The sequence below is a fragment of the Halichoeres trimaculatus genome, unplaced genomic scaffold (genome assembly GCF_033239565.1).
Source record: "Halichoeres trimaculatus isolate MK-OKI-2021-1 unplaced genomic scaffold, fHalTri1.1 fHalTri1_scaffold_15, whole genome shotgun sequence".
Lineage (NCBI taxonomy): Eukaryota > Metazoa > Chordata > Actinopteri > Labriformes > Labridae > Halichoeres > Halichoeres trimaculatus.
In genome coordinates, this window is record NW_027437193.1 from 274,401 (window position 1) to 345,764 (window position 71,364).

Sequence of the window (71,364 nt, forward strand, 5' to 3'; positions counted from 1 at the left end):
GTTTTCCAGGACACATACATGGAGAGTAATGAGCGCGCTGGCAGCTGAGGCCCGAGCCGCCATGTGTCACCCAGCTGTGCTCGCCTGGCTCGGCGCGGTGTTGGCTTTGCAGACTTGTAGTTTAGGAAACAGGCTGAACATAAATACTGTCTTCCTCTTTCTTTCTTTCTTTCTGCGTTTCTTCCTGGACAAACAACAGACGCTTCACTGGACGGAGAAGAGACAGATTTACCCCAAAACACAGAGCTGCTGCAGAGTCAGAGGACACCGTGACCTGACTTATCAGAGCTGGAGATCAGAGTTACATCCTACAGCCGCATTCAGACTGTTACAGCCGCATTCAGACTGTTACAGCCAAATTCAGACTGTTACAGCCGCATTCAGACTATTACAGCCAAATTCAGACTGTTACAGCCGAATTCAGACTGTAACAGCTGCATTCAGACTGTTACAGCCGCAATCAGACTGTTACAGCCAAATTCAGACTGTTACAGTCACATTCAGACTGTTACAGCCGCAATCAGACTGTTACAGCCACAATTACACTGTTACAGCCGCAATTAGACTGTTACAGTCACATTCAGACTGTTACAGCCGCAATTAAACTGTTACAGTCACATTCAGACTGTTACAGCCGCAATCAGACTGTTACAGTCACATTCAGACTGTTACAGTCCCATTCAGACTGTTAGAGCCGCATTCAGACTGTTACAGCCGCATTCAGACTGTTACTGCCGCATTCAGACTGTTACTGCCGCATTCAGACTGTTACTGCCGCATTCAGACTGTTACAGACCCATTCAGACTGTTACAGTCCCATTCAGACTGTTACAGTCCCATTCAGACTGTTACAGTCCCATTCAGACTGTTACAGTCACATTCAGACTGTAAAAGCCCCATTCAGACTGTTACAGTCCCATTCAGACTGTTAAAGTCCCATTCAGACTGTTACAGTCGCATTCAAAGAAAACCCAAAGAGAGCCTGAATAGAGCCCAAAGAGAGCTCAAAGAGAACCCAAAGAGAACCCAAAGAGAGCCCAAAGAGAGCTCAAAGAGAACCCAAAGAGAGCCTGAATAGAGCCCACGGAGCTTAAAAAAGAGCTCAAAAGAACCCAAAGAGAGCTCAAAGAGAGCCCAAAGAGAACCCAAAGGGAGCCTGAATAGAGCCCACGGAGCTTAAAACAGAGCTCAAAAGAACCCAAAGAGAGCTCAAAGAGAGCCCAAAGAGAGCCCAAAGAGAGCCTGAATAGAGCCCACGGAGCTTAAAACAGAGCTCAAAAGAATCCAAAGAGAGCTCAAAGTTTCACAGAATGAAAAACTGTTTTCTTGTGTTGGTGATTCTCGTCATTGTTCCTGTTTTAGAGAATTCAGGGCAACGATTCATAACGTTTAATCAAAATGAAATTGTCCTCTTATCCTCTGCAGCCCATGTTGACCCACATTTCCTCTTTTCACCACCAGTTTTTGAATTCTGTCTGAGACGGATCAGGTTCAGGAAACCAGCCCTGATCTTTAGGTGTGGGAGCTCTTGGAAGCGGTCTGACTCTCCAAACCGTAGAGATAACCTCGACTCTGTCTCCGTCAGCTCGCTCAGTCCACTGTGAGACAAACTCCATCCTGGGACCGCCTCAGACCTCAGAGCTTTCCCTCATGTTTTAAAGCTCTTTTGGAAAAGTGTCAAGTCCCTGAAGTCCCAGGACCGTCTCACGGCTCTGCTGGCCTGGCTGCTGAGGATCTGGGTTAAGTGGTGCAGGCCATGTTTGGACTGAACAGGGTCTGTCTCATAGGCTGGACCCCAAAGAGTGCTTCAGACTCTCTATTCCTCTCTTTAATGTGGCTGCGTCCTCTGGGAGGACTCTTCAAAGAAGAGGTGGGATGATATCAGCTCCTCACAGAGTCCAGAGTCTGACGGGCTAAACAACCGGGACATGACCTCCAGGGACAGACTAAACACTTGGCTTCATGAAAGTCACACATTTACTTTCAGCTTGTGATGGAAGCAAACTTCGGCTGAGAAATCATCCCACACTGACTCAAAGCTGAGCCCGACAAACAGATAATTCATCCATCCAAGGTGAAGGAAAGGAAACAAGGAGTTAAGGAAAAGGAAGGAAGTAAAGAAGCTGAATGACGATGAAATCAGAGTTTAACAACGGCCACGAACATCAGAGCAACGCTCTGGATCCAGAAACTAAAAAGTTCTTGAAACGTCTCTGATTGGACGACGGATGATCAGAGACACTCCTCATCGAGACGACTCAAACTATCTTTGCTAGAAGGCCTGAGCTGTGGTGTTACTGCCCCCTACTGTTCAGGTAGGGTAGTGCAATCACTCTGTTTTCTTTCTTCACAGGTCAGGTGATTACCTGTCTGGTTTATGAGGGGTATAAGATTTTAAAAGCGTTAGTTCATGTTGTTGTCGTTAGCAGCGCTGGCTCTCTCCACTAAACGCCCATGGCCCTTCCTCCCGCTGGTTTGGCGCTGGTTTGAAGCACGGTGTTGAACCTGCGTCTCCGTGGCGCCGTGGCTGATGAACCGGTGGCGTCTGCAGAGCAGAGTTGCTGTAGCTGCCGTGTGGCTCCGAGCTGCTGGTAACGATCGATCATCTCATTAAATCTGACGACGAGGAGACTTTTCATTCTGCTAACAGCTGCAGGAGAAACAGCCTGCGGTACCCAGGGTGCTCTGAGCGGCCTGAGGAGGCCTGAGGAGGAGGACGTCTGAGGAGGAGGAGGCCTGAGGAGGAGGAGGAGGCCTGAGGAGGAGGAGGCCTGAGGAGGAGGCATACTGAGGAGGAGGACGCATACTGAGGAGGAGGAGGCCTGAGGAGGAGGCCTGAGGAGGAGGAGGCCTGAGGAGGAGGCCTGAGGAGGAGGAGGAGGAGGCCTGAGGAGGAGGAGGCCTGAGGAGGAGGCCTGAGGAGGAGGAGGAGGAGGCCTGAGGAGGAGGCATACTGAGGAGGAGGAGGAGGCCTGAGGAGGAGGCATACTGAGGAGGAGGAGGCCTGAGGAGGAGGAGGCATGAGGAGGAGGCCTGAGGAGGAGGCATACTGAGGAGGAGGCATACTGAGGAGGAGGAGGCCTGAGGAGGAGGCGTCCTGAGGAGGAGGCGTCCTGAGGAGGAGGAGGCCTGAGGAGGAGGAGGCGTCCTCCTCGCTGACAGAAACAGGATGGCATGAGAAGGAGCTAATGGCTGGAAATGGATGTTTGGCCTGGGCTCCTGTTGTGTTTGTGTGTTTGTGTGTGTGTGTGTGTGTGTGTGTGTGTGTGTGTGTGTGTGTGTGTGTGTGTGTGTGTGTGTGTGTGTGTGTGTGTGTGTGTGTGTGTGTGTGTTGACGGGGATTTCCAGGAAGCTGCAGTCAACACAGAGTCCAGGATCAGATAACCCACCTCCCTCCTCCCTCCTCCCTCCTCCCTCCTCCCTCCTCCCTCCTCCCTCCTCGCTCCTCCCTCCTCCCTCCTCGCTCCTCCCTCCTCCCTCCTGGCTCCCAGATCTGATCAGGACTGAGGAGTCTTAGCTCCCAGTGCAGACCCAGCTGCTCCTTACAGCTCGTAACGTGCTCACAGAGTCTGAGGAAGACCTGAGGCTGGACGCCACACTTCACGTGTGAGTCCTGATCCTGTTCCTGCTGGTTCCTGCAGCCAGATCCAGACTCTGGGAACTTTATGAGCCTGGATCAGAGACAAGCCGCAGCGCTCTGACACACGCCTCCAGCCTTCAGACATGTTGGTCCTGACAGGTGCTCTGCTCCTGAAACCTTCAGGGAGAGAAGCCAACTGTCTAACTCTGACTCCACGGGACTGTTGTCCTGTATGACGCGAGGCAGAGCGTGACGCCAGCTAACCGTTTACACGGCAACGGAAAAATCCCACTCTGGCCGTTTTCAAAAGTCTGCGTTTGAGGTCGGCTGAAACGCTGTTTCCGTGTAAACATGAGGCTGAAACTTATGCGTTTCACCCTGAAACCATCGTCGTGTAATCGGCCCCTTAATTGACCGTTTCATCAGCGGGGAACCCCGGCCCAGCAGGACGCCCAGGGATTAGTGTCAGGACAGCGTTTCAGATTTACAGCTGAGAAACCAGCTCTGGAGCCGCCGCGCAAAGGCTCCGACCCGCTCCAGAGACAAACCGGGAGTCTGAGCCGGGGCCACGCAGGCCGGACCGGTCCCAGACAGGAAGAGTGACAGGTTTAAAGATCCAGTTAATGAGCTCTGACATGACGTCACGCTAAGGTCACAGGGGGGAGGGGTCAGAGCTGCATCAGCACATGAAACACAGGTAGAGAAACACAGGTAGAGAACCACAGGTAGAGAAAAACAGGTAGAGAAACACAGGTAGAGGAAACAGGTAGAGAAAACAGGTAGAGAAACACAGGTAGAGAACCACAGGTAGAGAAAAACAGGTAGAGAAACACAGGTAGAGAAACACAGGTAGAGAACCACAGGTAGAGAAACACAGGTAGAGAAACACAGGTAGAGAAACACAGGTGAAGAAACAAAGGTAGAAAAAACACAGGTAGAGAAAACACAGGTAGAGAAACACAGGTAGAGAAAACACAGGTGAAGAAACACAGGTAGAGAAACAGGTAGCAAAACACAGGTAAAACTTTATACCGCCAGCTCCAAAGAGCTGAGATGCCGAGATTCTGAGACGCTGAGACGCTGAGACGCTGAGACGCTGAGATGCTGAGACGCTGAGACGCTGAGATGCTGAGACGCTGAGACCATGAGATTTTGAGATGATAAAAGAACCTGAGAATAATGAAAAGTCATCGACCAACTGATGAACGTGAACGATGTCGGCTCGTTTTAGATTTGACACCAGCAACATGTTTTAAAAACATGCAGACAGAGACGTTAATGGTTGTTTCACTTCACAGTGTCCAACATTTCCAAAACAAATGTCTTGGTCTGGTTTCCTGTCTGCATGGTGAGTTTGAAACCAAACAGTTTTTGATGCAGTCAGGGAGATGTGAGTGTGGATGGTGAAGTCCCACAGAGGAAAGTAAAGAAATGAAATATGTTACTTCATGAGTTCAAAGCTGTAAAGTCTCTAAAGTTTAGCCGTTATGTCATAAACATTTCGTCATGTTGCTGAAAAAGCTCTGAGCTGAGGATAAAATCATGATGTTACAAAGATTTTGTCCTGATGCCACATGAACATGTTTAACGTTGGGAGAATTCAGTGTCTGTGCGTTGGGAGGAAGTTGCGCTGTGACGAACAGTCACGTCTGTTTTTATGTGATGCTGACAGAGGCTGGAAGACCTCATCCATCCAGTCCTGGTTCTGGTCCCTGTCCCTTTTTTTGGTCCTTTCACGAGTCACTAGTTCAGAGTATTTCCTGACTCTTCCTAAAGCTGTCGTTGGCGTGAAGGTTAAACTGAGCGTTTCTTTGTTTTAGGTTTTGCTGTCAGCTCCTCTCGCTGCAGGGCCCAGAGTCAGAAACAGGAGGTGGAGTTTTATGAAAGTTTTTCTTTCCTCAGACGTCGTTATTTGGGTTAGACAGCGGCAGAAACGCGGCTCTGGAATTCTCCAGGCTCTGATTGGTCGCTTGCCAAGATGACCTGGAGTAGCTTCTGAGCTCACAGAGCTGCAGACTCAGCAGGACGCAGCAGCGTGTTTAACACAGTTGTTCTGCAGAACGACCAGGCGAGCGTTCAGAGACAAATCTGCAAACTGTTTGAATTCCTCTGAGCTCCTCCTGCTCCACGGGGTCGGGTTTCAGCCTCAACACGCCGGGAGTCAGGGGGGGGGCTCTGACACACAGAGTGACTGGTACAGATCAGGGTTAAATAAAGCAGCAGGGCCCCGTGTGCTGTGATTGGCCCGTTCCTTTTGATGGCGTGATGAGAAACGCAGACGGACGGGGCTCGCAGGAAGAGAGCGGGAACAAAGCTCCAGGAGTCTGAGGCCTGGCTCATAGTCCAGGTTAACGGGTGCGGCCGTCACTCTGACTGGAATATTCTGGAAGTCCGTCTGTCTCTGCCACTTTATTACAGCATGGAGCAGGAGCCAGCGCTGAGCGGCCGAAGCTGCAGCTGCCGTGACGCTTGGTGTTCAAACATCGTTTGTCTTCAAGAGTTCGTTTTCAGACGCCAACGCTGCAGAGACGCCAACGCTGCCGAGACGCCAACGCTGCCGAGACGCCGACGCTGCCGAGACGCCGACGCTGCCGAGACGCCGACGCTGCCGAGACGCCGACGCTGCCGAGACGCCGACCTGCAGAGACGCCAACGCTGCCGAGACGCCGACCTGCCGAGACGCCAACGCTGCCAAGACGCCAACGCTGCAGAGACGCCAACGCTGCAGAGACGCCGACCTGCAGAGACGCCAACGCTGCCGAGACGCCGACCTGCAGAGACGCCGACCTGCAGAGACGCCGACCTGCAGAGACACTGCTCACCTGCACCTGAGCATAGGGCGGAGCCAAACACCAGGGGAGTGTGGGTACTCTTCCAACCTGAGGCCTCCTGGATCAGCTGCTCGCTGAGCGCCGCACAGGTGAGTCCTACCTGACATCATCACGCCCTCCAGTTCAAATAAAGACAAACCACCAACAGGCTGAGTCAACACACACACACACACACACACACACACACACACACACACACACACACACACACACACACACACACATACACACACACACACACACACACACACACACACACACACACACACACACACACCTTTTAACACTGCAGGTGTGGCTGCCTCCAACAGCAAACCAATCACCTGCTGCCCTCTGATTGGATGAAATAAACTGGGATCAGCCAATCAGGGGAGCCCACAGAGAGGGTACAGCCTGGAGGGCGTCGATCTGTCAGACCTGAATAAAACCTGCCTCATCCTGCCCGACAGCTGCTCCTCTCAGGTTGTAAAGAGGACGCCATCTCCCACTCTGCAGGAACATGAACTTGTCCAAAAACAAAACTCCTCGTTGGGTTTCTGTTAACTCGTTTTTTTTGGTGCAGACGCTCCTCGAGCTGCCAGAACAGAAATCTAAAGTTCATGTGAGACAGACAGCAGTGACATGTAACCACAACTTATCGTCCCTATCAATAAATCCACAGATCACAGAGTCTAAGGGAGAGCCATGTTGACATTCACCTAAATGAAGCGTTTCCATGGCAGCTCAGCTCACAGCCTAAAGCCTGGCAGAGAAACTCAGATTTCCAACGCAGGATTATTTACCATCCATGCTGTCTTCATAACCTGACGTCAGAATAAAACTTTATGAATCATAAACACTGAGGAATCCTTTAAGAATCTGCAGCTCAGCTCACAGCCTCCTGAGGAGTCAGCACGCAAACATTACTTCAGTTTTTGTGTTGAGTCCTGAAGTTTTCTGCTGTGAAGCGTTTTTTTTTCTGGTCTCCCCTACTGAGTCCTTGGCAGCTCCCTCTCTCCTGCAGTTTGGTTCAGACTCCAGTTCCTCCCCAGACTAAAGTCAGAAAACGCTCATACAGGAGAAAAACATGAGCACAACATTCTAACACGGCTACAGCGTCTGATCACAGAGCAAATGGTGGAAGCTAACGCTAGCAGAGTTAGCTCCAGCAGCCTGTTTGTTTACATCAGTAACGCCATGCTACAACATGATATCTGGGATTGTTTACATCCAGGTGGTAGAGACATAGAGTGTAATGGGAATAGCAAAGTCTGAGGCTGTAGCCCCTGCTAGTGGTGGGAGGCTGCGCTACAGCTCAGACAGGAAGGACGGCGTATGACAGTTCAGGCCATGTCTCAATGTTTACGTTAAGGGTTTTATTTTGTAGGAACGTCTCTTCCTGTGTTTCAGATGACTTCACTTCCTGCCCTGGTGTGTTCATCTCTGACCTGTTTCAGGACAAAGAAAGTGCTGAAGTCTGAGCCTGTGACTCCCGTTGGTTTCTGAGGAGGCGCTGTGATGACCAACAAACGTTTTATCAGGGTAGTCACAGAAAACCACAGAGTCACGCCACTTTTCATCAGAGGAAACGGAAATAAACCCTGTGAACCTGGTTCTGCAGACAGCCTCCAGTGGACACTCCAGGAACTGCAGGTTCAGGCAGCAGAAGTTGTTTCTGCTTTAGTTTGAGTTTCATGGAGTCAGCTCTTTAACTCGTACAGAGCCTACAGCTCTCCATCCTCAGGTCACTGAGAGTAGGTCTGTGTTTCTAACAGCCTCTGATAAAAACAACATGTCCTCACTGTAAATAAAAACTCTCCAGTTTCCTCGCTCAGTGACAAACTGTCGGCCTGCGTCTGCAGCCGCTGGAAGCTGCTCCACTTCCCCGTCAAACGGCCGTTCCCTCAAAGACTGAGCTCTTTGTTTGAGCCGCCATCAGCTGGCAGATAGAGACGCCGGCAGCCGATATCTGAGACCATTGTGCACGCCTGCCTGCTCCTGGCATTCAGAAATATTCACCCCCCTCCCCAGACTTGTAGGGAGCAGCCAGATGTAGCACACACACACACACACACACACACACACACACACACACACACACACACACACACACACACACACACACACACACACACTCGTCATGAGACCGACAGGAAAGAGAAAAAAAAAACACTCTGTTTGTTTTACTCGGGCCAAACGTTCTCACGAGCACCTCTGAGCTCAGCGAGTCCCCGACCTTTGACCTCTCATACCACTGCTAACCTCCCTGGGTTTGAAAACAGCACGAGGACCAATGAGAGAGCAGGAAATCTTTCAACGAGGAGGCAGGACTCCTTTTTTTCAAACTCCTGAGCCGTCTAACCGTTACGCCTGGACCTGAAGGGAAACCGGTTTTTAATCGCCCTCAGCGCTGAGCGGATCTGTCAGAGCGGCTCCCAAACCCTCAGCAGTGGATGAAAACACTCAGGATGACTCAGGTGCTGATACCTGGCCCACGTCACCGCAGTGAGCTGTGGATTCTGATGTCGTAAAGCGGCCGCAGCGAGTTTTATTTGGCGTGAGTCACAGCTGGTGGTAAATTTACAACCTTCAAACTAACGAGGAGAAGCACCTGAGTTTCCTCCACCTGCTGATTTACCACACCTGTCAGCGCGGCTCAGGGTCAGGACTCCAGATTCAACAACAAAGATCCACCACAGGCCGGGGCCGAGCGTCAGCTGATCTCTGGACGGAGGCTGACGCGTCGTCGTCATGTCATCCTCACGTAGAGCTGACTGAGGCTCCGGTTACACGACAACGTTTCATCAGAAAACAGTAAAACAAAAACAATCTGTTTACACAGAAACTCTGAGGGACTGAAAACACTGTAGTGATCAGAAAGTTTCAGCAGGTTGAAAACAATCCGATGTCTCGGTGACGGAGGTGATCGACACAGTAAACATGAAGCTGTGGTTTTCTCACGTTTGTCACAGCTCAGAGCTCAGACCCTGAAACTCTGCACGTGAACAAGAACACGGCTCAAACACCGTCACCTCGCTGCACTCCAGCTGAAACTCAAACCTCCTCATTCTGCCAAACGCTGGAGCTGAGACGCGTCAACACAGGAAGTCGTGTACAGAAACCACCTAAAACCTGCTGCCTTTCAAAATAAAACAAAGCGTGTCCAAACCAGGTGGTTTCTATCTACAACAACAAACGGACTCAACGAGCAGATCCAGACCAGGTCTGGGGTTTTACAGACCAACATGGACCAGGAGAGGATCCTCATCAGGATGGGGATCCAGGGACCTCCTGGGTCTGGGACTCCAGCTGTCTGGAGGACCTGATATGAGTGGGACTGAACACTCAGCCGGGTCAGAGAGCACGCTCAGATTAAATCCCCCGGATGATAAAACCTGAGGAACTTTTCCCAAAAATCACCAAAAACAGAGGCTGGAGCTCGCTGCAGCTCAGCGCACAGCCCCCTCAGGACTTAACCAATATCACAGACCCCTAAACCAGTGGTTCTGGTCTCTGCTCCCGGGCTGGGACCCAAAGTGGGTCACTGAACAGAGGCGTGCACAGACATTTTGAAGGGCAGGGGTCAAAGCCCCCCCATGTTCACCACTCGTCACTGACGTTTCTCCATCGGACCATGGATCTCTGCCCGGGCAAAACCATCGAGCTTTTATTCTGAAAATCAACGGTAAAAGTTCAGGTAAAGTGACTTTTTTTAAGCATCATGTTTTAACCTTCCTCAACAGTAGGTGGCGCTAGCTGACACCTGCTAATTCACAGTTTGCACAAAGTTTGCATCATGTGCTAAGCTAGCAACAACAGGAAGTACCAGACCAAGGAAAGTCTTCCCCACAGTGAGGGGTGACTGTGAGTCCTGAACCAGACCGGTCCAGAACCAGTGGTTCAAACAGAAGCAGCAGAGAAAACACAGAGAGACAGACCATCCATCAGATCTGTACCCAGCAGGAGCCTGACTGTGATCAGGGACCTGACAGACCTGTAACCTGTACCCAGCCTATGCCTGACTGTGATCAGGGACCTGACAGACCTGTAACCTGTACCCAGCAGGAGCCCGACTGTGATCAGGGACCTGACAGACCTGTAACCTGTACCCAGCCTATGCCTGACTGTGATCAGGGACCTGGCAGACCTGTAACCTGTACCCAGCAGGAGCCTGACTGTGATCAGGGACCTGGCAGACCTGTAACCTGTACCCAGCCTGAGCCTGACTGTGATCAGGGACCTGACAGACCTGTAACCTGTACCCAGCAGGAGCCTGACTGTGATCAGGGACCTGGCAGACCTGTAACCTGTACCCAGCAGGAGCCTGACTGTGATCAGGGACCTGGCAGACCTGTAACCTGTACCCAGCAGGAGCCTGACTGTGATCAGGGACCTGATAGACCTGTAACCTGTACCCAGCAGGAGCCCGACTGTGATCAGGGACCTGACAGACCTGTAACCTGTACCCAGCAGGAGCCTGACTGTGATCAGGGACCTGACAGACCTGTAACCTGTACCCAGCAGGAGCCTGACTGTGATCAGGGACCTGATAGACCTGTAACCTGTACCCAGCAGGAGCCCGACTGTGATCAGGGACCTGACAGACCTGTAACCTGTACCCAGCCTGAGCCTGACTGTGATCAGGGACCTGGCAGACCTGTAACCTGTACCCAGCAGGAGCCTGACTGTGATCAGGGACCTGGCAGACCTGTAACCTGTACCCAGCAGGAGCCTGACTGTGATCAGGGACCTGGCAGACCTGTAACCTGTACCCAGCAGGTGTGAGCTGAACCATGACGGTGTGTTTCCAGGAGCCAAAGTCCAACAACGGAAAGAGAAACCTGTCAACAGTCCAAACTGTGATTCACTGAGCAGCAGACTCGTCACGTCCCAGCAGACCCAAACCAAAACTTTAGATGATTTTAAAACTAAAATATATTTCCAGGTCGTAGCTTCAAACTCAGAGAGACCAACACCTGATAGATCTGACCCAGAATGCTTCACCTGCTGCTCCTGTCTGTGTTTAAAGGGACAGTTTGTGTAGAAATGACACATTCAGAGTGCTGATCAATAACAAGTGGTTCCAGGTGTTAGTCCTCATCATGAACAGGGTCCTGCCTGAGCTGCCTGCCAGCCAATCAGAGCGCCCCGTGGGCTGCAGGCTCAGACTTCTATTAATAGATCTACAGGACTTTTCTTCTTAGAGGAAACAAGACCAGAGGTAAGAGGAAATACCAGGGACCCACTGGGACCCAGTGCGACCCCCCTCCTCAGTCTGACCCCGCAGTCTGTGACATGAAGCCTCAGTCTGGTCTGGTCTGGTGTGTCAGTGCTGGTCTGGTCTGCCTGTGCTGGTCTGGTCCATCAGTCTGGTCTGGTCCGGTCTGTCGGTGCTGGTCTGGTCTGTCAGTCTGGTCTGGTCTGGTGTGTCGGTGCTGGTCTGGTCTATCAGTCTGGTCGTGGCGCTGAGTTTGTTGCAGACTGTGTCAGTTTGTGCCTGATCTATGTGTGTGGATCTATGCTGGGCCTGATGAGTGTCTCCGCAGCAGTTTTTCTCTTACCTCGGTGAAGAAGTTATCCATCGTGCTCCTGACTTTAATCCCAGAGGATTTACTGTCCGGTCCCCCCGCTCATGAGTTGTTAGTTTGAATCCAGACTCGGGGACTGAGGCGGACCCCGCAGGCTCAGTCCATGGTCCTCCTGCAGGAGGCGCACAGCGGGTCAGTCCGTCAGTCCGTGAGGAGCTACTGTAGTAAATTTACTCTTTGTCTGATGAGTTTCTGCTCCAGCAGGACTCCGAGAAAATTTCCTTGCTCCTGTCCCCCGGAGCACACACTCCTCCGTCCTCCCTGCGCTCCTCTCTGCGCCTCCCGTGCGTCACCGCCGTCCTCGGCTCGGTCCGGTTCGGTGCTGTGTGGTTTCACAGACAAACGCAGCGGCAGCGGCGAATCGAGCAGGAGCCGGTCAAAGTTTGGAGACGCTCAGTCAGGCAGACAGGCGCACAACGACCCTGAAGCTCCACCTCCACGCCCTGTCCCCTCCTCCTCCTCCTCCTCCTCCTCCTCCTCCTGCTGCTGCTGCCTGTCTCTCTGACTCCTCCTGCTGGCAGAGTGTGGAGCTCCGAGCTGCTCAGGCCAGGAGCAAAGTTTGGATCAGTCCAATTCAGCAGAGCTGTCACTGAAAACATAAAGAGACAAGATGAGGAAACTGCTCAGAGAGGGACACGTTCGGTTTCATATTTTAACCATTTAACATTCAATCATAGAGGAAGGAAGGAAGGAAGGAAGGAAGGAAGGAAGGAAGGAAGGAAGGAAAACAAAAAAATAGAAGCAAGGAATGAAAGAAGGAACTAAGGAAACAAGCACAGAAGGATTAACAGAAAAGGTAGAAAGGAAGGAAATGAAAATAAGACGCAAGTAAGATATAAGGAACCAAGGAGGGAGGGACAGACAAGAAGGATGGAAAAGAAAGGAAGAAGAAAGGAAGGAGGAAGAAAAAAGAAAAACATTTCTTGTCCTGATACTGTTGTCCTGTTACTTCTGATTTCATCAGGATGATTTCTTCACTAAAAGAGCCAGATGTCATGGTTTCTGAAGAGCGTACAGAGCCTACAGAGCGTACAGAGCCTACAGAGCGTACTGAGCCTACAGAGCCTACAGAGCCTACAGAGCGTACAGAGCGTATAGAGCGTACAGAGCCTACAGAGCCTACAGAGCGTACAGAGTGTACAGAGCCTACAGAGCCTACAGAGCCTACAGAGCCTACAGAGCCTACAGAGCCTACAGAGCCTACAGAGCGTACAGAGCCTACAGAGCGTACAGAGCGTACAGAGCGTATAGAGCCTACAGAGCCTACAGAGCCTACAGAGCCTACAGAGCGTACAGAGTGTACAGAGCCTACAGAGCCTACAGAGCGTACAGAGTGTACAGAGCGTACAGAGCGTACAGAGCGTACAGAGTGTACAGAGCCTACAGAGCCTACAGAGCGTACAGAGCGTATAGAGCGTACAGAGCGTACAGAGCCTACAGAGCGTATAGAGCCAACAGAGTGTACAGAGCGTACAGAGCCTACAGAGCGTACAGAGTGTACAGAGCGTACAGAGCGTACAGAGCGTACAGAGTGTACAGAGCCTACAGAGCCTACAGAGCGTACAGAGCGTATAGAGCGTACAGAGCGTACAGAGCCTACAGAGCCTACAGAGCGTACAGAGCGTACAGAGCGTACAGAGCGTACAGAGTGTACAGAGCCTACAGAGCCTACAGAGCGTACAGAGCGTATAGAGCGTACAGAGTGTACAGAGCCTACAGAGCCTACAGAGCGTACAGAGTGTACAGAGCGTACAGAGCGTACAGAGCCTACAGAGCCTACAGAGCCTACAGAGCCTACAGAGCGTACAGAGCGTATAGAGCGTACAGAGCGTACAGAGCCTACAGAGCGTATAGAGCCTACAGAGCGTACAGAGCCTACAGAGCCTACAGAGCGTACAGAGCGTATAGAGCGTACGGAGCGTACAGAGCCTACAGAGCCTACAGAGCGTACAGAGCGTACAGAGCCTACAGAGTGTACAGAGCCTACAGAGTGTACAGAGCGTACAGAGCGTACAGAGCCTACAGAGCGTACAGAGCGAACAGAGCCTACAGAGCCTACAGAGTGTACAGAGCCTACAGAGCGCACAGAGCGTAAAGAGCGTACAGAGCCTACAGAGCGTACAGAGCGTACAGAGCGTATAGAGCGAACAGAGCCTACAGAGTGTACAGAGCGAACAGAGCCTACAGAGTGTACAGAGCGAACAGAGCCTACAGAGTGTACAGAGTGTACAGAGCGCACAGAGCGCACAGAGCGTACAGAGCCTACAGAGCCTACAGAGCGTACAGAGCCTACAGAGCCTACAGAGCCTACAGAGCGTACAGAGCCTACAGAGCGTACAGAGCGTACAGAGTGTACAGAGCGCACAGAGCGTACAGAGCGTACAGAGCCTACAGAGCGTACAGAGCCTACAGAGCGTACAGAGCGAACAGAGCCTACAGAGTGTACAGAGCGAACAGAGCCTACAGAGTGTACAGAGTGTACAGAGCGCACAGAGCGCACAGAGAGTACAGAGCCTACAGAGCCTACAGAGCGTACAGAGCCTACAGAGCCTACAGAGCCTACAGAGCGTACAGAGCGTACAGAGCCTACAGAGCGTACAGAGCGTACAGAGTGCACAGAGCATATAGAGCGTACAGAGCCTACAGAGCCTACAGAGCCTACAGAGCGTACAGAGCGTACAAAGCGTACAGAGCGTACAGAGCCTACAGAGCGTACAGAGTGTACAGAGCGTACAGAGCCTACAGAGCGTACAGAGCGTACAGAGCCTACAGAGCGTACAGAGCGTACAGAGTGTACAGAGCATACAGAGCGTACAGAGCCTACAGAGCGTACAGAGCGTACAGAGCGTACAGAGCCTACAGAGCGTACAGAGCGTACAGAGCGTACAGAGTGCACAGAGCATACAGAGCCTACAGAGCCTACAGAGCGTACAGAGCTTACAGAGCGTACAGAGCGTACAGAGCCTACAGAGCCTACAGAGCCTACAGAGTGTACAGAGCATACAGAGCCTACAGAGCCTACAGAGCGTACAGAGCCTACAGAGGGTACAGAGCCTAAAGAGCGTACAGAGCCTACAGAGCCTACAGAGCCTACAGAGCCTACAGAGGGTACAGAGCCTAAAGAGCGTACAGAGCCTACAGAGCGTACAGAGCCTACAGAGCCTACAGAGCCTACAGAGGGTACAGAGCCTAAAGAGCGTACAGAGCCTAAAGAGCGTACAGAGCCTACAGAGCGTACAGAGCCTACAGAGCCTACAGAGCGTACAGAGCCTACAGAGCCTACAGAGCCTACAGAGCCTACAGAGCGTACAGAGCGTACAGAGCGTACAGAGCGTACAGAGCGTACAGAGTGCACAGAGCATACAGAGTGTACAGAGCCTACAGAGTTGATGAGCCAGGATGCTTAAAGACGAGTGTTGAACGTGTCAGAGCAGAAACACAGACTCTGGTTCAGACTCTGGTTCAGACTCTGTTTCAGCTTGTTTCAGACTCTGGTTCAGACTCTGTTTCAGACTCTGTTTCAGACTCTGGTTCAGACTCTGGTTCAGACTCTGTTTCAGACTCTGTTTCAGACTGTTTCAGACTCTGGTTCAGACTCTGTTTCAGACTCTGTTTCAGACTCTGTTTCAGACTCTGGTTCAGACTCTGGTTCAGACTCTGTTTCAGGCTCTGGTTCAGCCTGTGTCAGATCAGAGCTGGTGAGGTGACGCTCTGAGACGCTCCACATCAGCGTTCCTCTGTAGAGTCTTTGTGCTCAGAGGATCCTGGTCTGATCTGGACTCTTTAAACTCATAAAGCAAACCCTGCCTGAGGTTTCTGTGATCCTGTGACCGTCAGCAGCTGGTGAAGGAACTCAGCAGGAAGGAGGAGATGATGAAATAAAAACCTCTCTGCTGCTGTGGCGTCAGGTTTACGTGATGCCCACAGGCGCTTTTTCCTCACCTCTTCTCCACAGCTGCTCTCTAAAGGTGTCTCCACCCGTCAGGTCACCTGTCCAGACAGAGTCTCCTCAGTGACCTCTGACCTCTACCTCAGCGCTGACAGAGGTTAAGTAACACTGGCTGTTTGTGGCGATGGCGTTCCTGGGTCAGGGTTCAGGGAGAGGGATGAGCTCCCAAACGGCTCCACCTCTGCTCCCTGTGTCTCGCTGTCAGGGGGGCGCTGAGTCTGGATCAGAGACTCTGAGGGACCACGAGCTGAAGCGCTCAGCTGTTGGTTCACCTGAGCGTGTTTCAACCTGTGCACAACAAATAACAGGATTTCCACGACACGCGGCGAGTTTTTACAGCTTCATTGACGCTTTCTCTGCTCCCAGAAACCAGCTCCTCTGCTCTGGTCCACACCTCTGTGTCTGTTCGTTTCTTTACAGAGGAAACTTCCTGCTGAATGTGTCTCAGACTGAGGCAACAAGAAGTTTTAAGAAGCCAACACAGACTGTCAGCCATTCACAAACTCAGAGGACTAAATGTTGCAGCCCACCTCCTGTTGGTACTTTTCAGAAGCTTTATACAACCCATCCCTCTCTACTGCTCCTCATGCTTTTACACCACGCTATCTGTAACTAACCGGACCAAACTCACACGCATCACAAACATAGCTGCCACAATCATCAGCCTCCCCAACCAAACCTCACAGAATTGAATGACAAGTCCATCTCTCAAAGAGCAAACTCATTAGTCCAGGATACCACTCACCCGTTACACCAATACTTCACTCCACTGCCCTGAGGGCGCAGGTACAGGTGAGAAAAACCAAGGACAGCCTGTTTCAGTAAAAGCCTGATCCCCAAAGCTTCAGCCGCCCTAAACAGCAGCTGATCTGTCTGACCAGCCTCTGGTGTCTCTCTGTCAATGTCCCACTGATATGTTTCTGATGTCTGTAACGTGCAGTGCTTGATGTCTGTGATGAGCAGTATCTCTTTCTGTGATGGACAGACAGTTAAAAATTATTATCCCTACGAAACCAATAAATCTCATCTCATCTAAAAAGACACTTTTCACTTCAGGGCCACCGTAGCCTGGTTTCTGATAAAGTTCAGGTTTCTCTGTGACATTGTTTGGTCAGTGTGTGTGACGTTGTTTGGTCAGTGTGTGTGAGGTTGTTTGGTCAGTGTGTGTGACGTTGTTTGGTCAGTGTGTGTGAGGTTGTTTGGTCAGTGTGTGTGAGGTTGTTTGGTCAGTGTGTGTGACGTTGTTTGGTCAGTGTGTGTGAGGTTGTACAGTGTGTGTGTGACATTGTACAGTATGTGTGTGACGTTGTATAGTGTGTGTGTTGATGCATAGTGTGTGTGTTGTTGTAAAGTGTGTGTGTGTTGTTGCATAGTATGTGGCATTGTATAGTGTGTGTGCGACGTTGTATAGTGTGTGTGTGACGTTGTATAGTGTGTGTGCGACGTTGTATAGTGTGTGTGTGACGTTGTATAGTGTGTAACGTTGTATAGTGTGTAACGTTGTATAGTGTGTGACGTTGTATAGTGTGTAACGTTGTATAGTGTGTGACGTTGTATAGTGTGTGACGTTGTATAGTGTGTAACATTGTATAGTGTGTAACATTGTATAGTGTGTGACGTTGTATAGTGTGTAACATTGTATAGTGTTTGTGGCATTGTATAGTGTGTGTGTGACGTTGTATAGTGTGTGTGTGATGTTGTATGTGTGTGACGTTTTATAGTGTGTAACTTTGTATAGTGTGTGTGTGATGTTGTATGTGTGTGACGTTGTATAGTGTGTGTGTGACGTTGTATAGTGTGTAATGTTGTGTAGTGTGTGTGTGACGTTGTATAGTGTGTAATGTTGTGTAGTGTGTGTGTGACGTTGTATAGTGTGTGATGCTTAGTGTGTGTGACGTTGTGCTGTAGGATAAACACATGAGCACCTCTCTCAGCTCATTGTTGTTCTTGATGTTGTAGTTGTTGTTGTTGTTGTTGTAGTTGTTGTTGTTGTTGTTGTTGTTGTTGTTGTTGTTGTAGTTGTTGTTGTTGTTGTTGTTGTTGTTGTTGTTGTTGTTGTTGTTGTTGTTGTTGTTGTTGTTGTTGTTGTTGCTGGTGCTCCGTGGCGTCAGGTTTATCTCGTCCTGAGAGGAACCAGTCGTGGTCAGCTGATCCAGCTGATCCAGCTGATCCAGCTGATCCAGCTGATCCAGCTGAGGGTCAGGTATAGTTCATCAGCTCTGTCTGATTATTGGACGGTCTGAGAGCTCAGGGTTTATCAGCAGCTCTGAGCGGGTCAGGTTTACAGGTTTACAGGTTTACACGGTGTGAAGGTCACAGAGTCTTCCAGAACAAGCTGACCTCTCCTTAATCCCCGCCCATACTTCCTGTAGCATGGGGGGGGGGGGGGGGGGGGGCTGCAGCCAGGGGGATTGTTTGAGGTTCTGCAGAACCAGATCATCTGCATCCCTGAGAAATGTGATGTATTCACCCCTTTATTTACCCATTCATTCATTCATTCATTTATTCATTCATTCACTCATCTATTTATTTATTCATTCATTCTTTCTTTCATTAATTCATTTATTTGTTCATTCATCCATCCATTCATTCATTTATTCATCCTAGGCTGTGAGGCTTGAAGCTGTGGTCCTGTGAGCACCTGTTACAAAAGCTGCTGACTCTCAGAAACTGGTCCTCTGGTTCTGGTTCTGGTTCTGGTTCTGGTTTCTCAGTGTCTATGGACGCTGCAGGAAACGGTTGTCACTGAGCTAAACGATCTAAAAACGATCTAAAAACGATCTAAAAACGATCTAAAAACGATCTAAAAATGATCTAAAAACGATCCAAAAATGATCTAAAAACGATCTAAAAACGATCTAAAAATGATCTATTCTTCAGAGAAACATTTACTTTTAATCCTTTATTTCATTTCTTCCACCTTCAAATTATTATTTTTTTTTGTTTTCTTTTTAGTAGTCACTGAGAGGAAGTGAGGTCATCACTGAAAGAGCGCCACCTGACACGTCAAGGATTAACAGGCTGCTCCTTCCTTAAAATCCTCCGTCTGCGTCTGCTCAGAACTTTCCCACCCCGATGTGTGAGCAAAGGTAATATTTTATTAGAGATATGACCCCGTCTGAAGTATGTCCCAATGTTCCCACAATCCATTTCTCTGTCACATCAAACAGCAGCTGGAGCAAACTACAGAGTGAAGCTCCTGCTCTGTCCGTGGTTAGTTTCCTTCCTGTCGACTTTCTCACAACTTTTTATCTCGTGATTATAACTTCTTTTAATCTCATGTTTTGACTTTTATCTTATAACTTTGACTTTTTATCTCTTAATTATGAATTTCCATCTCATAATTTCGACATTTTTTAAATTATCTTTTATTTATTTTTCTAACTGGCAGAATTGGGCTTCCATGTCCTGCTCCTCCTCCTGCTCGTTTATAGAGCACTACACGACTTCCTGGAGACCAGTTAACCTATGAGTAGGGATGGGTACCGAATCAGGTCCTTTGCAGGTACCAACCGAATTCTGTCCAAAGTACCGGGTATCGATTCATGTAAAATCAAAAGGTTCCATGTTTAGGTACCTAAATGCATCTTTGTGACTATGAGGGAGAGGTAGAGTAGACGATTTTCCATGCTGGACATGAACACAGCATTTCAAGGTTATTTATTGAAGAATAAATACGTTAAATTAAAAAAAACTAATATTTTATATTTAAACAAATTTATATTTTTAACCACATAGACACATGAAAGTACTGAAAAGTGGTACTGTTGAGTACCGGTACCGATTGCCAGGTATCGTTTCAACTCTTACCTATGACTAAGCCCCGCCCTCAAACGTGATGAGCCAATCACAGTGCATGTAGCCATTCCCACACACTCAATCAGTCTCTGCCTGGGCGTCCAGTGAAACACAGAAAGTCTGTTTTTGTTCAGTTTTCTGAGGTTTTTCTGAGGTTTTCAGTTTATTCATGGTCAGGCGGTGTTGACGGGGAACATGTAGCTCTGACACAGGTTTCCTGAGAGTCTGGGTGACGGGCTGTGTTTTTAACTCTTTCCTCAGACTCAGCTGGACAGAGCAAAGTTGAATCTTTGGATGAAGTTGAGCAGCAGAGCAACATGAGCTCTGAGTGAATCAGAGGAAGGAGGACGTCTCCGTCTGCTCTGAGCTCAGCTGACTGAGTGTCTGAGGCAGCAGGTTGGGACTTTACTGTAAATATAAAGTTACCTTTAACACCAGAAACCACCACTGCAGTCTGACAGACTTCTCCAACCTTAGCTAAAGTTAGCCTAGCATTAGCTCCTAGCTGAGTTGTTCATCATGTCTCTGTGTTTGTTGGAGTTCATTGGCCTGTTTTCTTCTAGTTGTTGTTCTTTGGTGATGGTACATCATTGTTAGCTGTTGTCCAAAGAGCTGTAGTCAAGCTAACGTTAGCTTCTGGAGCTTAGCTTCATTAGCTTATCTGTAAGAGCTGAGATAACACAGGTTGTCAAACGTTGTGCTGAATGATTCAGTGTAAACCCTGTAGCAGACTGATTGTGTACGTTACTGCATCCTCGTCCAGAGTTAAAACCTGACGTGCTCAGAACAAACGGAGTGAAACAGACCAGGAGCTCCCGTCATTTTACTGCAGGTGAGTGAAAATAACAACTCCTACTCTAAACAAACCTCTGGGACTTTTGTTCTGACTGAAAATGTTTTCACAGCGACGTCAGACAGAGAAAAGCAGGACGTGACAGTTTTTAAGTGTGAAGCAGAATATGTTGATGAATCTGTGATTAAACCTCTGATAAAAACCCCCGGGCTGAGCTCAGCTGGAGAAAAATCTGATCCCAGGGTAAAAAGAAAAATTAAATTATAAGACGTGTGTGTTGCTGTTTCCCTGTGAGGCTTCAGCTGAAAACTTCAGGGTCTGTTTCAGGGACGGTCCCCGAGAGCTGAGTCAGCACGGGGGGGGGGGGGGGGGGTCTTCATCAGCTGTTTGTGTGGACACACACACAGCACACAGACACACAACACACACAACACACAGACACACACAACACACAGACACACTCACACACACACACAACACACAGACACACAACACACACAACACACAGACACACACAACACACAGACACACACAACACACAGACACACACAACACACAGACACACACAACACACAGACACACACAACACACAGACACACAGACACACAACACACACAACACACAGACACACACAACACACAGACACACACACAACACACAGACACACACAACACACAGACACACAACACACACAACACACAGACACACACACACACACACACACACACACACACAGACACACACACACACAGACACACAACACACACAACACACAGACACACACAACACACAGACACACACACAACACACACACACACACAACACACAGACACACAACACACACAACACACAGACACACACACACACACACACACACACACACACAGACACACACACACACACACACACACACACACACACACACACACACACACACACAGACACACAACACACACAACACACAGACACACACAACACACAGACACACACAACACACAGACACACACAACACACAAACACACACACAACACAAACACACAGACACACAACACACACAACACACACACAACACAAACACACACACAACACAAACACACACACAACACAAACACACACACAGCACACAGACACACACACAGCACACAGACACACACACAGCACACAGACACACAACACACACACAACACAAACACACACACAACACAGACTCACTGAGGATCCAGACTCACTGAGGATCCAGACTCACTGAGGATCCAGACTCACTGAGGATCTAGACTCACTGAGGATCCAGACTCACTGAGGATCCAGACTCACTGAGGATCCAGACTCACTGAGGATCTAGACTCACTGAGGATCCAGACTCACTGAGGATCCAGAAGACCAGAACCTCAACCCAGGACAGAGGTTCAGTGAAGGTGGTTCTGAGGGTGTAGAGTTGGATCCGTGATCCAGTCTCCATTCTGGACTCTGCAGACCAGCAGGCTCTCTGTCTGTCACACAGGATCTGATCTGACCCTCAACCAGTCCAACCAGTCCAACCAGTTTCACAAGTTAAACCAGTTAAACCAGTTAAACCAGTTTCCTTCTGTTCCAGCTGCTCCAGCAGGACATCATCAGTTTGGTACAGAACCAGCTGAAGGAGGTCCAGAGAGTCCTGAGTCCAGATTACCCAGCATGCTCAGGGAGCCAGAGGGAGGATGAGGATGAAGGGCAGAGGAGGAGCAGAGAGGAGCAGGAGGAGCAGGAGGAGCAGGAGAAGCAGGAGGAGCAGGAGAAGCTGGAGGAGCAGGAGGAGCTGGAGGAGCAGGAGGAGCAGGAGGAGCAGGAGGAGCTGGAGGAGCAGGAGGAGCTGGCTGAGTGTCTGCAGAGGCTGAGAGGTTTACATTTCAGACTCTGAGTATGACGCTCACACCTGGACCACACCTGGACCACACCTGGACCACACTTGGACCACACCTGGACCACACCTGGACCACACCTGGACCACACTTGGACCACACCTGGACCACACCTGGACCACACCTGGACCACACCTGCGAGCTGAGACAAACTGTTCACACCAACCAGCTGCAGAGAGTTCAGAGAGTTCAGAGATTTTAGAGAGTTCAGAGATTTTAGAGAGTTCAGAGATTTTAGAGAGTTCAGAGATTTTAGAGAGTTCAGAGATTTTAGAGATTTCAGAGATTTTAGAGATTTTAGAGATTTTAGAGATTTTAGAGATTTTAGAGAGTTCAGAGATTTTAGAGAGTTCAGAGATTTTAGAGATTTTAGAGATTTTAGAGAGTTCAGAGATTTTAGAGATTTTAGAGATTTTAGAGATTTTAGAGAGTTCAGAGATTTTAGAGATTTTAGAGATTTTAGAGATTTTAGAGATTTCAGAGATTTTAGAGATTTCAGAGAGTTCAGAGAGTTCAGAGAGTTCAGAGAGCAGACAGATCAAATCCACCCTGAAGTCTGGAAGTTGAAACTCCATCCATGTTCCACCACCTGTCTGGGTCCAGGTCACGGGGGCAGCAAAGCCATCAGCGAGGACCAGTGGTCCCTGTCCCCGTCCACCTCCCCCAGCTCCTCTGGGGGGACACTGAGGCATCTCCAGGCCAGCAGAGATAATCTCTCCACCAGAGCTCAGACCCAGGACAGGATGGAGCAGCTGCTCCTTCTCATCCAGTCTGAGTCTGAGCAAACACTGCCACCTAGTGTCTGAGTCTGAGCAAACACTGCCACCTAGTGTCTGAGTCTGAGCAAACACTGCCACCTAGTGTCTGAGTCTGAGCAAACACTGCCACCTAGTGTCTGAGTCTGAGCAAACACTGCCACCTAGTGTGTGAAAGGAAGAACTGCACAGGAACCTCACATACTGATCTTTTGAAAAACACACATTAGTGCAGCAACACACACGTCTTATAATTTAATTTTTCTTTTTTACCCTGGGATCAGATTTTCCTCCAGCTGAGCTCAGCCCGGGGGTTTTATCAGAGGTTTAATCACAGATTCATCAACATATTCTGCTTCACACTTAAAAACTGTCACGTCCTGCTTCTCTCTGTCTGATGTCGCTAAGGACGGCTTCTTAATCTGGTTATTTTATGGGTACCAGCCTGATCCTATCTGTAGTGCAGAGTACTGATCCACTTCAAATTGGATGGTACCATGTTTTGGTACTGAAACGCGTCCTTGTGATGAGGGAGAGGCAGAGGGAGTGATTAGGAACATGTTACATTGAAAAGCTTTGAAAATTAAAAAACAAATTAACATTTGTTTCCACATAAACACACACAGGAACTGAAAGTTGGAACTGTTGAGTACTGATACCGATCACCAGCTCCTGGGTCTGGTACCGTATCAGGTCTGGTTTCAGATGTGAACAGTCCCATCCATAGATGTCTCTGTGCTCCAGTAAACACTGCTGAGGAGTGTACTGAGCTCCTGGTCCGTTTTCTTTTCGTACTGAGCATGCCCAGTTTTTCCTCTGGACGGGAACGCTGTACGGTGGCTGCATCAGGACAATCCAAACTGTCCCCATCAACAGCGGTTCACGCTGTTACAAACCTGACAGCTGTTCAGAGAACACCTGGATCAGTAAAGGTGAGCCAGGTGCTGCTGTAGGTGGGCCCAGCTCAACAAAGGAAAAACTCCATGAAATCAGTGATTCCTGTCAACGTGTCGTGCTGTTTGTTTGTTTGTTTGTTTGTTTGTTTGTTTGTTTGTTTGTTTGTTAATTGTTTTGTTGACAGTGTGTGAGAACTTCATGTCGGGGTCCTGCTCCCTCTGTCAGGATGATAATAAACATGAACACCCACTCACTGTGACAGGTAACAGCCTTTCTCTGAAGAAGAATCAGTGACTTAGAGTAATGAATGTTGCTGTGGAGGAATAATTTTCACCTGAGGATTAATTTAAATTTGTTTTGAAAGTCTGATCTCCTGAAGGAAAGCGCTCCTCCTCAGTCTGCTGCAGTTTCTTCGAGCTGGTGGCGCCACCTGTTGGATGTCAGGTGCATTAGTTAGAGCTTCAACAAGTGCATCCACGAGTCTGTAAAAACACAGGGAGAGGGAGCTGTAGTGACCGACAGGGGGCGTACTGAGGCCACGAGAAACAAGCGGAGGGTGGAGGCGTATTTCTCCTAAAAGAAGCGCAGAAACATTTACAGTGCGCAGTAAAACATCTGAGGGAGCGTCTGGTTGAAATTCTCAGAAAAGATGTGACAGGTGGAAAATAAAACCAGAGGATCATTCTGATGTTTCCTCCTGAGGCTGATGAGCTGAGGTGACTGTGAGGAGCTGGTTGGGAGAAAAGCTGAACTCAGAGAGGAGGAGATCAGCTCCTCCTAAAGTTCCAATAATGAGCCTCAGAGTGGATTCACCTCCTCTGCTTTAAATCTGACACAGGGCTTTTTAACAGTCAGCACATCCCTGCTCTCAGGAGCCAGGCGTGGATCGTGCCTCTGCTCTGTGTGCTCACTGTGTGCATGCACAATCCACACGCGTGCACGTACGTACGGATGCGTGTGCGCGCAGGCGGAGGATCGCCGAGCCCAGCCGTACCGTGCAGCAGGCACAAGCCGCCGGGCGCGCAGGAGAAGCCGCAAAAATTCACAGCAGCCGCAACTTGAACCCGCGAGAGGAGCCGAGGGAGCGTCAGGACTTCAGAGCGCACGGTAAGACCCGAGCCGCACCTTTCCCCACCTTTCTCCACCTTTCTCCACCTTTTCCCTCCTTTAGCAGCGCTTTCTGAGCCTTTTGATGGCTTCATCCTCATTCCCCACCCTTTTGTCTGACTCCATCTCCCCGCTCGGGCAGCCGCCGGGGCGCACGCCGCTCGGGCTGACGGAGGTCTGAGACAAAGAGAGCGTCGGATCAGACAAAGGAGACGGAGCAGGACCCGGGCGGAGGGCATGATTTAGGGGGTCCGGGCTTTATTCAGCCTCTTTGCTCCTTTTCCAGGAGGACGACGTGCACGCGCTTCAAAAAGGGGTGTGTTCAGTCTGGAGCGCACGCGCTTCATCCTCACACACATTCCGCTTTTGCTCATTTTCACACTTTCATTGAAGGAAAACGGCGCGTGGAGCGTCCCCTCGCGCGCTCGGTGCGCCTTTTGATCTGGATCGATCAATCTGAATTTGTTTACCGTTATATAATTTCTCCATGTTGCTAGGCAACGCGGAGGGAGGGCCCCCCCCCTCCTCATATTTTACATCCAGCAAGCATTTCAACACGCAGAAATAAGACAGACCCCACCTCTTTGTCTGTGTGGAGGTGTGACAACACACACACACACACACACACACACACACACACACACACACACACACACACACACACACACACACACACACACACACACACAGGCTTATGTCATGATTCAGTTGAATTATTGATGTCATATTTCTCTTTTATTGCACCGAGGAGGAGGAGGAGGAGGAGGAGGAGGAGGAGGAGGAGGAGGAGGATTTAGGGGAGCGTGTTTGCAGGGTGATGGAGAATTTAGGGGTTGTACCCCCCCCCCCCCCCCCCCCCAGCATTAAGTTCACGCTTTCATGTCGCTCGAGCTGCAGCTGCGTCGATGTCTGAAGCTTTTCCTGCTCCGAGTCAAACTTTATCAGCATCCTCCGTCGCTTAATTGCCTGGTCTTTTGTTTGCCGCGGCACGCATGCGCAGTGGTAGAAGGGTGTGGATGGGAGAGATGCCACCTTGCCTATCAATAGGATGGAGGCGAAGAGGAGGAGGAGGAGGAGGAGGAGGGTCGCGATCAGATTCCTGCTTCGTTTCTTTATTATTTCCTCTTTTTTTATTCGTGATGGACAGAAGAATGTTTCCTCCACTAAAGTGTGTGTGTGTGTGTGTGTGTGTGTGTGTGTGTGTGTGTGTGTGTGTGTTCTGTAACCCTGAGGCTTTGCTGCCTGATTCAGGAACATTTGTGTTTGTTGTGCAGCGTTTTCGTCGTTTTCTTTCTTAAAGGTGGAGAAAATGATTTCAGACAAAGACAGAAATGAAATGGTGACATCGATCTGCCTTTTTCATTTCTGACAGCTGTACACACACCGTCCTGGTTGGCCGCACACACTGAGCTGCCCTGCTGGTGGCTGAAACACACGGTGTCTGCTCCTTTATTTAATTTAGCGGCCGCTCTGTGAGGAGTCTGGAGCGATGCTGTCTGCTCCCCTCAGTCTGACTTCAGGTCTCTCAGCTGTGTGAGCTTCACCTCTTTGCCATGGCAGTGAGCTCCGTCACCTGCGTGAGCTTTCACACCTTAAGAACAGAAACCCTCAGACAGGAGTGACTCTCCTGAAACTCCACAGAAACCATCGTCCTCCCTCTTCATTCGTTCAGGGTCAACTCTGAAATCAGATATTTCTTCCCTGTCGTGAGTTTGAGCCCCTGATCTGAAGTACGTCACCCACAGAAACTCGTCAACACGTCTGATTCCTCCCAGGAGAACACAAATCCATTTATGGCACGTCACGTTTCCAATGACAGCGCTGTGTAACGCCACTTTGCATCCTGGGAAAACTTGTCTGGGACAAAGAAAAGTTGAGTTTAAAATGAGCTCCAAATGCAGGCCTCAGCTCTGAAACAGATCAACACTACCAGCTCTGACCACAGGTGTCACTGTAGTCAACGCCACAGACCGTCCTCACAAAGGCAGACTTTTTTAAACAGCGTGAAAAAACAGTTTGAGTCCACTGTTGGTGAAACTTCCATCAGCACTCATATAGCCTATCGTCTGTCGTCCAATCAGAGCTCAGGGATCGTCTGACGTCCAATCAGAGCTCAGGGATCGTCTGTCGTCCAATCAGAGCTCAGGGATCGTTTGACGTCCAATCAGAGCTCAGGGATTGTCTGTCGTCCAATCAGAGCTGGTGGATTGTCTGACGTCCAATCAGAGCTCAGGGATCGTCTGTCGTCCAATCAGAGCTCATGGATCGTCTGTCGTCCAATCAGAGCTCAGGGATTGTCTGACGTCCAATCAGAGCTGGTTTAGAAAGAAGTGTTGAGTGAGGTCATTGACAGCAGCGTCAGACTAAACCTCACGGTCAGAGTCAAACTTTACCTGCTCTCAGCGTGAAAACACCTTTTTGTTCCTTTGCAGTTACAGCCGTTTGTCACTATGGCAACCTTAAAGGTACAGCTGCTGTGCTCAGGTGGTTTCAGCCTGAAGGAGACTGATCTGGTCTTTCTGGTGTTGGGTTCAAAGTGTGTCGTCTTGTTAGTATACAGGCGAGATCTGACATTATAATTCATCGATAATGTATCGAGCTCTCTGATTGGTTCATGGGCAGCCATGTGACTGCCATGTTTGATTCTACCTGCGGTCCTTCTTTAATGTTTTTGCCTCTGTGACGTCTGTTTTCACTCACTTCAGACAGCGAGTGGTGAAAAATAAGTGGTCAGAAAATGAAAGACGTGCGTCCTCGCTGTCTGGCTGCTGATTGGCTCTCGTAAATCCAGTGAGTCCACCCATTCATCCTGCTGGACGGAGAGACAAACAGACACCTGCAGAGAAGTTATGACGGTGACTCATCCATTACTGCCGCCGCCGCTGTCAGATGCTCACTGTGTGTGTGTGTGTGTGTGTGTGTGTGTGTGTATGTGTGTGTGTGTGTGTGTGTAAGAAAGAAGAGCCATCCTGTCTGACACGTAAACCTTCTCCTCCTCCTGTCTGATGATCAGATCACTGATGTGAACAGACTGAATGTCAAAGTGCTCGTTCTGCAAGCGTCAAATACTTTGATCACCCTGGATTAAGACGATACTAGACTGTGTGTGTGTGTGTGTGTGTGTGTGTGTGTGTGTGTGTGTGTGTGTGTGTGTGTGTGTGTGTGTGTTTAAAATTGTGTTTTGCTGCTGGTTGAGTCCCATTTCTTGCTTCCACCATCTTTACAGCGAGTCCTTTACGTGGCGTCAGCGCGACACCGGATCCTTTGTATGAAATACTGAGTTCTGATTGGTGGTCACACAGCAACAGAGTGTAACAGTGGTTTGTTACTTCTTGATAACAGACTGTTGCTATGAACGACTCATCCATAGGGAGGCATGTGACTGTGATGTGGGTTGATGCTGTTAATTTGTTGATTTTTTTCACGTCACGTTTGTCTCGTAACCGTCACTGGGTGACTGTGGGTTTGATCCCAGACTCCAGGAGACTGATGGTAACTGTCACTGGGTGACTGTGGGTTTGATCCCAGACTCCAGGAGACTGACGGTAACCGTCACTGTGCACAGAGCAGGTGGAGTTTTCTGGTCAACGATCTCCGTCCATGATGTAAACTGACTGAGCCGATGCCACCAATGAGGGCGACATGTGTGACTCAGCAGCAGTGAGCTCCTGTGAAACGGGCTCTGAAATCAAAGTTATGGTTTAAAAAAATCTGCTGTCAGTGGACACAGGCCCTTAATGTGAGTAACATCAGCTAAATTAGCTGATTTACAGTAAATATTTGACACTAACACTAATTTCAGCAGAGGGAATAATGTTAGTGGACACAGACCCTTGACCTTGAGTTCCTGTAGAAAAGAAGACTAAAGTTTCCTGTTCATGTGGACACAGCTTTAAATGCGGGAGTAAAGAGCTGATTCAGCTGAGAAAAAGTGCTGAGCATGTGATAATGGCTTAATCCATCATTAATAGAAACACTACAGTCAATCAGGAAATCTTGTCATGGCTCAAACTATGAGAGGAAGTTGCTAATTTAAGCAGAGAGAATAATGATAAAAGGCAACACATCAGAAGATTAAAGTTCCCCAACAATAAAAGTGTTGCTCAAACTTTGAGAGAGGCAGACTGATTTCAGCAGTAGTTATGTCTTTAATGCTCTGTTTAACATTTTGGGTCAAAAAAGCTATTGTCAGTGGACACAGGCCCTAAATGGGCTCATGATTAGCACAGCAGACCTAGCTGTCAGTGGACACAGGCCCTTAATAGGCTCTTTATTAGCACAGCAGACCTAGCTGTCAGTGGAAACGGGCCCTAAATGGGCTCATGATTAGCACAGCAGACCTAGCTGTCAGTGGACACAGGCCCTAAATGGGCTCATGATTAGCACAGCAGACCTAGCTGTCAGTGGACACAGGCCCTAAATGGGCTCATGATTAGCACAGCAGACCTAGCTGTCAGTGGACACAGGCCCTAAATGGGCTCATGATTGGCACAGCAGACCTAGCTGTCAGTGGACACAGGCCCTTAATGGGCTCTTTATTAACACAGCAGACCTAGCTGTCAGTGGACACAGGCCCTTAATGGGCTCTTTATTAACACAGCAGACCTAGCTGTCAGTGGACACAGGCCCTAAATGGGCTCTTTATTAACACAGCAGACCTAGCTGTCAGTGGACACAGGCCCTAAATGGGCTCATGATTGGCACAGCAGACCTAGCTGTCAGTGGACACAGGCCCTAAATGGGCTCTTGGTTAGCACAGCAGACCTAGCTGTCAGTGGACACAGCTCAAATGGTGACAGACTTCAGGATGATTGTCAGCTCCTCTGTGCCACAGGCCGTGCTGGTTTTGCTTGCAGGAGGCCTCGGTGCTGTGCAGACGTCTCCTGTGTTGTATCAGCTGAGGTGTGAAATGGGGAAGTGAAGTTTCTGGACAGCAGCCAGTTTCTGCTCCTGTTGTTTGACAGAGCGGCGCTCTGCGGTGTGAAGGTATGAATGTTAAACGTCGGCTGATTGTTTATTCTCTCTGAAGAGTCCGGGGGCCCCGGGGTGCCTGAACAAGTTGGCGTTTCACACTTGTGGCTCTGAAGCCTGCGCGTGTTGAAAGCGTCTCTGTTTGGGAAACGATAAGTGTGCGTTCCTGCAGCTCGCCGGCCTGACAGGAATGAGGAAGCGAGATATGGCGATTTCATGCAGAGGAAGCGTGACGCTGTGTATTAATGACTGGAAACTTCTCCACAGCTTATTTTGGTGCTGTTTACGCTGAAGTGGAGTCTCAGGGACGACCGAGGTCATGTGACGGTCTTTGGTAAATCTTCATTTCCTGACAGTGCGCTCCTCTGCGGCCCTCCGTTTACATCTGCCCGTCTTTTTATAGCTGCTGTGAGGAGAGGCAGAGAGCCCAGTGTGTGCGGGAACACTTCAGGTCACGGCTCCCTGTCCTCGGGGAGAGGAGGGGAGACGGTGGTTTTAGGGAGCTGAAGGAGGACTCAGTCCAGTATCTGAGGTCTTAGAAAGGACCCTGCTCCTGTTTTGGCCTGATGGAGCCAGAGGTTGACTGTAATTAAGACCAGAGAGCCGAGGTCAGCTCAACGTTAACACTCTCAGGGTTTTGAAAAAAGTGGCGTCCGGCTCCTCCCTGTGTCCTGCCTGATCCGGTCCCTTCGCAGGTTTTTGACGGCCGTGCAACGCGTCCTCGTCCCTCGGCAGCTCTTTCACCGTGAGCGCCATTTGTCACATCGCGCCTCGTTTTCCAGGAAATTACAGCTCAAACCCAAAGTGACAACGTTATCCGATCTGTAGCCCGGCGGGGCCAGGATGAACTCGGCAGTCTGAGCGCGCTCTCTGCTGAATCCTGAAATCCACTCAGACACTCTCTGACTGCAACTCTCTCTCACTGGTCCTCCTGGGTTTTAAAGGGGGGCGTTAAAGGGACAGTCTGGACGTTTTTCCTCTCACCTGTCCTCTTACACAGGGGATGTTTGGAGTGTGTAAGAGAGTTTGTGACCTTAGAAACAGGATCTCTGATCAGAGTTGTCTCTGAAAGTCTCTCAGCTCAGGAGGAATCTGTCCGTACGCCCAGCTCCAGCTCTTTTCTGTCCCCGGACGGACTGGTGTCCCCTCAGGAAACAGGACGAGTCACCATCAACCGCTGGACTGAATGACTGAGTGACTGAGTGACTGAATGACTGAGTGACTGAATGACTGAGTGACTGAATGACTGAATGACTGAGTGACTGAATGACTGAGTGACTGAGTGACTGAGTGACTGAATGACTGAGTGACTGAATGACTGAATGACTGAGTGACTGAGTGACTGAATGACTGAGTGACTGAGTGACTGAGTGACTGAATGACTGAGTGACTGAATGACTGAATGACTGAATGACTGAATGACTGAATGACTGCACACAGTCCGAGTAACAGATCAGACAGACCTGAAATAAAAGCTGACACTTTAGTCTAAAACCTTCAGGCTGTGAAAACTTTATCTGCACATTTGTCAGAGAATTCACTAGAAATGGAATGCGGCCATGACCTGTGGATCATTATCTGCTGCGTCTCAAAGAGTGACTTACAACGTGTTTTAAGAAAATCCAAACACTGAGGCCTGCAGCTATGTGCACTTTGCTCCACCTGACTGTGTTAGCATCTCCACGCTGAGCTAAGCTGAGCTGAGCTGAGCTGAGCTAAGCTGAGCTGAGCTGAGCTGAACTGAGCTGAGCTGAGCTGAGCTGAACTAAGCTGAGCTGAGCTGAGCTGAGCTAAGCTGAGCTGAGCTAAGCTGAGCTGAGCTGAGCTAAGCTGAACTGATCTGAGCTAAGCTGAGCTGAGCTGAGCTGAGCTGAGCTGAGCTGAGCTGAGCTGAGCTGAGCTAAGCTGAACTGATCTGAACTAAGCTGAGCTGAGCTGAGCTGAGCTGAGCTAAGCTGAACTGATCTGAACTAAGCTGAGCTGAGCTGAGCTGAGCTGAGCTGAGCTGAGCTGAGCTGAGCTGAGCTAAGCTGAGCTGAGCTGAGCTGAGCTAAGCTGAGCTGAGCTGAGCTAAGCTGAGCTGAGCTGAGCTAAGCTGAACTGATCTGAGCTAAGCTGAGCTGAGCTGAGCTAAGCTGAGCTGATCTGAGCTAAGCTGAGCTGAGCTGAGCTAAGCTGAACTGAGCTGAGCTGAGCTGAGCTGAGCTGATCTGAGCTGAGCTGAGCTGAGCTGAGCTAAGCTGAGCTGATCTGAGCTAAGCTGAGCTGAGCTGAGCTAAGCTGAACTGAGCTGATCTGAACTGATCTGAACTGAGCTGAACTTTCCTGTATCTGTGAGAAAACAGTTAAAGTTGACCTCTTTAACGTTTGTTGTGCTGTGGTGTTTGCCTCAGTGTTTTTTATGTGTGGTATATTATTCACTTGCAAATGGTGTGACACCCACAGGCCACCGTACCAAAGGGCCAAAAATGGGGACGGGCTAATTTCTTTTCTTGTTATATTCACCACTTCCTGTAACTCTCCAAAAATCATGGCGTTGATAAGAAAAAGGGCTGAAAAAAGTAAAACGACCCCCATCCCTCTACAGGTCACTTCCTGTCAGTTAAGTCAGCCATGCCCTTATATGGGCAAAACCCCAAAGTTTGGTATCTTCAAAATAAAAAGTTATGAAAGGTTCTTAGAGAAACGACAGTCCAGACCCTGAGCGTTTCAGGTCCAGGCTGTGAACATGTTTGATACGCAGTGAAGATCCTCTCTCTGAAGGAGAGTGGACGTGGCCTCTGCTCTCTCTGCAGCCAGCCTCTGGTGGACACTCGATGAACTGCAGTTTTATGCACTTCTACATCAGCTCCATGTTTGCAGATGAGGCGTTGCAGTTTGGTTTAAACATGACAGTGAAGTGAGGTGTGCTCTACCCGCCTCAGGCTTTGGTGTTCCTCATGAGCAGGTGGAAGGGCAGGGAGCGCTCAGAAACCAGCAAATATAACCGAACGCATGAAGACAAATCACTCTTCAGATGAGAGTGGCCGTGACTGACGGCGTGATAAAGAGACAGTCCAGAGACGTTCATCAGAAAACACACTCCTGTGTCCTCACACTCCTCTCTGAGACCCTGAGGGCTGCAGAGTCTCTGTACTCAGATCTCCAACGGTCCAAAGACGGAGCCGTGGAGGAACAACGGGAAGGTAAAACAGGGTTTAGACAGCTAGGTGCTCGACCCTCTGTGTGTGTGTGTGTGTGTGTGTGTGTGTGTGTGTGTGTGTGTGTGTGTCGCAGTCCCAGTTCTGTCAGCTCCCATCAAGCAGTGACAAAGTGACGACAGGAGGAAATAACGGGACCATCTCAGAGTTTTCTCCGCTCGGTGTGAGGCGGGTGGAGCTGGTCTCTGAGCTGGGCCTGGGAGGACGAGCGTCTACGTGAGTGTCACACACACACCGGGTCTGAAGCGACGGATGTTTGAGGAGAAGTGAGTTCACTCTTAAAAAGTTTGATCTGAATTCAACATTCAGTGGATTAGCTCTGAATTTCTCAGACGTCTTCATCCACAGGAAGATGAACTCCTTCAGCGCTGAACTCTGTAAACGTGGGGTTCAGGGCCCGCTGTGGGTTCTTTGTCTGGCTCAGCTGGAGCACAGTTGGTACCAGGACCACCATTAGAGGCCGTCTAGACTGAGTGCCCTGGGTGAATCCAGGCTGTCTGGTGGTGCTGGGTGATGCTCGTCCCCGCTCTCACCCCCCCCGTGGCTCTTTTCTGGGGTTAGCTGGAGTTTAGAGTCGACTTTGGCCCCGGCTCCTTGTCTGTCCTGCCGCAGAGCGAGTGCTCTCTCTCTGTCTCTGTCTCTCTGTTGTGGCTGGAGACAGCGGACGCCCGCCACCTCTAATTTCACTCCAGCGGTGTCTGGCTGCGGGCTGCCGACGCGCTGGTGACAGGGGTCATGTAGACGGACGCTGAGCGGGCCAGTTTGTCCGGGCCAGTCGGCCCGTCGCTCAGACAAACGGAGGGAACGAGGCCAGAGAGGATCTCTGAGTCTGCGGCTGTGTCTGTGAGAAACAGATGCACTTTGTGTCGTGGAAACGCTGCCTGGAGACGCTTTCTCCAGCTGTGACTGTGTCTTTGGCTGGAGACGCAGCAGAGACCTGATCCAGCTCGTGTCTGCGTGACCCACATCTGCACAAAGGAGGGCCGGCTGTGTATGTTTCCTGTGTGCTCGGCTCGAGCTGGTAAAGCAGGTCGTAAACGTCACACAAGAGTCCTCAGAAAGCCATCAGCAGTTATATCCTCCTAACACACAGTTTGTGTCAAACCCAGAGGCTGTCTGAACAAAGCGCATGGATCAAACTTAAAGAGGGGTACTGTGCTGTTTGTCAGTCTTTATTCTGTCCCCCTGGTGCCCCCGTAGCATCTTTACATGATTTACTGTTAAAAAAAACGTCTTAATTTTCTCTCAAAGGTGTTGTAGATAACCAAATTTTTAGCATTTGTCACTTTAAGGCTCTCTGCTCGGCTACCCCCCTTCCCTCTGATTGGCCAGCACTCTGAAGGACCTGACAGGGGCGGGGCTATGAGCAAATCTTGGTGTTCAAGACCCTACCCCTCAAATATGTGGTGAGGAGGTCCTGATGTGATGACCTCACCATTTCAGCAGGTCTCATGAAGGTCTTGTGATATTTTCAGACAAATTCAGGAATATATAGCATTTTAGAAAAAATGCACAAGCTCAGTTCAAACATCCAGCATTTATACTTTATATCCATGTCTATAACATCGGTAAGCAGAATAACCTCTCTTTAATCATGAATAAAACCCCTCTTTAATCATGGAGAATACCCCCTCTTTAAACATAGAGAACATCCCCTCTTTAAACATGGAGAACACCCTCTCTTTAATCATGGAGAATGCCCCCTCTTTGAACATGGTGAATACCCCCTCTTTAATTGTGGAAAATACCCCTCTTTAATTGTGGAGAATACCCCCTCTTTAAACATGGAGAATACCCCTCTTTAATCATGAAGAATACCCCCTCTTTAATTGTGGGGAATACCCCCTCTTTTACATGGTGAATACCCCCTCTTTAATCATGGAGAACACCCCCTCTTTAAACATGGAGAACACCCCCTCTTTAAACATGGAGAAGGTCATATCCAGACCTACAGAAACGTCTGTCGTCAGTGTGGTGGAAACCCGACAGGAAGTCGGCCATTTCAGCCAATAAAGACATATTCTATTCTATTCTATTCTATTCTATTTCGGTTTGACACAGGGTCCAAATGTTTTTAGTTTTATCAAAGCAGGAATGACACTTTGACATCGTCCACATCATTTTAGTTTTAGAGGTCTGACAGTCTGCACTGGTCCAGTCTGCACTGGTCCAGTCTGCACTGGTCCAGTCTGCACAGGTCCAGTCTGCACAGGTCCAGTCTGGACCAGGACCGCTCCTTTGGATCCTGTTTAAAGTGCAGGAAAGCAGAACATGAGAAAGTTTCCAGTTTGTGTGGCAGACTCTGATTCCTGGAAAGCCCTGGAAGCTGAGGAACGCCAGCAGCCATGTGAAATATTAATATGTGCGTTTTATCGCTGCCAGCCCGTTAAAACCCACTTCCCATCAGAACAGCTCCAGAACCTTCCCAGAAATGTCGCGCGGCTCTGATCCGCCCAGAGGAACCCGCTCCCCTCGTCCCCTCAGCCCTGCAGAGGTATCGATCGCTGTCGGACCCGCCTGGCTCCAGGTAGAGACCAGGGCCTCGGGGACCGGAGCAGACGGAGGGAAGGAGGACGGAGAGGGACGCTGGGCCTCACCAACGCTGCAGCGCTATTGATCGACACGAGAGACGGACGCAGAGCTGAAACTAAGACAAGAAGAACAGAGTACTAGAGTCTGAAACCGTCCCCACATGGGGTCCAGACCTCAGTCCATCATCTGATCCACCTGAGAGTGCTGACTCCACCTCCTGGGTCTGGTGTTCGGTCAGAGAGGAAGAGAAAAGGTCATCAGACGTCTGGGAGTCTGGTTCTTCTCCTTTGGTTTAATATTTTTGATTTTAACCTGACACCAAAGAGCCCCCCCCCTCTGTGTGTGTCACAGACACACCTGATGTGTGTGTGTGTATTACAGACCTGATGTGTGTGTGTGTTACAGACAGACCTGGTGTGTGTGTGTGTGACACAGAAACACCTGATGTGTGTGTGTGTGACACAGAAACACCTGATGTGTGTGTGTGTATTACAGACCTGATGTGTGTGTGTGTATTACAGACCTGATGTGTGTGTGTGTTACAGACAGACCTGGTGTGTGTGTGTGTGTGTGTGTGTGTGTGTGTGTGTGTGTGTGTGTGTGTGTGTGTGTGTGTGTGTGTGTGTGTGTGTGTGTGTGTGTGTGTGTGTGAGTAGAGCTTGAAGTGAACAGGTGTGATGGTTTGTGGAGACAATGACAGGATTGATTAAGTCCAGGTCTTTGTTGGACGGTGTTTGTGGAGCGGACTCTCGTCTCCATCAGGTCTTTGTTGGATCCTGTTTGTGGAGCGGACTCTCGTCTCCATCAGGTCTGCGGTCGATCACTGAACACCTGTTGAGGATTTTCAGGTGGAGCGTTGTTCTCCTCCCTGTGTGCTGAAAACAAACTGTGGTCACATCCCTCAGTTCATGCAGAGACGTGTTTGTTCGCTGCATTGTTTGAATTCTCTCCCTTTCCACCAACGAGCCTGCAGGACAGTTCGTCACTGCAGCCATGACACGGACTGACCTACAGGGGGCAGCGTGAGCTCGGCTGCTGTTTGTCTCTGAGAGCCGGCAGAACATGGAGTGACAGACATTCAGGACGTGAACTCGTCTGCATCGACGTTATCTCACAAACTTCAGACCCGTTCACGACAAGAAACACCGCACACAGCTGGCGTCTGGACCAGGAACTAAGTCATCATCTGCTGAAACAGGAACTGCAGAACCAGATTTATTGTTAGGCCTGTTAGTCAGAAAACCAGAAGGACAGTTAGTCAGGGGGCTGTTAGTCAGAAAGACTGTGAGTCAGATAACCAGAGAGCCCTCCAGTCAGAGGACTATTAGTCATTAGGCCTGTTAGTCAGAAAGTCATTAGACCTGTTAGTCATGAAGTTAGTTTGGATCGAAGAAACCTGACAAAATCCAAACCAATTCTCTGACTAACAGGCCTTTTGGAAACAGGCTGATCCCATATTATTGCAGATTTAAACTTGTTTAATTCTGATTCAGAGTCAGGCAGTTTGGTCAAACTGGGATTACTTCATCTTTGGCAGCAGCCCCAAGTGGACACTTGAGGAACTGCAGCTTTTACACCTGAAGGTTTGCTTCACTTCTCAGTAAACCAGCTCGTAGCTGAGTTTCAGCCCATGGCCTGATGTATTCTAGTGTTTCCTCTTGTTGGTATCGTCGTCTGGAGGAAGAGATGTTCAGTTTGTGCTGTTGGGGTGAGTGTGAGATTTAAAGTTACTGTCACGGTGAAGTTCAGTGTTTCCTCTGACGGTGAAGTTCAGTGTTTCCTCTGACGGTGAAGTTTGGATCAGTGTTTCCTCTGACGGTGAAGTTCAGTGTTTCCTCTGACGGTGAAGTTCAGTGTTTCCTCTGACGGTGAAGTTCAGTGTTTCCTCTGACGGTGAAGTTCAGTGTTTCCTCTGACGGTGAAGTTCAGTGTTTCCTCTGGCGATGAAGTTCAGTGTTTCCTCTGGCGGTGGATCGTTCAGCCTGCTTTAAGCCTTAAAGGTGACTTCAACATCCAAACTTTCTGGACTAAGTTAAATGAAATTTAGAAGCTGGAGACATGCTCCAGACATTTTTCACTTCATGTTGCTGATAAAACACAAAACAAGAAAAGTTTGCAGCTTCACTTCCTTCCCTCTTTATCAAAGTCTTTCTCTGAGAACCTGAGTACAGGACCAGGACTCGGTATCAGCAGGATACTAAAAACACTCTGTTGTTCCAGGATGAGACGTCTGTATGTGTTTGCCCCAATCTAAGATGGTGGATGATCATCTAAATGCTACCGTTACACAGATGGTCGTGTCTTAGGCCCTAAACGTCAGATGTTGGTCATCGGGGAAATACTGGAGATTTTTTTTTTTAACATTCCAGTTTAACAACTTCTGCTCTGCAACAAAAAGCAGCAAATCGAGGGTTTTTCCTCCGCCCTCTTCTCTCAGGGTGACTCTGCTGTTTCTGATAATTTGAGAACGAGACCAGAAAACGGTTTGTGATTACTGCCCCGACAGCCAGACGCTCTTATCCCCACAGATCCAGGACTTCAGGATGTCTGCCAGAAGACGCAGCATGTCCCACATTCAACACGGACAAAGACAACAGCTGATCAGCCTGAACAGCTGATCCAGCACACACACGGCCTTCCTGTAAGACCAAACAGTGCCGGTCATTGTGTGGGCGTAGACCGTGCTCTGTGCAGCAGGCGGAGAGCAGACAGCGAGCTCTGACAGGAAGTGCTGGTCCTGAGAGTATGACTAAGACCTCTGACCAGACAGTGCCTGGGTGTGACAACAGACTGCTCAGGATCCACAGCCCGGGCCCATCCCCTCCATCCCCTCCATCCCCTCCAGGCCTGTGGGGGGAGCTAGAGCCCATCCCCTCCATCCCCTCCGGTCCTGTAGGGGGAGCTAGAGCCCATCCCCTCCATCCCCTCCAGGCCTGTAGGGGGAGCTAGAGCCCATCCCCTCCATCCCCTCCGGTCCTGTAGGGGGAGCTAGAGCCCATCCCCTCCATCCCCTCCAGGCCTGTAGGGGGAGCTAGAGCCCATCCCCTCCATCCCCTCCGGTCCTGTAGGGGGAGCTAGAGCCCATCCCCTCAATACCCTCCATCCCCTCCATCCCCTCCAGGCCTGTGGGGGGAGCTAGAGCCCATCCCCTCAATACCCTCCATCCCCTCCATCCCCTCCAGGCCTGTAGGGGGAGCTAGAGCCCATCCCCTCAATACCCTCCATCCCCTCCATCCCCTCCAGGCCTGTAGGGGGAGCTAGAGCCCATCCCCTCCATCCCCTCCGGTCCTGTAGGGGGAGCTAGAGCCCATCCCCTCCATCCCCTCCAGGCCTGTGGGGGGAGCTAGAGCCCATCCCCTCCATCCCCTCCGGTCCTCCATCCCCTCCGGTCCTGTAGGGGGAGCTAGAGCCCATCCCCTCCATCCCCTCTGGTCCTGTAGGGGGAGCTAGAGCCCATCCCCTCCATCCCCTCTGGTCCTGTAGGGGGAGCTAGAGCCCATCCCCTCCATCCCCTCCGGTCCTGTAGGGGGAGCTCGAGCCCATCCCCTCCATCCCCTCCATCCCCTCCATCCCCTCCATCCCCTCCGGTCCTGTAGGGGGAGCTAGAGCCCATCCCCTCCATTCCCTCCGGTCCTGTAGGGGGAGCTAGAGCCCATACCCTCCATCCCCTCCGGTCCTGTAGGGGGAGCTAGAGCCCATCCCCTCCATCCCCTCCATCCCCTCCGGTCCTGTAGGGGGAGCTAGAGCCCATCCCCTCCATCCCCTCTGGTCCTGTAGGGGGAGCTAGAGCCCATCCCCTCCATCCCCTCCGGTCCTGTAGGGGGAGCTAGAGCCCATCCCCTCCATCCCCTCCATCCCCTATGGTCCTGTAGGGGGAGCTAGAGCCCATACCCTCCATCCCCTCCGGTCCTGTAGGGGGAGCTAGAGCCCATCCCCTCAATACCCTCCATCCCCTCTGGTCCTGTAGGGGGAGCTAGAGCCCATACCCTCCATCCCCTCCATCCCCTCCGGTCCTGTAGGGGGAGCTAGAGCCCATCCCCTCCATCCCCTCCGGTCCTGTAGGGGGAGCTAGAGCCCATCCCCTCCATCCCCTACATCCCCTATGGTCCTGTAGGGGGAGCTAGAGCCCACCCCCTCCATCCCCTCCATCCCCTCCGGAGTGGAGTGGATGTGGATCGGGAACATCCAGTCTAAAAATATGACACTGTGGTATTAAAAACTGCAGTTACTCAAGCGTCCACTAGAGGCTGGCTGCAGGAACACGAGCAACCACACACACACCCATTCAGAACAGAGTGTCTCACTGCAGGAAGTGACAGGTGATCAGCCAGGTGAGATCATTTCTCTACCAGAAACTTCTGTTCAGGGAAGTTTATCCTGTCATCCTGTTTTAAGTTCATTAACTTTGGAGCTTTGCCCATATAAGGGCGTGGCTGACCTGACTGACAGGTGGGCGCCCTGTAGCTGTCTCCAAGGAGACATAAGATCTGCCTCTTTACCTCATCCTGGCTTGAATGACGCTGCGTCGAGTTCAGCATTTGCAACATGGCCTCTGTCAACATTAAGCTTCAAAACTCTGCATCAGAAACAAATGGGTGACATCACGGAGACTCCGTCCAGGTGATACCCGGCCTACAGCGGGCTCAGCGCAGATACAGAGCTGCACAACAGACTACTACGATGTCCATTTGATGCAGAAGCATGAACCTTGTTAATCAAGTAAATTACACAGGATCCTTGTCCGGTTCGTCTCTGCTCCCGGCTCGGTTCCAGTTCTGGTCCATGTGGGAACGTACTCTGGTCCCACAGCTGCGTTTCTGGTCTTCTACTGAAGTAGGATCTGGTTTAAAGGTTTAAAACAACACTCTGCAGAAAGTAAAAATGATCAGTGCTGTGTCAGTGTTTCTAACAGGTCTGACTCTAAACCAGCTGATTCACATGTTCCTGCTCAGTGAGACCTGTTTTCATGTCTCTGAGGAGGACGGTTGGTTGGTTGGATGTTTGAGGAGAAGGAGGCGGTCAGTGATTGGCTGCAGTGCCACCAGGCGCAGCTCTCCCCCTCACGTGCTGAGGGCTCTGTCCTCTGGTGCTTCATGTGTTCATGTTTAGTGTGACAGAGAGATGGTTTCAGCCCCTCGGTAAAAAGAGGCGACTCTGTGTGAAGTGATCTGGTGTCGTCTGTTTGCAGCTCGGACCTGTTTCCTGAGGAGTGACGCAGAGTTTCAGCAGCTCTCTGAGAGAGGAGCTCGCAAGTTCAGACTCCGGCTCGTGCTCCTCTCTGAAACCCAGAGACAACACTAATAAATTGGTTTCATAAATAAATAGCTCTGGCAGACTCGCTGCTATGAAAACACCGGGGAGTTTTGGCTACACTTCGCAGCGCTGCTAATTGAGAGGATTCGCAGCGCGTTTGACAGATTGAGTGGACTGCAGCGCGTTGCATGATTTAGGGGACGGAGCGGCGAGATGCCAGAGTGAAAACATTTCAGAGGGTTGGCAGGATGGAGCTGCGCTCAGAGGAGGAGGAGGAGGAGGAGGAGGAGGCTCTGTGCTTCACTTTCTGCCGTCTACATGTTTGGACCGATGGTCGCAGTGAGGGGGGGGGGCTGTTGAACTGCTCAAAGAGCCGGACGGTTCACGTGGAGGTCAGCTGGGAGTCAGAAAATGAGTCTGAGCTTCTGATTGGTCTGTGGTCCTGACCTGAACAAAGGGAGCAAAGTGTCATGGACGCTAACAAGCCACAAACGACTGGCGTGAAGTGAGCGGCGCCGGTGGAGAGGAAGAGAAGTGGGACAAAAAACATAGTTTGACATCACCCTGAAAGAAAGGTGTAGAGTAACCTGAAGCATCCGTGTGGAGGAACCCCTCATTACCACTTCACCGTGTCACAGGTTTCAGGGTCTCCTCAGGCTGAGCTGCTTACAGGGAGACCATCACACCTCTCAAATCTGTCACAGATTCAAACTTTAACCAGAGAGTTTATTTCATCCACCAGGAACACACCACGTGTCTGTGGCCCAGCGCCGCTCTGTGGCGTGTTGACCTCGTACGTCTGCTGTCGGCTGTGTGTTCAGTCTGGCTCGTATCCCCACCCCAATGATGATCCTCTGCTGGTTCTTTTGGGCTGTAAAACCTGAGACCTGCTGACTCCTGGTCCGGCTCCTCTCATTATGTCGTTGTAGATAAAAACCATCTGATTCAGACACAATTTGTTTCATTTTGAAATTCTCCAGCTGTTAATGTGTGGTCTCAGTGCATCGCCGCTCCGTGAATGGAAAGTTCCTGAAAGAATAGTTTGCTCTTAGTTAATAAACTTGAACCCTGACTAATTTTCTGACTAACAGACCTGATTCTCTGACTAACAGACCTCCTGATTCTCTGACTAACAGACCTGATTCTCTGACTAACAGACCTGATTCTCTGACTAACAGACCTGATTCTCTGACTAACAGACCTCCTGATTCTCTGACTAACAGACCTCCTGATTCTCTGACTAACAGACCTGATTCTCTGACTAACAGACCTGATTCTCTGACTAACAGACCTCCTGATTCTCTGACTAACAGACCTGATTCTCTGACTAACAGACCTCCTGATTCTCTGACTAACAGACCTCCTGATTCTCTGACTAACAGACCTCCTGATTGACATTTTACGTTCCTGGAGGGGTGAGGTGGTTTCTTCTCGTTTCTGACTCATCTGATCCCACATGGACTCGTGGAATCAAAGCGATCTGTGGTTTGTTTCCCCTGGAGGATCATCACGTCTCATGATGCTGTTTTCAGGAGGAAATGTTCTGTTTCATGTGGCCGCGCTCCGCTCTGGATTCCCACAGACCCTGATTTCCCAGAGGAGCAGAGTCCTCTGAGGGCTCAGCTGCTATTTCTGGAGGGAGGATTTGGGAACGTTTCATCAGTTTAATTTTCATAAAGAGGTAAATAAACGCCTAAGTGCCTTTTTATGAGCGGCTCTTCCTCTTCGGCGGCACTTCTCCATCCCCCCCCACCCCCCCACCCCCCCCCCCCCTGTATCACACGTCTCATTAACCTGCTGATGGTTTAATGATGATGGTTCATCTCCTCCTTTATATTATCCCAAAGCTTCATGATCAGAGGATCTGAACGTTTCTAGACTTTTCCTCTTCCTGCAGCGTCTGTATCCAGAATCATGGAGTCATTGATAAAGTGCACAGGAAGAAACCCAAACGCCACGAGGTCCAGAGTAAACCGTGGAAACCAGAACAACCAAACACGCAGCAGGAAATCACCGGGAGCTGCTTCTGGAAATGTTTGTTGTTCAGGTTTGTTTACAGCTGGGTCTGTGTGTGAGCAGGAAACAGATCAACAGTTTCTCTTATCCTCAGCTTGACGTGGCGTTACGTGGCGTTACGTGGCGCGACGTGGCGCGACGTGGCGTTACGTGGCGTGACGTGGTGGTCTTGACCTTTCTGCTGCTGCTGGTCGTGAAGCCTTGGTCTTGTTGTTGAAACCTTGGTGGGCTCACATTTCTCTTTGACTCACAGGAATCAGAGATCCAGCGGCTGATTCAGACACCGTCACTTCCAGAGTGGCGGCGCCTGCTTTGTCCCGTCAGTCCTCCGTGGCGATGTTCCCCGCGCGGAGAGACGGGCTTCAAACCCATCAGGTCTCACCGTAACATCAGAAAGGTCTGTCAGAGATTTCCCTGCAGATCTGTACGTCTCCTGTTTTAACTTTGGGATAAACCTCCTGATGAGAATTTAAGTCAAACTTCAGTCGGGCTGAGCGCGGCGTCGGCGTCTGAAAGTGACTTTGTAAAGATGGAAATGATGTGTGGGAAAGAGCGCGAGGGAGCGTCAGATCAGAAACCGAGTTTTAATAAAGTGAAGACTTTTTCTGTGGAATGACAAACTCTTCCTCCGTTTCTCCTCCAAAGGCATTTTTCTGTTTTACCAGCACGCCACCTTTGGCGAGGGTTTCTGTGACGCCGCTGACTCGTCTGAGCTCTGGATGCAGCAGGTGATGAGGATTTGTTGAGCCCTCCAGCACGCCCCTCTTTAAGACGATAAGACGAGCAGATCATGAGGGAAAACCTTCATGATGTTGATGAAGATGATGATGATGATGAAGATGATGATGATGATGATGAAACTCTTCTCACACAAAGAATGGCGGTGTATCATGTAACAGAGCAGACGTCCTCTGAGAAGAAACGCTGAGTCATGGAGCCGCCTGAAGCTGTCAGCAGATTCTACATCAGGGACTCAGACCTGCTCAGCTAAGACCTGCTGGGTCACAGGGATCAGCGTTTCCCGTCCTCTCCTGGAGACGGTCTATGGGAAGTCCTCCTGGTCCTACAGTGAGAGCGCTTATTAACACCTGAGACCTGGTCCCTGAGCTCCAGAGACCTGGTCTGGGTCTGGGTCTAGGATGTGCTGAAAAGAATTTCTGGTCTCTTCCTTTCTCCTCACTGGTGTTCTGGCTCTGTCCTGGCTCTGTTCTGGCTCTGTCCTGGCTCTGTTCTGGCTCTGTCCTGGCTCTGTTCTGGCTCTGTTCTGGCTCTGTCCTGGCTCTGTCCTGGCTCTGTCCTGACTCTGTCCTGGCTCTGTTCTGGCTCTGTTCTGGCTCTGTTCTGGCTTTGTCCTGGCTCTGTCCTGGCTCTGTTCTGGCTCTGTTCTGGCTCTGTCCTGGCTCTGTCCTGGCTCTGTTCTGGCTCTGTCCTGGCTCTGTCCTGGCTCTGTCCTGGCTCTGTCCTGGCTCTGTTCTGGCTCTGTTCTGGCTCTGTTCTGGCTCTGTTCTGGCTCTGAGGCGGGTGTTTGGTCAGTACGTTTGGTGCTGCGGGGCCTCGTCTTGTTTTCTCAGTGGAACCTTGAGGCTGACGGACGCTGTGAGTCGGTCAGAGGTCACATTTTTCTCAGACACACTGTCGCACATTGATAAACATTCAGTGTTTATCTGTGGAGACATAGCTGGTGTGTGTGTGTGTGTGTGTGTGTGTGTGTGTGTGTGTGTGTGTGTGTGTGTGTGTGTGTGTGTGTGTGAGCACATGCGTCAGCAGTGCTTGTGTTGCCTTCTGCAGAATCACAGACTGTCACACTGTTTAGTTTTAATCACTCCCTTACCTCACACACACACACACACACACACACACACACACACACATGGAGAGGACAGCATAGAGGAAGTGTGATCTTCCTCCTGGCCAGCAGGGGGCCTCTTTAATCTGAAGTTGCAGAGCGGCGTTCCTCTGGAGGGGAGCGCTGAGGACAGGAAGCTGACAGTCACAGGAAGCTGACAGTCACAGGAAGCTGACGGTCACAGGAAGCTGACGGTCACAGGAAGCTGACGGGCACAGGAAGTGATGTTTGCTCCTTCGTGGTCAGCGTTAGGTCAGCGTTAGGTCAGCGTTAGGTCAGCGTTAGGTCAGCGTTAGGTCAGCGTTAGGTCTGCATGTAGTCAGCGTTAGGTTAGCGTGTAGTCAGCGTGTAGTCAGCCGTTCAGCCCAGGAAAACTCTGCTCCACAGAAACATCTCGCTCTGTGAATCATTCTGCTTCCTGCTCGCTGTGAGCATCAATCAGCGCCTGTCAGCGCCATGGAAACCCTTCCTCTGACATACCAACGCTCAGAGCGGAAATATTCAGGACAGAGCGGTCACTGAGCCTCCTCCTCTTCCTCCTCCTCCTCCTCCTCCTCCTCCTGAAACGACTGCTGTGACGCTCAGCGTGCTGAAGCCAGAGGACAGGTGTGTTACCTGTACATCTAAACCTGATGAAGCCCCAGGCAAACAGGGTCCACTCTGGACCAGACCGAGCAGGTGTGAACAGAGAGTCCTGTACAGAGCAGGACGGAAACGTCCTGTAGCCAGCAGAGACTCAAACACAGGCAGATGATCACCTTCCTGCCCTCCACGTGCTGGCTACGCCACAGCTAGCTGCTGCTGCTGCTGCTGCTGCTGCTGCTGCTGCTGCTGCTGCTGCTGCTGCTGCTGCTGCTGCTCCTGCTGCTGCTGCTGCTGCTGCTGCTGCTGCTGCTGCTGCTGCTGCTGCTTCTGCTGCTGCTGCTGCTGCTGCTGCTGCTGCTGCTGCTGCTGCTGCTGCTGCTTCTGCTGCTGCTGCTGCTGCTGCTGCTGCTGCTGCTGCTGAAAGGATTCACTGAGGATTCTTTTTGTCTGCTCTGAAATATCAATCAGTCTTTACTCGTTTAACGCCAAATAACAACAAACATGGGGGGGGACAACACAACACCCTCCACACCGGGCAGAGAGTCTGATCACCGCGCTGATATGAAAGGAGAAGTGAAATCAGAGTCTGGGGCCGCTAAGCCTGTTTCCTCAGGACGTTTAGACGGTGACGGTGAAAAGTGAGCAGCTAAAATCTGAGCAGCTCCAGCGGTCGGGGTCAGAGAGTCAGAGGTTCAGGTGGAGACTGTTGTAGCGTGGCCACAGAGTCCAGGAGGACCAAAGTGTGACTCCGTGTTCTGTATTTGTTTCTAAGCTCCTGTCAGAGTCCACCTGCCCACGCCGTGTAGACTGAGACCGTGCTTCAGTGTTGATCTGTTAACCCTGAGTAGAAAACACCAGCGTCAGATTGTTAATTTTCCGTCTCAGAAATAAAGAGTTTGTTTTCTCTCTCCCAGCTCTGACGGGTCCATAAACAGCGCCTCTCTCAGGCCGCCTGGGGGGGCGTAGCTGTTGGTGGACTCTGGATGAACCAATGAGAGGACAGAGATGGATCTGCTGTGTTTGGTTAAGAGGAAGCTCCGTGTTCTTTGTTTTAACTCACCTGTTTGCTCTCTGAGCCTGAACTTCCTCTTTGTGTGGGTCAGCTCGGTGTTTACCTGTGAAGTTCATGTTTGATGAAGGTGTTCACCTGGGCCTCCTCTTATCTGCTCTTTGTTCCTCATTAATGTGTCAGTACAGGTGTCAGAGCAGCTCCTGCTGCACAAACACAGAGAGCTCTGTTCAGACGGGAACAAGGTTCACATCAGACAACAACTCAGAGCAGCTCAGAGATCAAACCAGATCAAACCAGATCAAACCAGATCAAACCAGATCAAACCAGATCAAACCAGATCAAACCAGATCCAACCCGATCCAACCAGATCAAACCAGATCAAACCAGATCCAACCAGATCAAACCAGATCCAACCAGATCAAACAGATCAAACCAGATCAAACCAGATCAAACCAGATAAAACCAGATCAAACCAGATCCAACCAGGTCAGACCCTGACTGATCTGAGAGATGGTTTGTCAGAAAATCAGAAAAATAAAAGAAAAATATTCATTTTTACCACAAGCTTCAAAAATACATAGACTGATGGATGGATGGATGAAGAAGTGATGGATGGATGATGGATGGATGGATGGATGGATGGATGGATGGATGGATGGATGGATGGATGGATGGATGGATGAAGAAGTGATGGATGGATGACGGATGGATGGATGGATGGATGAAGAAGTGATGGATGGATGGATGGATGGATGGATGGATGGATGGATGGATGGATGGATGGATGAAGAAGTGATGGATGGATGACGGATGGATGGATGGATGAAGAAGTGATGGATGGATGGATGGATGAAGAAGTGGTGGATGAAGAAGTGATGGATGGATGGATGAAGAAGTGGTGGATGAAGAAGTGGTGGATGGATGAAGAAGTGTAGGATGATGGATGAAGAAGTGATGGATGGATGGATGGATGAAGAAGTGATGGATGAATGAAGAAGTGATGGATGAAGAAGTGATGGATGGATGAAGAAGTGATGGATGGATGAAGAAGTGATGGATGGATGGATGGATGGATGGATGGATGGATGGATGGATGGATGGATGAAGAAGTGGTGGATGAAGAAGTGATGGATGGATGGATGGATGGATGAAGAAGTGATGGATGGATGGATGGATGAAGAAGTGGTGGATGAAGAAGTGATGGATGGATGGATGAAGAAGTGGTGGATGGATGAAGAAGTGTAGGATGGATGGATGAAGAAGTGATGGATGGATGAAGAAGTGTAGGATGGATGGATGAAGAAGTGATGGATGGATGAAGAAGTGATGGATGGATGAATGGATGAAGAAGTGTAGGATGGATGGATGAAGAAGTGATGGATGGATGAAGAAGTGATGGATGGATGAATGGATGAAGAAGTGATGGATGGATGAAGACGTGATGGATGAAGAAGTGATGGATGAAGAAGTGATTGATGGATGAAGAAGTGATGGATGAAGAAGTGATGGATGGATGAAGATGTGATGGATGGATGATGAATGGATGGATGAAGAAGTGATGGATGGATGAAGAAGTGATGGATGAAGAAGTGATGGATGGATGAAGAAGTGATGGATGGATGGATGGATGGATGGATGGATGGATGGATGAAGATGTGATGGATGGATGGATGGATGGATGGATGGATGGATGGATGAAGAAGTGATGGATGGATGGATGGATGGATGGATGGATGGATGGATGGATGGATGGATGGATGAAGATGTGATGGATGAGGAAGTGATGGATGGATGAAGAAGTGATGAATGGATGAAGAAGTGGTGGATGAAGAAGTGATGGATGGATGAAGAAGAGGTGGATGAAGAAGTGGTGAATGGATGAGGAAGTGATGGATGAGAAGTGGTGGATGAAGAAGTGGTGGATGGATGAAGAAGAGGTGGATGAAGAAGTGGTGGATGGATGAAGAAATGGTGGATGAAGAAGTGATGGATGGATGAAGAAGTGATGGATGGATGGATGAATGGATGAGAAGTGATGGATGAAGAAGTGATGGATGGATGAAGAAGTGATGGATGGATGGATGAATGGATGAAGAAGTGATGGATGGATGGATGGATGGATGAAGAAGTGGTGAATGGATGAAGAAGTGGTGTATTCTGATTGGAGCTGAGTAAACACTGACACCGTGTTAATGTGACGCGTTGATCTCTGACATCATGGCTGATTTGTGAGGTCGTTGAAGCTCGCCGTGGTTCCTCTGACTGAGCTGGTCTCTGGCTCCATCAGAGCGCCAACCACAGGTGGTGGAGCCTCATTAAAGCACGGTGGAGCCGCTGAGTGGGCCTGGGATACAGCTGAGTCCTGGGTCCCCGGGTGGAGGCTGATCCACCTGGAGCTGAGTCAGCAATCATGGCAGCAGATTCTCTGTGGGGTTGTTTTAGGGCTGAAGGCGGCGTGTGGAGTCAGGAACAGGAAATGACACATACGTCAGCTCCTGGCAGGGTCATGGAGGTGTAGGTGTAGCTGGATGGAGCTTCTGTGTACTTAAGAACCGGAGCTGGACCTGAACGTTAGGGATTATAATTTGCATAACCACCTTCACAATACATAATCCCTTCCTTAAACAACCAGAGCGTAACTTCCTCTCCTCTTACCGGCTGAAGCTGAAGCTGAAACTTCATCAACTCATTCCTTAGACTTCCATCAACGAGTCCATCAACGAGTCCATCAACAAGTTGATCAACGAGTCCATCAACGAGTCCTCCAACAAGTCCTCCAACGAGTCCATCAACAAGTCCTCCAACGAGTCCATCAACAAGTCCTCCAACGAGTCCATCAACGAGTCCATCAACAAGTCCTTCAACTAGTCCATCATCGAGTCTTCCAACAAGTCCATCAACGAGTCCTCCAACGAGTCCTGCAATGAGTCCATCAACGAGTCCATCAACGAGTCCATCAACGAGTCCATCAACGAGTCCTCCAATGAGTCCATCAACGAGTCCTCCAACGAGTCCATCAACAAGTCCTCCAACGAGTCCATCAACGAGTCCATCAACAAGTCCTTCAACTAGTCCATCATCGAGTCTTCCAACAAGTCCATCAACGAGTCCTCCAACGAGTCCTGCAATGAGTCCATCAACGAGTCCATCAACGAGTCCATCAACGAGTCCATCAACGAGTCCTCCAATGAGTCCATCAACGAGTCCTGCAATGAGTCCATCAACGAGTCCATCAACGAGTCCATCAACGAGTCCATCAACGAGTCCTCCAATGAGTCCATCAACGAGTCCATCAACATGTCCATCAACGAGTCCATCAACATGTCCATCAACGAGTTGATCAACGAGTCCATCAACGAGTCCTCCAACGAGTCCATCAACGAGTCCATCAATGAGTTGATCAACGAGTCCATCAATGAGTCCATCAACATGTCCATCAACGAGTCCATCATTGAGTCCATCAACATGTCCATCAACGAGTTGATCAATGAGTCCTCCAACGAGTCCTCCAACACATCCTCCAACGAGTCCTCCAACAAGTCCTTCAACGAGTCCTCCAACGAGTCCTCCAACGAGTTGATCAACGAGTTCTTGATCCAGTCGATCAACGAGTCCTCCAACGAGTCCTCCACGCTGTGTTTCTGATCGTGGTCACCGTCCCTCTTCGCCATGAGCTGACACGTCTCCCTGCGTTACCGTTAAACTCCTCTGAAACCATCTCTTTGAGGTAAAGACGCCCAGGGCTGACAAACGTCCACGACCCAGTTACATCAGCTGACAGCCCAGTGTCTGTGTGGCAGAGGATTGTGGGTACTTTGCTGAAGCTTTGATGGCACCTGTTCTTCCACTGAACAGAGCCTGAGAGTTTGACCTGGATGTGTCAGACCACAAAGAGAGACGTTTCTCCATCATCTCAGTCTGTGTTTGTGCTGTATCTCCACGGCATTTCTCACTGCGTCTCTCACGGCGTCTCTCATGGCGTCTCTCATGGCGTCTCTCACAGCGTCTCTCACGGCATCTCTCACGGCGTCTCTCACGGCGTCTCTCATGGCGTCAGCAGCAGCAGGCGGGGCCAAAGATGGAGAGACGCGGTGAGCGTCCAGCACAAAGAGAAGCAGAAGCAGGAGGCGGGATCTCAGATGGTCAGAGTTAATGTCTGAGGACAGGGAGCACAGACACAGACTCCATCATGTGGTGGTTCCTGCTGGTTCCCAGTTTAACCATCAGACAATCCTCCATAGATGAGGCTGAGTGTCTGTGCTGAGTCACTCTCCATCCAGACAAACTTTGCAGACACAGAGGTCATGTGATCGTCTGAGCAGCAGAGGATTGTCACAGTGAAATGCCACTTCATCCTCAGAGAGCGCCGTGATCCGCTCTCTCTGCTCTCTCTGCTCTCTCTGGTTCTCCTCTCCTCCCAAAGCTCGGCCAGGGATTTTTGTATCGTCCGGTGGACGTTTGGGTGAAAAGGAGTGTGTCAAAGCGCCTCGCTGGCTTTCATCTCTGCTGAGTGCGTCCTCTGACTCGTAAGCAGCAGCTGAACACACAGCGGCTCTCTGTGCTCGCTGATCAATACCCGTTTCAAGCCCCAGGTTCCTCAAGCCCCATCGATCTCCACGATTGATCCTCTAAACTCCACTGAGTGTGTGTGTGTGTGTGTGTGTGTGTGTGTGTGTGTGTGTGTGTGTGTGTGTGTGTGTGTGTGTGTGTGTGTGTGTGTGTGTGTGTGCAGCCTCAGGCCTGAATAAGCAGTGGACAGTCTGTGTGTACTCTGTGTAATTAGAGCGCTCCATCAACAAAGTGATGACTCTGTGTGGATCACTCCTTCGTGAAATCCAACAGGACCTGAGGTCCAGAAAGGAGTGGGTCAGAGCTCCTGAGAGGAGGTTCTGACGGGTCATGAAGCGTCTAACCCCCTGGGCTGAACAGCTCCTTTATCTAACAGGTGAGGGCCACGAAGAAATCACAGCGTTTTATCTTTACGATGTCAGGAAGCGCTGCTCTGACCTCTGCTGGATCCTGACAGGCTGTAAAACATCAGTACACTCAACACAGTCACTGGGTGTTATGTGTTTATGCTGTATATCTATATATATCTATATCTTTATATCCATCTATTTACATACATTTATAACCCTATATGTACATATATTTATTGAGGTGGTTCCAGTGACTTCCTGTCTCGCTTGTTCTGCCTTGTGGAAACTGATGTGTTGTTGTTCCTGCCTGTGGTAAAAATAGGGGGCATGTATCTGCTGTGGAGGGCTCTAGCTCGCAGGAGCAGGGACGCAGCCGGGGCATGATGGAGCAGGTCCACAGTGAGCTGACTGGGGCCTTGACTGGGGCCTTGACTGGGGCCTTGACTGGGGCCTTGACTGGGGCCTTGACTGGGGCCTTGACTGGGGCCTTGACTGGAGCCTTGACTGGGGCCTTGACTGGAGCCTTGACTGGCCCCTTGACTGGCCCCTTGACTGGGGCCTTGACTGGTGCCTTGACTGGGGCCTTGACTGGCGCCTTGACTGGGGACTTTACTGGTGCCTTGACTGGCGCCTTGACTGGGGCCTTGACTGGGGCCTTGACTGGCCCCTTGACTGGGGACTTTACTGGTGCCTTGACTGGCCCCTTGACTGGGGCCTTGACTGGGGCCTTGACTGGCGCCTTGACTGGGGCCTTGACTGGGGCCTTGACTGGCCCCTTGACTGGGGACTTTACTGGTGCCTTGACTGGCCCCTTGACTGGGGCCTTGACTGGGGCCTTGACTGGCGCCTTGACTGGGGCCTTGACTGGGGCCTTGACTGGCGCCTTGACTGGGGACTTTACTGGCGCCTTGACTGGCCCCTTGACTGGGGACTTTACTGGCGCCTTGACTGGCCCCTTGACTGGGGACTTTACTGGTGCCTTGACTGGCCCCTTGACTGGGGCCTTGACTGGCCCCTTGACTGGGGCCTTGACTGGCGCCTTGACTGGGGCCTTGACTGGGGCCTTGACTGGGGCCTTGACTGGCGCCTTGACTGGCGCCTTGACTGGCGCCTTGACTGGGGCCTTGACTGGGGACTTTACTGGGGCCTTGACTGGGGCCTTGACTGGGGACTTTACTGGGGCCTTGACTGGGGACTTGACTGGGGCCTTGACTGGGGACTTGACTGGGGCCTTGACTGGGGCCTTGTTTGAGTTCAGCCACGCCAAAATTGATAGTTTCATCTTTTCATCTCCAGTGAAGTCTGACAGAAACCAAGCGCTCTGTTTTTTTTAACCAGGCTGTAAACAAGATTATTTGTGGGAGGTTTCTGTTTTTTCTGCAGCCAGCCTCTAGTGGACACTCCTTGAACTGCAGGTTTAACCCTCATCTCGTCGGCTTAGAGTCTTAGGACCAGAGGAGGGACAGCGAGGGCTGTGAAATAACGGTTAAACCAACGATGAATGTCTTTCCTACGTCACGCTCAGGATTTCTTAATGTTAGCCTGAAAAGAAGCGAGGAGTCTCTGCTGCTCTGGAAGCAGTTTTTCCAGCTGGGGTCAGTTTGTTAAAGGGATTTAATCCACATTAAGCTGAACCCAGCTGGACTGTGTGGGACAGGAGCCTCTGAAGAGATCTTGGCTCCTGGCGTAGCCCCCATCTGATCTCAGAGCTGGTTTGTGGGTTGAACTCGGGTTGTTTTGGTGCGTTAACAGATCCTGTTTGTCTTTAACAGGAAGTGTTGGTGAAACAGATTTCTCTCGGTGGAGGAAGGAGCGTTGTATTTGAGGCTAACCGTTCCTCTGAAGCTGAACAGTCTGAAGCAGCAGCTGCTCACACCTTATTTTATTATTATCTGTGGCGTGATCCTGAGGCACGGGGGATGAAACGATCCGCACGCAGCTGGAAGCCGGTGCAGACTCAGAGCGTTTGCTGTGGGACAGAAATAGCTGAAGCTGCCGGTCCTGCTGCGAGCGCTGACTCTGGGGACGGCTGTGGATGGTACGCTTTGTGCTGCTACTAAATCCTGAAATCCAGGAGCAGCTCCAGGTTCTCCCGCCGGAGCTGAAGAGATGGCTGATGGGAAAACTTTTGCATCATCTCTGGCTCTGATGGCTCGCCAAGTTTCCGAGCGCTGCGTTTTAAAATAGTCACACCAGGAAGAGGCGAGCATCGCGCCTCCTCAAACCGTCGCAGACTTCAATCTGTCCCCTCAGCAGATCCAGCACCTCAAACCTCCCAGCATGCTCTGCTCTCTGCTGCGTCCTCAGAGCAGGAGAGGAGGTTCATCTGTGTGTGTGTGTGTGTCTGTGTGTCTGTGTGTGTGTCTGTGTGTGTGATCGGGCCAAATTTTCTGCTCCAGTTTCCCGGCCTGTTCGCTCGGCTCCTGCTGCACTTTGGAGAAACAGGCTGGCCTTAAATCGTCCAGCTGGACGGGAGCAGGAGGAGGTGCTCAGGCCTGGGTGAGGAGTTACAGCAGGGCTAACATGTTGGAGACACGCACGCCTCAGACTGTCGGCCCGCGCTCAGCAGAGACACGGGCCGAGGAGGAACAACGTGAGGTTCAGGTTCAAACCACTGAAACTCTGAGAGAGGAATGAGTTAAATTTAACAGCGTTTAAATCTAATTTAAATTAATTATCATAATAATTTAATTTATTTCCCTCATTCTCATGTTATTAGTAAAAGTCTCCTGCCCGTGGCGTCTGTGCAGCCTCAGAATGAAAGGGTTAGGACGGCCGTCAGGATGAAAACATGAGGATCTGAGAGTCTCATGGAAACAGGTTCCTGCCTCTCACTGTCAGCTGGTCTCACACACTGCCCCCTGCTGGGTCGGTGGGTTCAGGTTGTTCATGAGTCGATGAAGAGACCTGAAGCAGGTCTGAGCAGGATGGGGGGCGGGCCACAAAACGCACGGATACAAATTTAATTTCGACATTTCGGACATTCTGTTAAGGGCGCCAATATGCTATCGAAGAAACTTCCGGTCCGCTCCAAAACAAGAGCCCAATTTACAAAAGCGTCAAAGAACTTAAAGGAGATAAACGGGGGCTTTTATTTTGAAAACGGGAAGTTCGCTAGTGGATGATTTTTAGCTAACACCGGTCTCAAGACGAATTCATCTCTCTTCAAAAAATTAAAAAATGTTTACTGCTCGCAGACACCGAAGACGATCCGTCCGTCGCCTCAGGCACTTTATTTCTTTGTACTTACGTTTAGGTTTCCCTGTAGAGCTAAGTCCATTTTAGTTGCTTCTCATCTTGTCATCTCATTCTGTATTTACGTTTATAAATACGGGGCTCGCAATGCATTATGGGGCGTGTCAGTGCGACTAGTATGCCCACCTCCCATACTTAAAAATTTTACCGATATAGTATACATCCGGGTATTTCTCACGCACACAATCTTTTCATACTATTTAATGTGAACGCACTACAAACTATTTTTGACGTCATACTTAGTATGAGTAGTACGTTAGTATGACATTTCAGACACAGCCCATGACTTTTAAAGCACCAACGCTGGATGTTCAGACTGAGCATGTGCAGATTCTCAGACCTCCACAGATTTATCTCACACAGTCAACGATAACCAATCACTGAAGAGGATGCTGATAAATATGTTCACGATGTTCTTCTTTGGTGTTTGATGTGATGGACTGATGAAGTTATCGCCACCTACAGGCCTGGCATTAATGAACAGGAAGTGAGTTTACATTTCTCCAAAACAGACTCAGGGATTGTTGGTGGTGGTTTTGTCGGGTAGAGAAGCTGGTTTCCATTCTCTGGTTGGACCGGTGAAGATGCTGAACCTGCTGCAGTCTGTGGTTGATGCTGCCGGCGTCACTTCCTGTTTCAGAGCTGAGCTCCCGTTAGATTCACAGACACCGGCTGAAAAGACTCCTCTGAGACTCTTCAGGAAGCCGTGTGAGCTCGGCGCCTGCTGTGCCGTGTGATTTCACTCTGATCCCGTCGTAAACATATTAAGTGATGCTAGAAGTTTGCAGCGCGGCTGTCAGACCTCCTTTGTGCTCCAGCTGCTGTTTGCAGGTCAGATGAAGTCCTTTGTGCAGTGCAGAGCATTTCCTCCAGGTTGTGCGGGCCCTGCCCCGGCTCGTCAAACACGGCGACCACACGCCCAGCGGCGAGGAAGCGTGCGCCGGCCTGAAAAGATCCCATTGTCTGCACAGATGATTGTGAGTCATTGTGCTGGCAGCGAGAAGCTGGAGTCAAATGATGTGATGTAGCAGAGAGAGACCTCCATTGTGACCCGTGTAACGCCGCGGCAGGAACGGGCGCTCCGGCAGATCCCGACCGCTGGACGCTTCAGGTTTTTTCCATGAATAGTGGAGAAATTCAGTCCAGGCGACGAGGTGATCAGCATTTTAAGAGGATTCATGGCCGGCTGTGTCCCGTTCCCAGAGCGCATCTGTGAGTGTGTGCAGAGTGTGTGCAGAGTGTGTGCAGAGTGTGTGCAGAGTGTGTGCAGTGTGTGTGCAGAGTGTGTGCAGTGTGTGTGCAGAGTGTGTGCAGAGTGTGTGCAGTGTGTGTGCAGAGTGTGAGCAGAGTGTGTGCAAAGTGTGTGCAAAGTGTGTGCAGAGTGTGTGCAGAGTGTGTGCAGAGTGTGAGCAGAGTGTGTGCAGTGTGTGTGCAGAGTGTGTGCAGTGTGTGTGCAGAGTGTGTGTGCAGTGTGTGTGCAGTGTGTGTGCAGAGTGTGAGCAGAGTGTGTGCAGAGTGTGTGCAGAGTGTGTGCAGTGTGTGTGCAGAGTGTGTGCAGAGTGTGTGCAGAGTGTGAGCAGAGTGTGTGCAGAGTGTGTGCAGTGTGTGTACAAAGTGTGTGCAGTGTGTGTGCAGAGTGTGTGCAGAGTGTGTGCAGAGTGTGTGCAGTGTGTGTGCAGAGTGTGTGCAGTGTGTGTGCAGAGTGTGTGTGCAGTGTGTGTGCAGAGTGTGAGCAGAGTGTGTGCAGTGTGTGTGCAGAGTGTGTGCAGTGTGTGTGCAGAGGGTTTGTGCAGTGTGTGAGCAGAGTGTGTGCAGTGTGTGTGCAGAGTGTGTGCAGAGTGTGTGCAGTGTGTGTGCAGTGTGTGTGCAGAGTGTGTGCAGAGTGTGTGCAGTGTGTGTGCAGAGTGTGTGTGCAGTGTGTGTGCAGATTGTGAGCAGAGTGTGTGCAGAGTGTGTGCAGAGTGTGAGCAGAGTGTGTGCAGAGTGTGTTGGAGCTGGGGTAAAGGAGCAGGTTTTCAGGTTTTAAGAACAGATCATTTACCTGATCCTGACTCACCCTCTGCTCCTGTCCTCACACACTTCCTGTGCCTTTCACTTCCTGTGTGTCTATCACTTCCTGTGTGTCTATCACTTCCTGTGTGTCTTTAAATATCACTTCCTGTGTGTCTATCACTTCCTGTGTGTCTTTAAATATCACTTCCTGTCATCAGAGGGACAAACCATCAGTTCTCCTTCGTCTCCTCGCTGAGGAGGAGTACGCTGATCATATTGACTCGTGTTATGACCGTCTCCGTCAGGTGTAGTTTATCCAGAGTCAGCAGCTCTGACAACAACTGAAAAAACTTTAACTCGCTAAACACTTTTCATTTCCTCTGGCTGCCGGCGCCTCAGCTGTGAACGCACGTTTCTGGCGATGTTAACGAGGAAGTGTTGGTCTGAGGTGAGAGGCTGCTCAGAGAGCTCCTCTGTCATGTGGTGTCAGGTTATTTTTCTGTTTGGTTGATGAACAGTTTACAGGAAGTTTCTCCTGCACACCTGCCTCCACACCCAGCTCCTCCTCCTCTTCTTCCTCAGCTGATTATCTCTGCCTGTCAGAGCTCAGGGTTTGACTGGTTGTTTTCTGCTCTTACTAAACGTTTGTGGCTCAGGAAGTTAAACTGCTGGTTTCTGTCTCTTGCAGAGGCCAGAGATCCAACATGGGAGGCAAGCTGAGCAAAAAGAAGAAGGGCTACAACGTAAACGACGAGAAGGCCAAAGACAAGGATGCCAAGGCGGAGGGCGCCTCTGCTGAGGAGAGCGAAGCTCCCAAAGACAACAAGGACGAGGCCCCGGCTGCCGACGGGAAGGAGGTAGCAAACGACACGGCGGCCAAGGAGGCGCCGGCGGCAGACGCCGCAGCGCCCAAAGAAGAGGACAAGAACGCAGCCGCCGCCAAGGAGCCGGAGAAACCTGCCGCCAACGCCGAGCCCAAAGCCGAGGCCAAGAGCGCAGAGCCCGCCAAGGCCGAGGAGAAACCAGCCGCCGCCCCGGCCAAGGACTCGGCTCCTGCAGCGAAGGAGGCTGAGGCCAAGGCCGCCCCCGCGGCCGACAGTAAAGGTGAGGCCGACGCCAAAAAGACTGAGGCCCCCGCGGCACCAGCAGCCAAAGCCGAGGCGGCCCCCGCCGCTTCCCCCGACCCCAAGCCCACAGAGGCGGCTCCCGCAAAGGACGCCGCCGCTAGTTCGACACCAGCCGCCGAGCCTCCCGCCAAGGAGGCGAACGCCACAGAGGCGCCAAGCAAGGATCAAACCGTAGCAGTTCAAGATTAATGGACAGCTTCTTTTCGGAAAGATTAAAGTTCCTAACCAACGACCACCAAGAAGAGAAATAAATTAACTACCCGCCCACATCCTGAAAGTAACAATAATAATAATAATAATGATGATGATGATGATGCTCAGTGACGAAGAGGAGGAGGAGGAGGAGGAGGAGGAGGAGGAGGAGGAGGAGGAGCAGTCCCCTGCTGCAGATTAAGATTATTGCTGTTATTATTGTTCTGTTTGGTTTATTTTTTCTGACGTAGTATTTCAACTTTGATACCAGTCTGTGTCGGCCATCGCCATCTCCTCGCCATCGCCATCTCCTCGCCATCGCCATCGCCTCGCCATCGCCATCTCCTCGCCATCGCCATCGCCATCGCCATCGCCATCGCCATCGCCATCGCCTCACCATCACCTCGCCATTGCCAACACCTCACCATCACCTCACCATCCCCCATCCCATCAACCCCCCCTACAGTTTAACCCCGCCCCATCTCTAAGCTCCACCCTCGCTCTGTGATGTCAGAATATCTCCACCTGAGGACGGGGACTGAGGGGAGGAGGAAGAGGAGGAGGAGGAGGAGGAGGAGGAGGAGGAGGCGGGGTTTAAGAAATCACTTCACCAGCTGGACCTGCACTGAGTCCATCCACTCTCCAGCTCCTCCTCCTCCTCCTCCTCCTCCTGCTCCTCCTCAAAGCCCCCAGTGCTCCTCTTCGGCCTGGTTGTGGTTTCTTTGGGTTGTGTTGCTTCTCGTCTTTCCCTTTGGGGTTAACTAGTCTCTGATGAGGTTAACTAGTCTCTAACAGGGTTAACTAGTCTCTGATGAGGTTAACTAGTCTCTGATGAGGTTAACTAGTCTCTACCTGGGTTAACTAGTCTCTAACAGGGTTAACTAGTCTCTACCTGGGTTAACTAGTCTCTGATGAGGTTAACTATTCTTTTCCAGGGTTAACTAGTCTCTACCTGGGTTAACTAGTCTCTGATGAGGTAAACTAGTCTCTTCCTGGGTTAACTAGTCTCTGATGAGGTAAACTAGTCTCTACCTGGGTTAACTAGTCTCTACCTGGGTTAACTAGTCTCTACCTGGGTTAACTAGTCTCTGATGAGGTAAACTAGTCTCTTCCTGGGTTAACTAGTCTCTGATGAGGTAAACTAGTCTCTACCTGGGTTAACTAGTCTCTACCTGGGTTAACTTGTCTCTGATGAGGTTATCTAGTCTCTACCTGGGTTAACTAGTCTCTACCTGGGTTAACTAGTCTCTACCTGGGTTAACTAGTCTCTTCCTGGGTTAACTAGTCTCCGGCCCGTGCTGAGGACCGAGGACGCTCAGCCTCTCTGAGACAGCGGGGTCTCCGAGCCGGCTCTGTCAGAGTAAAACTGGTTCTCAGAGGTTTCAAACCGCCGTAGGAGTTTTTCAGAGAAACTTTAGATTTTGTACTGAACCCTTAGCTATATTGTAACAGAACTAAGAGGTTTTTTAACATTTGTAATATGCCTTTAAAATCTGCAGAGCCTGAGGAGGAGGATCTCTGCGCTGATCTCAGAAAGGCTGATGGTCTCTGATCCTCTGATAAAACCTGACCCTGAGTTTGAAGCAGATCGGTCGGAGAGATGATTCATGAAACCCAAACACCAAACCTGCGACGCTGGCTGCTCCACCTGGAGAGAAACACCTGAGACAGTCCCAGAATTCTGATTTTAGGGTTAAAATCTGACTGAAAGAAATCTCATGTGTTCGCTTTAAAACGGTTCCTGGTTAAACTCTGAGACAGCGACACGTCCCTGATCTGCTGCCGGGGTTTAAACCCTGAGCGAAAACGTCTCCGACTGATCCAAACGTATATTTGAACGTTTGACTCTCCTCTCTGAGCAGACGTCAGCAGTTTGGTGTGAGAGCAGACCCCTCCCTTCCTGACCCCTGTTAGTCCTCCTGTGGTTAGTCTGATCCACTGAGGACCAGAGGAGAGCCACCATCACCTCCTCCTCCATCCACCACTCCCCGTGTCTCTAAAGCGACTGAGCACCGAGCTTTCATCACGGGACCAGAAACCGCTCTGATGTAACCACCCCCGCCCTCACGCTTTGACTTCCTCTCCAGAAAGATGTTTCCAAACCTGCGAGTGGCTGGAGGAGGCAGCGTCACTCCTGTATCGTCCAGAGGGAATGAGTGATCAGGGAAGAGGAGGTTTGTCTGTGAGTCGAGGTTTGATGAGAAGGAAAGAAAGAACAGAGCTCCTGCTGTCCCACCAAGGGAATAACTTTTATCTTGTGCAGATAGGATATGAAGTCTTACTGTGTGTGCAAAACCGCTCAGATCTGCATTGGATAGCTTGCTCAGAGAAGAAAAGATAAAAAAAAGCGTGTGCTTAAATTAATTATCTTGAGAGCACAAGATACTGACGTGTTTCCGTCAGAGAATCATCTTGTGCACACGTGATAATAATACTGTGTGCATCCAATTTAATCCCCTTGTGAGAACAAGATCATTATCTTTCAGGATCAAATTATGTTGTGCAAGCAAGACCACTGACTTTTGGAAGAACACGCTCATCTTGTGCGCTCTAGCACATGGGGTTAATGATCTTGTGCTCAGGGTAACTGACTGACTTCTGTGCATGAGTAAATATACAACATATTGTTCCTACAAGATAATTAACTAATCATGCACAACAGTTAGGATATCGTTAGGACCTGTCACATTCATCTTGTCATTTTCTTGTGCCCACAAGATCATTTTCTTCAATGGACCGATTATGTTGTGCATCGCAGATAATTGTGCTGTTGGAAGACATCACTGATCTTGTGCACTTTTTTTTTTAACTTGGATGAAAAATTGAAGTATCTTGTTTAATAGTGATAACTGACTCCTTTGCACAAGATAATGAACCTTGTTCGTACAAGATATTGACTTTTTCCCAACAAGATGAGGCACTCTTGCACACAGAGTAATGATGTTGAGTGAACTTATAACAGTTTTGCACACAAAATATTATTTTGTTGGAAAATAAAACATTTATCTTGTGTGCACAAGATTATTTATCTTGAGGCAATCAGATATAATGTTGTGCCAAAAGTTGATGATTTATCTTGTGCCCCTTTGCTTTTAAGATAAATAAGTGGTGCACATGAATGGTTCTTAAAGGAAATTATCTTGTGCGCACAAGATATCAGTCACCAACTTATGGAGCTCTGAGAGAGATTTTGTGTTTTTGTGCTGATGGATGGGAGGAAGCAGAAGAAGGGAGAGAGGGGGAAAGACGAGCGATGAAAGGAAGGAGTGATGGAGAATTAAAGGAGAAGGAGGGTTGTTGGAGATGGTTCTGTAGGATGAATAAATCAAGATGATTATCCCCCGTCACATCCTGGATGATGAACCTCTGGGTTTCAAAAACAGGAAATTCAAAGTGGGACCAGCCCAGATAAACTGTGCAGTCTCATCATTTTGCTTTCTGCATACTTGTGGATTTATGGATATATATTTCTTCATTCCATCCATCCATCCGCCAGATTTTGATTTGCATCCAGGTGCCACACGACGTTTCCCCGCAGCACTCGTCAAACCGTAGCAGAAACAAACATGGCGGAGCGTTGTGTGTCACTTGCGTCGGTTTTTTTCTTCCTCTCTTGACTCAGTAAATTGCATGTCCGTGGTTGGGTGAACCTGTAGTCCTGTCTTTTTGGTCAAGTGGAAAAAATGATAAAAATAAATAAATGAATTCTTTCTCAGTCTGCATCCATGGCAACCACACTCGATATTTCCATCCCATGTCTCATTGCTGCGACTTCCACACCACTCCTCCATCCAAACAAACAAAAAGAAGATATGGAAATTGATGCATTCAAAATTATATGTACTTGTATAAATGGTGCAACAGTAATAAAATGTAAGAAATTGACTGAACCTGAAGATTCTGTTTCCCTCTTTCCGTCTGTGTGTTCACCTCTTTTACACTCCTGAGTCAAAGCGTCGAGTTTCTCTTTGAGCTTTTATTTTCCTCATGATCGGATTCTGATCGGATCGACTCAAAGAGACAGTTTGTGTGAAACTTTAGAGCCGGGTTAGGAAAGCTTTGATCCAGAAACCAGGATCTTCTTGGGCCCAGTTCAGAGCTGGATTCAGGCAGGATTACAGGAACTACACCAAACACAAGTTAACTTTTTCAGAATATGACCTCTAACGGCGAGCTCCCACAGAGAGCGGCCGCTGGAAGAGACCCTGCCTTTTACGTGTGTGTGTGTGTGTGTGTGTGTGTGTGTGTGTGTGTGTGTGTGTGTGTGTGTGTGTGTGTGTGTGTGTGTGTGTGTGTGTGTGTGTGTGTGTGTGTGTGTGTGCAGCAGCCCAGCGTGGAGCTGACACAAAGAAGAATCCCTGAAACGAGCGAAGCTGCTGCTGCCTCTCCTCACCTGGGGAAACGGTCAGGTGATTCACAGTCTGCGAACACCTGAAGCTCCAGGAGCAGAATCAGCTGCAGTCAGCATCTTCCTCTCTCCTCCTCTCTGCAGAGCCGGCGGCCGACTTATTTTAAGGTTCAGAGCCAGAAATCTGGGTCAGTTCTGTGGAGCAGCTCTCCACCAATCAGAGAGACTCAGGAGGCGAGTGTTTGTACTACGGGCTGATCAGGAGCCAGCTGTAGACTACGTCTACTCCAGGAGGAGGAGGAGGAGGAGGAGGAGGAGGAGGAGGCGTCAGCTGATGAGTTCTACAAACAGGGGGAGGAGCCAACCAGGTGTGTGACATCAGCTTGATGACCTCACACCCTCAGCCTCTGACCGTGACTCAGTGAGCACGCTCACAGCGACCACCTGCAGCGTGGCGTGTCTGCGTGCCAGCGCTCCTGACTCAGCATCTTAGTTTCTCTCGGTGGTTTTTCTTCCTCCATCCTCTGTCCCGTCTGCTCCATCCACTCACTAACCAACACACAGTCACACATGCACGGGACGCTGTGATTGGCTGAGGTGACCTGTCCACTCTCCGCCCAGAAACGTCTCCACACACGTTTTCTTGTCCCGTTGGTTTGAGGTTGAAGCAGAAATCATTTTCCTGACATGGGAGCTGCATAAAGTGACTTTGTTGAGAGTAAAAGTTGACATGGAGTCGTATTGTCAGAGATAAACCTCAGAATAAAGTTTCATTCTTATGAGATCACAGGTTTAAAGTTTATAAATGTTAGAAATGTTATAAATATTAGAAATGCTGTTGTTCTCTGGCTCACAGCTGAGACGTGGGCTGAATCACTCACTACAGTCGTTTCTCTGAGGGCCTCAGTCTGTGAAGGGGGCATAGCTGTGGTCCAGGTAGGCCCCACAGGTCAGATGACTGTGACTGTGTACCTGTGTCTGATTGGCTGAAACAGTGTTGGTTCAGGTCCAGGTGGAGGGTGATCATGAGGACAGGCGCTCTCTAGGACTGGGGGTTTGGAGGTTCCTGTAAAGCAGCAGAGATCCTCCTTCCTCTGGTGACGAACCAAACATGAAAACTCCAGTCCATCTGGTCCCTTCCTGTCCCTCAGCTCCCTCAGCTCCCTCAGCTCCCTCAGCTCCCTCAGCTCCCGCCCTTCCTGTGATGTCACCGTCCTTTGAAGCGAGGAACGGTGTGAGAAGCACTCTCAAAGCGTGCGCGTCATTTAGCTCGCTGACTGTGAGCAGATCCTTACCCAGCATCCATCGCTCTCCAGTTTCAAAGCCGGGCGTAGTGGGGAGGATCAGAGACCGAGAGCTGAGGAAGATCAGTCAGATCCTCCTGACGCTGGGGGGGGCAGAGCTAGCTTAGCGCCTGTTAAAGGGACATGCTAACAGTTTGAGGCTCATCATTTTTCTCATTGAGAGAAACGAAATGTTTGGAAAACTACGCTCACTGATCCTTTAATGCTGGAACCAGCAGCCAGCTCACAGGCTGTGGTAGCAGGAGGTTTGTTTTGTTCCTTACAGGCTCAGGTAGTTTTTCTCAGACGCCACCTGACCACGATGAAAACACGCCGTACGTCACGGTAAGCGTACAGTCGCTGTGCGGTGCTCAGTGAATGTGAGGAAATGCTCTTCTCATATTTTTCATCCACTCCTCTGAGCCGCTGAGGCGAGCGGGCGATTTTAAAATATTCATCGTTTCCCATGATCCCCCTCCCCTGTTTCCCGCTCTCCCTCCTTCTTGCGTAATCTTACATAACATCTTAAATATTTAAAGCGGGTTTAGCTCCAGAGCCCGTGGCCTCCGCTGAAGGATTGAGGACCATCGATGGATCCACCGGAGAGGAAGAGGAGCTGGATGGAAAGGCTGAGGAGAGAGGGCTGTGGGAAATGGTCAAGGATGGCGCACACACACACGCACGCACACACACACACACACACGCACGCACCCACGCACGCACGCACGCACGCACACACGCACGCACGCACGCACGCCTCCAGGACAGGAAGCACGCCACAGACCTGCCTGCTGATGAAATGTTGGGAGGAGAAGAGCAGATGGCAGCTCTACGTCCACTGACTCCTCAGCAGATCGTCTCACACCAGGTCTGCTCAGTTTCCCTGAAGCAGGTCTTTGGTTTGGACCATGCTCTGCATTAATTCAAGGTTTTAGTTTATCGTTTGACAAAATGAGTTTTTTAAACCAGTTAAAACACCACAGCTCTGTCTCTGGTTGGTTTGTGTGAGTCTCTGATAACACTGGAAACAAAATGTGAGCAGTTTCACTGAGGGAATAATCTGAGAGGACTTAAAGTGTCACCGTTCATTCATTTATTCATTCATTCACCATGTCGGCTCAGATTAACTTCTTTCATTGATTTATTTTTTAATTTATGCTTTTTGAGACTCTGTAGGAACATAGAAGAGTGAATTCAGACATTATTTTAGAAATCCTGAGTTATTCTCAAACTTGGCCTTCATGTTTTCAGGGTTCAGACTTTTTTAAATTCAGGCTTTAACTTTGTGAACTTGTTTCACTTCTTACATTTTCATCGTCCAACATGTGAGCCGTAACCCGTCACCAAGAAAAATGACATGTTCAGTATTTAGGCATGTGGACGACCAGGTGAAGGACCAGGTGAAGGACCAGGTGAAGGACCAGGTGAAGGACCAGGTGAAGGACCACGTGAACACAGCATCATGTTTATTTTTGTAAATTCCCCTGGAAGGTTTCGAACTTTGTTAATTCCCATAATTTTGCACCTCTGAACAAAACAAAGTTGAAATGTGAGTAAAAGATTAAAACTGATGAAAACAGGTGGTGACAGGAAGAGCTTCACATCTGCAGACAAACCGCTCATTGCTGAAAGACATGGGAGAAGACTCAGGAAGACAAAACTCATCAGGACGATGACGCACGGAGGACAGATACAGGTAACTTCATCAGAAAGGAAGAGTAGACAGACACGCCATGTAGCCCTGCAGCTAGCCTGTTAGCCTGTTAGCCTGTTAGCATGGAGGACCTGCAGCCTGTGAGCCTGTTAGCCTGTTAGCATGGAGGCCCTGCAGCCTGTTAGCCTGTTAGCATGGAGGACCTGCAGCCTGTGCTGGCTCTGTTGGAGCTTTGTTTCACTGCAGATGGATTTGTGGACTCTTGGAGGAGTCTTAGCGTCTGATGGTTCAGGGTGGACTTGTTTTGGTTTTGCTGGAAGCTCAGAGCTCCCAAACGTTTCCACAAACAGCATCAAAGTGAAGATGGATGGACTGACACCTGGCACAGGATGAGGGAGGGTGAACCAGCTTTGTCTGGGTAACAGCGTTAACGATCGCTTTAATGACTCCAGAGAGCTGCCGAGTGAAGAGGAGTCATCGTTTACGGCCCACCACAAAGAACCTGATGCCGCTGCCGCCGCTGAAACAAAGCGCAGAGGGCTGAAAATAACTCCAGATACCTGCTTTGATGTCCACACATAACAGCCCCATTGAGGAATCAGAGGAGGGCTCCACGAAGAACCCGCGCGCCGGCCCATCGCCGAGCCCGGACGCCTCATTGGGCCAGCAGCTTCCTGCTTCCTCCTGATTGGCTGTGATGGAGGCAACGGTGCAGACTCTCGCCTAGCAACAGGCATGAGTGCAGCCACTGCAGAGCACCCGTCCTCCTCCTCCTCCTCCTCCTCCTCCTCCTCCTGCCTCGCCATGTGGGGGAGCAGCTGATAGAGCGAGCTCAGAGACGGGGGGGGGGGGGGGAATCAAAGAGCTGCTCTCAGTGTAAACACACACACACACACACACACACACACACACACACACACACACACACACACACACACACACACACACACACACGTACAGTAAGAACCTCTTCTTTAACCCTTTCATTCACAGACCATCAGGTCCGGCCTGGCAGGGCAGAGCAGGGGAATCAAACCCACAACCTTAACTCCTAACTCAGAAACCGAACCACTTCCTTTACCTGCGTCTGTCATCAAACAATGACCTGATCATCAGAGGTACGTGTGAGGGAGGGGAAACATTTTTGGTAAACATGAAAAAAAAAAACAGTTTTCAGGTTTTGAGTTTTTAGATTCTAACGTTTAAATTCCAACAAAGGGACAAAGTTTTGACCTAATCTCAGGTTTTAACTTCTTACTTTTCAAATTCACACAAACGTCAAACTGAAGATTGAAGGCAGTGCAGGGTGTAGTCAGAGCATTATCAGGTCATTAATAAGTTCCCACTTCTTTCTCTGGTGTTTATTCTTTCACTGATTTCTGCCTCAGTGCTTTTTCAGAGAGAAGAATATAGATTTTACCAAATTCCTACTTTAGTTTTATAACTCTGAGATTAAAGTCAGACTTCTGGGAAAAATGAGAGAAATCTGATATCAAAGAGGTGAGGAGGATCTGTTTGAAGTAGACTGCAGCGCCACCTTCTGGCCTGGAGTCTCACACTCTGTGGTGAGGATGTGACTCTGAACACGCCGAGTGTTTGTTTGGAAATGAATAAAGATCAGATCCTCTTTTTAACTTTTCTTTGTTCACGACTTTTTCCCAGATCCAGCTCCACGAGGTAAGGTCTTTATCAACAGTTAGAGCTACACTTTGAAACCTGTCAACAAGCTAACTTTGTCAGTTTGTAGCGTAGTTTAGCAGCTGCTATATTTCTCTCTCCTCACAGCCCGGTGCTCTGAGACGTGTCTGTAACGTGTAACGTTAGTGAATCCTGGTTCTGTCCTACCAGAGCTCATCTACCAACTCCAACCTCACCAAGCAGAGCTAACGTAACCTGGCTCTTCATTTTATTGATAGACTCTCAAGTTTGAACAGACCACTGCAGAATAACTGCTGACTGTGGGTTGGAGACAACATTAGCACAAACAGATTAACCTGGGTTTTAGCATTTAGCTTATGTCTTAGAAGTTAGCTCATGTCTTAGCCTTTAACTTGTGTATTAGCCTTTAGATCATGTATTAGCCTTTAGCTCACATTTCAGCCTTTAGCTCCTGTTTTAGCCTTAAGCTCATAATTTGGCTTTTAGCTAATTTTTTAGCCTTTGGCTGATGTTCAAGCATTTAGCTCAAGTTTTAGCCTTTAACCTGTGTTTTAGGTTTTAGCTTGTTTATTCGCCTTTGGCTTGTGTTTTTAACCTTTAGCTTGTATTTTTGCCTTGAGTCTGTGTTTAAACCTTTAGCCTGTATATTAGCCTTTAGCCCATGTTTTAGCCTTGAGCGTATGTTTTAGCTGTTGGCCCATCTTTTAGCAGTTAGCTCAAGTTTTAACAGTTAGCTCATGTTTTGGCCTTTTAGCTGATGTTTTAGACTTGAGCTGGTGTTTTAGCCTTAAGCTCATGTTTTAGCTTTAAGCTCATGTTTTTGCAGTTAGCCCATGTTTTAGCAGTTAGCTCATGTTTTAACAGTTAGCTCATGTTTTAGTTTTTAGCTCATGTTTTCACAGTTAGCCAATGTTTTAGCAGTCAGCTCATGTTTTAGCAGTTAGCTAATGTTTTTACAGTTAGCCCATGTTTTTGCAGTTAGCTCATGTTTTAACAGTTAGCTCATGTTTTAACAGTTAGCTCATGTTTTGGCCTTTTAGCTGATGTTTTAGCCTTGAGCTGGTGTTTTAGCTTAAAGCTCATGTTTTAACTTTAAGCTCATGTTTTTGCAGTTAGCTCATGTTTTAACAGTTAGCTCTTGTTTTAATTTTTAGCTCATGTTTTCACAGTTAGCTCATGTTTTAGCAGTTAGCTCATGTTTTAGCAGTTAGCTCATGTTTTTACAGTTAGCCCATGTTTTAGTAGTTAGCTCATGTTTTAACAGTTAGCTCATGTTTTGGCCTTTAAGCTGATGTTTTAGCCTTGAGCTGATGTTTTAGCTTTAAGCTCATGTTTTAGCTTTAAGCTCATGTTTTTGCAGTTAGCTCATGTTTTAGCAGTTAGCCCATGTTTTAGCAGTTAGCTCATGTTTTAGCAGTTAGCTCATGTTTTAACAGTTAGCTCATGTTTTGGCCTTTAAGCTGATGTTTTAGCCTTGAGCTGGTGTTTTAGCTTTAAGCTCATGTTTTAGCTTTAAGCTCATGTTTTAGCTTTAAGCTCATGTTTTTGCAGTTAGCCCATGTTTTAGCAGTTAGCCCATGTTTTAGCAGTTAGCTCATGTTTTAACAGTTAGCTCATGTTTTAACAGTTAGCTTATGTTTTAACAGTTAGCTCATGTTTTAGCAGTTAGCTCATGTTTTAACAGTTAGCTCATGTTTTAGCAGTTCGCTCATGTTTTAGCAGTTAGCTCATGTTTTAATAGGTAGCTCATGTTTTAGCAGTTTGCTCATTTTTTAGCAGTTAGCTCATGTTTTAATAGTTAGCTCATGTTTTAGCAGTTCACTCATGTTTTAGCAGTTAGCTCATGTGTTAGCCTTTAGCTTGTGTTTTAGCCTTCAGCCTTAATAACCGACCTGTGTCCAGCTGCAGTCATCCTGTAAACTCTCTGACTGTAAATTAATGACGGAGAATGAAGTCTTTAGAAACACAGCTCTGCTTCGTCTCGGTCTTGAACGTCTCTGAGCAGCAGACATGATCTCTGAGAGTTCTCTGAGCTGGAATTAAAACATGAAGCGCTGCAGAAATGTTCCTAAACTCCCTCCCACTCAGCGAACCTGCGCGTTGGCTGCGTTGGCCGCGGCTTTGTGGGAGCTGTCAGTCTCAGTCAGCGTCTGCCAATCTCCTGATGTCTAAATTTAAAGAGCGGCGTGAGAGTGTGAGGGGGCGGGTTCGTTTCCTCTGACCAATAACGCTCTGACGGACGCTCTGAATCTGAGCCCAGCGTCTGAGGGTTGCTGTGACTTGTTGGGTCGAGGTTGTTTGTCAGGAAAAACATTTGACGCTGGTATCTTGACTAATAGAGAAGTTTGATCCTGGTGCAGTCATCAGGTTCCTCAGCGGCGTTTCAGACCCAGCGGGATGAACGGAGCAGCATGGAGGCCGTCAGCTGAGCCTCCTCCACCTCCCTCCGTCTCCTTTCAGCCTGCTCAGCGTGGGGTCTGCGCCTCCATCAGCTGCTGTGTGGGAACAGAGGAACTGGAGCTCAGTGATTGTTATAATTTTCACCCCCCCACGTCTCACGTCCGCCGCCACCTGCATCTTTCCTTTTTTTCCTCCCCATGCCGCTCGCCTCCCGGGGACTCAGGGGGCTTTCATTGGCTCACTGAATCGTCATGGCAACAGCAAACTGGCAATTTGCTGTTCTCAGAGGAGACCATGCCTGTGTCACAGTTTTTAAATGTATGTGTGTGTGTGTGTGTGTGTGTGTGTGTGTGTGTGTGTGTGTGTGTGTGTGTGTGTGTGTGTGTGTGTGTGTGTGTGTGAGTGTGTGTCTGTGTGTGTCTGTGTGTGTGTGTGTGTGTGTGTGTGTGTGTATAGTTGGTGTTCCTTTGGGACGTTCTGTTTGGTCCAAACCCTGAAACAAGAAAAGTTTTTAAAGAAGTTTAAATTTATTCTTGTTTAATGACCTGACACTGGGAGTCATCAGCTCCACCAGCTCCACCAGCTCCACCAGCTCCACCAACTCAACCAGCTCCGTCAGCTCCATCTGCTTCATCAGCTCCATCTGCTTCATCTGCTTCATCAGCTCCACCAGCTTCATCAGCTCCACCTGCTCCATCAGCTCCATCAGCTCAATGGTTGAGCTCATAGAAACCCACTCACTCATAGACATGACCTGAGTTCCCAGCTCCCAGCCTCTGCTCCATCACCACACGTCCAGCGCTGGGTGGGGGTGACGTCTGAGACCTCTGTGGATGTGCAGCCTGTCACACCCCCATCACACCCCCTCCTCCAGTCTCACAGTTTGACCCTCCCCGGGGTCGGCGGTCTGTGTGGCGGTCCATGACAGGGGTAGGACTGAGGACAGGAAGTGAGACCAAACCATCAGAGAAGCTCGGCCTCATCCTCTCCCCCAGACTGAGCCAAACCCCGACCTGAGTAATACACCTCATGTCATTATGCAACACGCTGAACTCTTCCAGCCAATAGGATCACAGGAAGCGCTGACGGCTGCTGACAGGAGGTAAAGGTGGAGCACTCAGAGGAGGTGGAGGGAGAGTTATTTTCAGCGTCCTCCGTCGCAGGAGGCACAACGATTACAGCGTCTTCTCACTTTTCTTCATTATATTTTCATTGGTGTAAAGGTTGCTAGGCAACAGCGGCGCTGCTTCAGAGGGCCGTGGAGAGAAAATAGAGACGGGCTGAGTGGGTTTGATTAAAAAAGAATAAATCTTTGATCTTCCTGAGCACTGCTTGTTGAAAACACAGGACGCCGCCATGGAAGGCACAATTAGTCTGATTAAAGAGTCAGAGCTCCAGGCGCCACGGAGGCTGCTCACGCCACGGAGGCTGCTCACGCCACGGAGGCTGCTCACGCCACGGAGGCTGCTCACGCCACGGAGGCTGCTCACGCCACGGAGGCTGCTCACGCCACGGAGGCTGCTCACGCCACGTCCAGCGTCTGTCAGACAGATACTCAGCCTCAAACGTCCTGTTCTGTCTGTTAGTGAGCCCTGTGTTTCAGTCTCAGTCCTGATCAGGAGCTGGAAACTTCCACAAGTCAGACCAGGTCATGGTGGGTTAGATAGATAGATAGATTAGATAGAAACTTTATTAATCCTTTGGGAGGGTTCCCTCAGGAAATTCAGAGGTTGGATCTACATATAGCATAGCTAGCTAAGCTAAATGAATCGTATCATTTCATATATCACATATCACATGTGAGGTGGCGTGTTTTGTGAGGTGGCGTGTTTTGTGAGGTGGCGTGTTTTGTGAGGTGGCGTGTTTTGTAAGGGAGCGTGTTTTGTAAGGTGGCGTGTTTTGTAAGGTGGCGTGTTTTGTGAGGTGGCGTGTTTTGTAAGGTGGC

At 49.7% G+C, this 71,364-nt stretch overlaps 2 protein-coding genes across 2 annotated transcripts in view; one reads left to right on the forward strand and one right to left on the reverse strand.

The window, feature by feature from the left end:
- Window positions 1–12,169, reverse strand: part of LOC141803998 (unconventional myosin-X-like) — a 106,465-nt gene extending 94,296 nt beyond the window's left edge. Inside the window, 1 exon segment of the mRNA XM_074688174.1 lies at window positions 11,952–12,169. Within this exon segment, the coding sequence (XP_074544275.1) occupies window positions 11,952–11,972 (21 nt within the window). The 5' untranslated portion in view covers window positions 11,973–12,169.
- A 12,871-nt stretch (window positions 12,170–25,040) lies between these two features.
- Window positions 25,041–58,403, forward strand: LOC141804000 (uncharacterized). The gene is made up of 2 exons (XM_074688176.1): window positions 25,041–25,175; window positions 57,445–58,403. Exon 2 carries the CDS (start codon window positions 57,461–57,463, stop codon window positions 58,070–58,072), a length of 612 nt encoding a protein of 203 aa, XP_074544277.1. The 5' UTR covers window positions 25,041–25,175; window positions 57,445–57,460; the 3' UTR covers window positions 58,073–58,403.
- Window positions 58,404–71,364: the final 12,961 nt, after the last annotated feature.

Bases quoted from the DNA above. Each gene is read 5' to 3' on its own strand.
- LOC141804000 (XM_074688176.1), top strand. From the start codon at position 57,461: ATGGGAGGCAAGCTGAGCAAAAAGAAGAAGGGCTACAACGTAAACGAC.